The sequence below is a fragment of the Stegostoma tigrinum genome, unplaced genomic scaffold (genome assembly GCF_030684315.1).
Source record: "Stegostoma tigrinum isolate sSteTig4 unplaced genomic scaffold, sSteTig4.hap1 scaffold_94, whole genome shotgun sequence".
Classification (NCBI taxonomy): Eukaryota; Metazoa; Chordata; class Chondrichthyes; order Orectolobiformes; family Stegostomatidae; genus Stegostoma; species Stegostoma tigrinum.
In genome coordinates this window covers 928,958-1,001,046 of record NW_026728819.1, presented here as the reverse complement: position 1 = coordinate 1,001,046, position 72,089 = coordinate 928,958, and the positions used below count along the sequence as shown (strand labels likewise).

Below are 72,089 nucleotides of genomic sequence, written 5' to 3'. Positions count from 1 at the left end.
AGAGACTGGCTCGACTGGCATTTGCCAACAAACAATTAAATTGGGAATGAGCAAGTGTCGCTTCGTCCAGATGGACAGCGTGAAAAGAGACACTTCAGTGTACCTCGTCCATGCCGGCCAGATATTTGAAATTAATTTAGTCCCATTTGCCAGCATTTGGCCCTTATTCATGTACATTTCGTCCACAGGCTCCCTTTATGAGCTCCATTTTTAACATTAGCAAGCAACTCTTGGAAAAGTGTCAAGTGCAGATTTCCTTTCATCAAACGATGTTGACTCAGTTTGACTGCGGTCATCTTTGGTGAATGTTCTGCTATTTCTTCCTATACATTGTTCCCCAGCATTTTCCAATTGACAGATAAGCAATTGGAGCAGATGGAAGCCATTTGGCCAATCGGGTCAGCTATACATTTTAATAAGGTCCAGGCTGATCTGGTAATCCTCAACACCACTGTTCTGCCATATACACGGGGCCCTTGACTCCTGAAATGACTAAATGTCTCTCTGTCTCAGCCTTGAATATACCAAGTCAGCACAGCCTCTGTTTTCAAGAATTCCACAGATTTGCTTCTCCCTGAGTGTGAGAACACCCACCTTATCTTTGATTTAAATGGGCAACTCGTTTCCCTGAGATAATACACTCGGGTATAAATCAGAACACAACAAGCCTCCAAAGTTCGGTGTGAACGCACTGGCGTCCCCAGCCCAAGTTGTAAGTATTTAAAGTATTTTGTTTCTAGGCCTCTCATTGAACCAACTGCCCTGATTTGCACGTTAGATTTCCCAAAGATGAATCTGTTCCAAACGTACTTCGGTGGCTGCGATTTAGGTGGTGGTGAAAGGCGTGATTAAAATAAAAGGACATAATTATTTCTCGATCCATTGCCCTGACAATCAATCTCTCTGCACATGGAGATGGATCCTTTCCATCCACTCTATCGTTCATCAATGTGTTTAGTTCAGTTCAGTCCCACAACTGTTCTGATCAAGTAAAGGGTGACAGGAGATATTAGGGTCGTGGTGCAGACATCACAAATCGAGCACTCACCTTTCCTGTTAGAGCCATTTCATGAGAAATATTAACAGATGGTCAGTGGCCTGTAGTTGTAGCCAAGTGGTTAAGGCAATGGCTTAGAAATCCCTTGGGGTTTCCCCACGTCGGCTCAAATCCTGCCAGCTATATTTCTGTCAAAACAAGGTCATGTTTTCTCAGTTCTGGCAGTGCATTGACATTCAGGGCACACATGCTATGAACAAGAATCCAGCTGCACTCAAAACCTCAGCTCTGTTTTTCTTTCCACTAATATCATTGGACCTGTTGAGTTTCTGCAGTATTCTTTGCATTGATTCTGCAACACTGCTGTTTTTTTTTCGTGAAATATCTCCAATTTCGGAAAGGTACAGCTGACACAAGACTATTATCATTCCATTCGAGGCAGGTGGGAGTTTGAATTCACTACGAGCCCGGTTTAAGGGCTGCTACAAGTGCTCGCCATTTTCTGTGATGCAAATGGCTGTCGCTTTTGACTGTGAAATGTGATGTTGGGGGTTTGAAGCCACTGAGGAAGGAACAAGAGCTGTTCTCACTCCACCAGTTCCTTTTTGACTGTACTGTTTCAGGCTTTAATGCAGTCAGGAAGATATTCCCCAAACGTAAATCTTCTCCGGTGAGTGACCAGACTGCTATTTTGATGTTGATTTCCTTACTTCCATAAAGAGCTGTGGATGCTTGGAGTCAGAACGATGAACAGAAACTGCACTACAGAAAGGAGAAAACAGAGTTCTGAGGAAGTTCTGAAGACTTGACTCAAATTATTGGCCCACAGATGCTCCCAGATCTGCTGAGCTATTTTCCTGCTATTTATATTTTGCTTGCGAATGAACGTTTATTTTATCTATTGGAATAAATCAACCAGAATCACCATATACAAAATTTAATACTTTAAAAATCTGCATAGTGATTGGATTCGAACAAACCAGGCAAGAATTCATTCTGCCACAGCTCAACTGACCACGGAAGGCAACCTCCATAGATAAACAGCATCATACCACTTGCAGTAATCATGGCCAAGTGGTTCAGGTAAAGGGCTCCAAATTTGATGGGGCATCCTTGTGCTGGTTCAAATTCTGTTGACTGTTGGGGGGAAACTGGAGACAAGTGTGAGGGCTGTTTGTTCCCTCCATTTTGCATGTGACAGAAAACAAAGCAGTGGGAAACAAACTTTTCACTCAGGGCACCAGTGTTGGGGAGAAGGCAATTCACTGCCTGTCATTGCAGAACAGGCACGAACCTTCATAAACGTCAACCACTTTGAAGATATCCACTTGCAGGGCCAGCCGTGGTGAGGCTGTGAGCCATCTGCTTGCAAATAAGACTATAACAGTCAGTCCTGAGAAAGGGTCAGCCAACCCACAGTGTTAACCCCGATTTTTCTTCACAAATACTGCCAGACCTGCTGAACTTTTCCAGCAATTTTGATTTTGTTCCGAGAACAGTCAAGGTCTTGAGTTCAACTGGTCAGACCCGATGGACTGAAGGGTCTTTTTCTGTGGTCGAGCCCTCTATGATCGTTTGTGGTCAGCTTCGTTTGTGAAGTGACAGGACAGCGTTTTCAAAATGCACCCGAGCCAGGAAGGTGTCGATCTGACTGTCCCCTCATCTGGCGATCAGACACGTCATCCATTGGGATTGGGGATAACTGGCACTGTGCATGTTCCTGGAATCAGTATCTGGGAGATAGGAAGATGCAATCCTGGTGTCTCTTCGCACAACCATGTGATAACCCATCGCTTCTCAATCCGTTCCTTGTGCCTGACATTCCCTGGACCTGCTGCCAAGGTAAAGATTGGCTTCGCGATCTGACTGCGTTTGCATCGAGCAGCTCATTCACCTCAGATCTGGGCGGTCAGAGGGAGCTAGAGGTGAGGCAGGGACAGAAGCAGAAAGAGATGTGACATGAAAATGTTCAGAGTTTGTTGTGGCCAAGTTCATACAGGTGAGATGATACACTTGTGAAGGTCTGAATGGTCTTCTCCTGTTCTCAGTCGGTCTGCTCCAAGCTGAATCATCAAACTTCCTCTCTGAGATGAGAATAATCCGGTTAAGTAGAAACACATTACTTGCATAACAAAGTATGCAGCTGGATCAACCCAGCAGGCCAAGTAGCATCTTAGGAGCACATCCAGCTGCACACTTTGTTATCTCAGATTCTCCAGCATCTGCAGTTCCCATTATCTCTGAACGCATTACTTGCAGTCTCTTTTGTCATGCCTGGCAGTAATTCCCAATGCTGTTTCAGACGTGAATGACAAAAGGATCAGGATGCCAGAGGCTGCATCATGACACAGACACAGCTCACCATTATTAGGGACAGATATCACCGATTGTGAATAACTACAGAGAAATACAAGAGACAGACAGTCGCTGTGGACTCGAAGGGCTAAATGTGAATGTGAATGATGCCATGGGTTTATGACGTCACTCTCTCTCTGTCTCTGTGAGGGAGCGGGTGGGGGAGAAACAATGGCTCATTATTAACCCTCCCTTCCACGTTGTACTGTCTGCAGCCCCGCAACTCAGGGCCGTTGGGGACGTCTCTCAGTGAATGAGTGTTTCACTCAGATTCACTGAACACGGGACTGTTGGTGTCAGACATTAGCTCCTGCTGTGGAGGTCACAAACAAAAGGACGCCCCGTGTGCAGACAAATTCTGAACATCAAACAGGCTGCACAGAAAGATTGCATTTTAAGTTGCTGTAGAGACTAATCTCTAGTTTCGACTTCTATCTTTCCCAGCAGCTCTCCATCTTTCTGTCTGCCTCTGATCAATGACATTTGATGAAAGTTCCAAATCGCCTTTAAAATTTGCTACACAAGTCTGATTCCATCCCTTCTGCTCCTTCCTTCTTCCAGTGTTTGACAGACAGCGACAAAGTGTATACCACTCCCAGCACTGCCTGCCCGTGGCAAAATGGCTTAATGCATTTGTTGATGGAGAGAGCTCTGACTCCGTGGTGGAGAGACAGAACAAAAAGAAAATATTCACTGCTGCATTGGGAAGTAGGATTTTCTTTAAGCAACACATTCAGATATGTTAGTACATACCCCTGGAGCAGATAGAACTTGAACTCTTTCTCCTACATCCAAGGTAGGGAGACTATCACTGCCTGAGTAGCACCTCATTTATTGTTATGTGGGGTGTCCACAGACTGTGTCATTGGTCTTGTGGTATGATTCTCACATCAGGTGGCTGATAGAAATGTGAGAAGTTGCTGGCTTGAATCCGACATGAGCCGTTGTTGCCTCTGATGTATTTTTTTAATGTTCGGGAGAGCTTGGGGGTGGTTGTTTATGAAATCAATTTCAGCCTATGACCACAAACGGTGTTTGCTGCGAATATATCACATGCATTCACTTACCTGACCAAGGTTTAGGGTTAGTAATCGTATGAAATTATGTCTCACTGGATTGGTTTGTAAACTTGCGCAATAACTGAATAAAACGTTGCCAAGTCTCGGCAGAGAAACAGATGACAGTGAAGCAGGCATCTGAGGACCAATTTGTTTCTTTTGCAAGTGAAATTTTCTGCTTCACAAAATGAGGCCCATTGAAGTGAAGCAGTGACAGAGATTACCTTTGCTGGTGCTTACCTCATATATCATATTTCCACCTTGGTCCCTGTAAATAACTCAACTCGACAAGAAGCCAGTTCATCATTGCGAGCCACTGGCGTAATGGATAACGCGTCTGACTTCGGATCAGAAAATTACTGGTTCGAGTCCTGCCTGGTTCGAGCACAACCTGCCCATTTTCAATGCTAGCAAGATGACATGTTCACCTGAAGTTGGAATAGTGGTTGGGTGATTTTGTTGCCAGATTCCCTGAAGCTAAACTATGAAATTGGAAGTTGAGCAGTGTTGGCGACCTTTTCAGCTCACTGTTGGCTTCATTTCCGAGCTCACAACAACAGGTCTCATTGCCTGGAGAACTTGCTTGTGCTCCATATAAATCTGTCTGTTGTGGGCGAAACATGTGTGGGGACAGAGAGTGAACGTGAAGCACCTGGAGTGGGTGTCATCCTGAGGGATGTGTCTGTGTATCTCTGTCTGTGACTAAACATGAGGATGAGTTCCATAAGTCGGCTGTAACACTGTTTTACTGTCACAAAACATTGATTACAGGGCTAATCTCAATGACGTTTGCCCTTGATGTGTCAGAATGCACAACACGGTAGGCCAAATGCTGGAAACTGAGATTAGAATAGATAGATGCCTGAGGACAGGCACCGATACACTGGCCCAGGTAGTCTCTTTCCACGTGATAAAAACTCGAAGACAAGGAGAAACTGACCTGTCACCAAAAGGATCGAAAATGGAAAAGCAAAAACAATGTCATTGAGAAATGATACAAACATCTCCGGCGCGTTCCCTGGTTGTCTTGGTGATTCAGATTTGGTGCTTTTGGAGCCACGGCCCTGGTTTGAAATATTGAGTGGAAGATGTTACCTCCTCGCTTTTAGCGATGACAGCTTTGCTGACTCATTGTAATTTTATTCATTAACTGGCGTCTCTGGTTTGGCAGCATTTATTCAATCAACCACATTGCAGTGGGTCTGGAGTCACATGTCGGCCAGACTAGGTACGGGTGGGCAGTTTCTGTCCCTAAAGGGCATTAGTGAACTGGATGGGTTCTTCCGACAATCGATTGCATGGATTGCATCGCCTCCCTATGAGGAGAAGGAAAGGGGCTGTGAGGTAACTAACTGTGTCCCAAACGATATTCAAGCTAACGTGAAACAAAGAACTGTGGATGCTGGAAAACAGAAACAAAAACAGGATCTGACACAGAAACCCAGCAGGCCAGGCAGCATCTGTGAGAGATACAGTTAACATTTCAGATCGACTGACTGTTCATCAGAACCAGGTCAGTTATGCCTTTTTATATTATAATGCCAGGGAAATGATCACGTTTATCTGTCGAATCAGCATATTTATTAAAATATCACATTAATTTCCCGTCGTCAACTTTACAACTTTAACAGACTTTTATCGCCTGTAATGCTGCTTCCGTGGCCCTCAGGTGCTGAAAGGCTCTGCTTAAAAGGTTTTATTTGCCTTTTCCTTTCAGTTAGTTAGCAGCGGTGTCGAATGGAGAATTGGCCCTTTTAGTGTCTACCTCAATATGCATCTCTATTTGTCTCTGGGTATTCACCTCACCAAATTTTATATTCTCCAACTCCGTCCATCCATATTGAGGGCAGCACAGTGGCACAGTGTTTAGTACTACTGCCCCACAGCGCCAGCCACCAGGGTTCAATTCCAGCCTTGGGCGGCTGTCTGTGTGGAATTTGTGTATTCCCCCCGTGTCTGCATGGGTTTCCTCCCACAGTCCAAAGATGTGCAGGGTAGGTGGATTGCCCATAGTGTTTAGGAAGGTGTAGATTAGGTGGGTTATAGGGAGGTGGGATGCTTTGAAGTTCAGTGTGGACTTGTTGGGCCAAAGGGCCTGTTTCCACACTGTAGGGATTCTATATCGATATCCCTCATTTCCCATTGCTGCTCTTTGAAAAGTCTGAAGACCGGACAATGTTTGAGACTGGAGCTGCTGAGAGGCTTTCCCACCCCGATTGTAAAGCCTGGAACTGGGCTCACATTCTCCAAATAGTGTTTCTGTTACTTAGGACTGAGCCAAGGAGGCATTTATTCCCTCAAAACATGATGAGTGTTTAGACTTCTAAATAGAATTCCTAATCCACCAGAAAAGAAACAAAATGCCACAGTTATATGATGACTGTGATGTTTTTACTGTTGGTGTAAAATGAATGAATGGTGACAGCAGAGAATGAGGGTGATCAGTTTGTGGTGCCTGCCTCATTACCACAATATTCCACAGTAAGGCTGCAGTTTATTCTGTCTCACCTTGTTATTCCTACCAAACCTCAGGATAAATTAATTGCAGCAGGAAACCATTCCCTGATGGAGAGAAAACAGGTGACAGGAGTACCAGCACCAAATGATAACTGTCTGCACTAAAACATAAGAACCATGCTCAGTTCTCTGCACAGACAGGGCACGTAATGGTCGAGTGGTATTGTCAGTGGACTGTTTATTCAGAAAACCAGGTAACGTTCTGGAGACCAAAGTTCAAATATCACCCCCAGAAAATGATGGGATTTCAATTCAATAAATAACTGTAATTTAGAATGCAAAGATGGCCATAAATCCATCATCCGGGAACCAAAACCCATGTGGTTCCGTAATGTCCTTCAGGCATCTTTGATCCTTACTGATCGCGCCTACGTCTGACTCCAGGCCTCCAGCAAACATGGTGGATAATTAGCAACGGGCAATAGATGTTGGCCGAGCCAGTGACACCTTCAGTCTGTGAATGAATAAAGGGGAGCAAGTAACTTTGTTGTTATATGGCATTTCAGAAATGTTGAAACGAGGAATCTTCAATATAACGTTCAGTCACCGCAGGGATTTTTACTCAGGGTCGCCTGTTTACTACACACTGTTTTTTACCCAACCGTAGGGCCATTTCCTTAACCATACAATCACAGTAACTTGGGGAACTTTGTTGTATCAGTATTCCTTGGTGAGAATTTCAATCTAACACCACTTTTCAACACGGATTGTTGACATCTCAATATTCTCCTGTGAAAATACATGGAAATAGACAATTTTCTCCTGCGATAATGGGAACTGCAGATGCTGGAGAATCCGAGGTAACAAATTCTGGAGCTGGATGAAGACAGCAGGCCAGGGACCATCTCAGGAGCACAAAAGCTGACGTTTTGGGCCTGGACCCTTTAGTTTAAAACTGACATTTTCACCTGTTTCAGCCGACTGGATAAAGAGCATGGGGTCATCCCCTTGGGGCCCATGAACAACGTTAACACACACTGAGCGAACCTAACAAGAAGAATAGGTTCATTTTGGTTACTGAGCAAATGTAAAGCCTGACCCATTGGAGACAACATTGAGCCCTGCACCAACAGCTCCACACTCACTTCCTGCCTCATGCCCCCGCGCCCCCCCCCCCAGCCATCATTGCCTTTCACTTTGGCTTCACTCCCACACTTTGCTTCTGAACGTGTTCCTGACCAATTGTAGGTGTTCACTTAGAAACTACAACTTGAACCCGGATGCCTGGGTTAGGACTTCATTCAGTCGGATTGGATTTATTGCCCATCCCTAATTAACCCACAGATGGAGGTGATGAGTTACTTTATTAAACACTCAAACTCATTGGCACGTAGGGACAGCTTTGATGCTATTAGGAAGGGAGTTCCAGGACTTAGAAGCAGCGACGCTGAAGGAACAGCAGCATAGTTCAAACTCAAAATGGTAAGAAACTTGGAGAGGAGTTTGAGGTGATCATATCCCTGCTGCCATTATCCTCCAACATGAAGGCAAACTTTCATTGGACTGATTCTGCTAGATCCAGGGTGTGTGTTCTGTACATAACCAGCAACTCATTTTCATTCCTAAGGTTAACAGGAAGAGATATAAATCTCCATTTCCTAAGTGGGAATTGCATCCATGCCTGAGCGACGCAAGCACTAAAAGCCAACCAGTTTAATTGACACTGATCCAAGCAACCTCACTTGCACACACTCCCAAGTGTGTTCTTACACCAGACGCATCTTCACCAACGAAGTGTCTCTCTCCAAGTTTTGAAATGATTCACATTATAGCCCTGCGTTTCAAAGCGGAGAAAACGGGGCTGTAATAATCTGATGTTGTTCAGTAGATGTATTGCAGAAAAGCTGCTGTTAACTGGTGATAGCAAGAACTGCGGATCCTTTATTCATACGCAGGATGAGGGGGATGTTTGGAGAGGCCAACATTTATCAGCCATTTCCAATTTCCAGAGAGGGCAGAAAAGAGTCGACCACATTGCTGTGGGTCTTGAGTCACATATAGGCCATACCAGGTAAAGATGGCAGTTTCCTTCCTGAAAAGATATCAGTGAACAAGGTAGGTTTTTCACAACAATTGACTTGGCTCCCAAAATGACTAAATGCCTGTCTATCTCAGCCTTGAACATACCTCGCCTTGACAGAACACAACGGGCCAAGCAGCACCAGAGGAACAGGCAAGGTTGACATTTCACGTCGGGACCCTTCTTCACAAATGGGGGAGGGGAAGGGGATTCTGAAATAAATAGGTAGACGGCGGAAGCAGATAGAAGATGGAGAAACCAGAAGATAGGATGGTAGGAGACAGACAGGTCAAAGAGTCAGAGTGAGAGCCAGTGAAGGTGAATGTAGGTGGGGAGTTAAGGGGGGAATAGGTCAGTCCAGGGAGGATGGGCAGGTCAGGGCGGCGAGATGAGGTTAGTGGGTAGGGGGTAGGGGTGGGGCTTGAGGTGGGAAGAATGGTTAGGGCAGCGGGGACTAGCTGGGCTGCTTTTGGTGACATGTCCATCCTGGGCCTCCTGCATTGAGACAACTACGCCACCTGAAAGATGCAGGAACAGGATCTCATATTTCGCTTGAGGAGTCTGCAGACCAAGGGTATCAATGTAGATTTCACAAGGTTCAAAATCTCCCCTCCCCTGACCACATGGCAGAATGTCCTGGGAACTGGAATCACAGGACAATGAAGAGTGAACTTTCTGATTGAGCACAAACAGTCCAACACCTGCCATTCCTTTTAGAGGCCGGGCATTGACTCAGGTGTCATTGGGACATGAACTGAGCTGAGACATGGAAAGAATTCTCATTCCTGCACATCAGGAATTCAAATCTCATCTCAGCTCCAGGACAATGAGAAAACTGAGAAATAGACAAGACACTGAAAGGGTCGAAGGGAGACGGGCCTGTTTGTAGAATATCTGGTTCCCAGTGATGTGGATGGGTCTGCAGAGGGAAGGATCAGTCTGATCCCATGTCTCCCCAATGAATGTCCCAGGTTTTATTTTGGAAAAGTAAAGCTGATACAAGACAATTGTCACTCCAAGCGAGGCAGTTGGAAGTTTGAATTCACTACCAGCCCGCTTTAAGGGCTGCTGCAAGAGCTCGCTATTTTGTGTGGTGCAATTGGCTGCTGCTTTCGACTGTGAAATGTGAAGTTGGTGGTTTGAGGCCACTGAGAAAGGAACAAGTGCTGTTCTCCCTCTACCAGTTCCCTTTTGAGTATACAGTTACGGGTTTTAATGCAGTCATGAAAATGTTCACCAAACGGAAATCTTGTCTGGTGAGTGACCATAAAGTTATTTCTATGTTGCTTTAATAGCTACAATAAAGAGTTGGGAATGCTTGGAATCAGAAACAAAAACCTAAACTGCACTACAGAAAGGAGAAAACAGAGTTCTGAAGAAGTTCTGAAATGTTGACTCAAATCCTCTGCCCACAGATGCTCCCAGATCAGCTGAGGTTTTTTTTCCTGCAATATATATTTTCATTTGCAAATGAATGTTCATTTTATCTATTGGAATTAAACAACCAGAATCACCATGTATTACATTAAACACTTTGGAAATCTGTGAAGTGATTGGATTCAAACAAACCCAGCAATAATTCATCCACAGGGTGACTGGCCATGGAAAGTGACCTGAAAAGACAAACAGCAGGGCATTTCTCCCAGTAGTCATGGCCGAGTGGTTAAGGCGATGGATTTGAAATCCATTGGGTTATTCCTGCGCAGGTTCGAATCCTGCTGACTACGGGTAAAAGCCGAGTAGAAACGCAAAGTCTGTTTATGACAGGAGTCAAAGCAGGGCCAGCAAGACTTTTTACTGAGATTGCCAATGGTAGGAAAAGGCAACTCACTGCCGGTCATGTTCAAACAAACCAAACCTTCATAAAAGTTGTGATCAGAGATAATGGGAACTGCAGATGCTGGAGAATCCAAGATAACAAAGGTTGAAGCTGGATGAACACAGCAGGCCAAGCAGCATCTCAGGAGCACAAAAGCTGACGTTTTGGATCTAGACCCTTCATCAGAGAGAGGGATGGGGAGTGGGCGCCTCCCCTTCTCTCCCTATTTACTCCAGAACCCTCATCCCATCCCGCTCTCTGATGAAGGGTCTAGGCCCGAAACGCCAGCTTTTGCTCCTGAGATGCTGCTTGGCCTGCTGTGTTCATCCAGCTTCACACTTTGTTATCTTCATAAAAGTTAACGTGTTTTCGGATATAAATTTGCAGGGACAACCATGGTGACGCAGTGAGCCATTTGCTGTAACTCCAGACTAAACTTTCTCGTGGCGTTGAAAGTGAAATAAGCTTTGAACTCTTGATCTGCAGGCAACGAAAATCCTTCGAAGGTCTCACCGAGAACAGCAAAGGGGAGGGGAGGCTGAAATAGTCCGCAAGCTGCTCATGGGTATGTGCCAATTTACGAACCCCACCAACCAAATCACTGCAGTTGCTGGGAATGAAAAAAACACACAAAAACCCAGGCTCAGCGTTATGAACCTTTAGAAGGGAGGGGAGAATGAAGCGTGAATCTGTCCAACTGAACAAAGACAGTCAGGCACCTTGCCCTTCTTGAAGAGGCTCACACATTGACTCTGATATTCTGATATTCTCGGGTATATTTGTTGCTGTGTGTGCAAGTATTCTATGTATTTTTCTCCTACACGGATAACTTATAATATAAGCCATGTGTCAGCTTTTGACACCTCCTCCTACCATCCCCCGATCATAACCCCACCCCCGACCACCAAAACAGCATCTCCCAGACCACCCATAACCTCATCACCAACAGCCTCATGCCTCATCGTTCCCCAACCCCACACCGCCCGCTTCTATCCCCATCCCAAAATCCAGAAACCCGACTGCCCTGATCGACCATTCGTCCCCGCTCCTGCCCCACCGAACTTATCTCCAATTATCTCGACTCTCTTTCCTCCCCCGGGTCCAGGTGATCCCCACCTACATCCGGGACACCACCCAGCCCTCCACCTCCTCCAAAACATTCGAATCCTTGGCCGTCAACACCTCATCTTCATCATGGATGTCCAATATCTGTATACTTGCATTATCCTAAAAAGCCCTCTGCTTCTCTCTGTCCCGCAAGCCAGGCCAGTCCCCATTCACCGATATCCACCAAACTGAACTCGTCCTTAATCTGAACAACTTCTCCTTCAACTCCTCCCACTTCCTATGGATGAAAGGGGTGGCCACAGTGGCACAAGCTATACCTGCCTCTTTGTGGGAAATGTGGAACAGTCCCTTTCCCACAGTTACACTGGCCCTATCCCCCACTTCTTCCTCTGTTACATCGATGACTGTATCAGTGCCGCTCCATTCTCCCAGGAGGAGCTCGAGCATCCAACTTACCAACACCTTCCACCCCTCTGCTCCCAAAATGAGGCGTTCTACACACACACACACACACACACACACACACACACACACACACACACACACAAACACACACAAAAACAACCCCCCCCCCGCAACAGTGGTTGAAAATACCCTTGACCCCATCTCTTGCGTTTCCCACACCTCAGCCCTTGCACTCCCTCCCCACAATAAAAACAAATAGAGAATCCCCCTTGTCCTCACGTATCACCCTATCAATCTCCGGATCCAACAGATCATTCTCCACCACTTTCACTACCCGCAATCTGACCCCACCACCAAAGACATTTTTCCCTCTCCACCCTGATCTGCTTTCTGGAGGGACCACGGTCTCCAGGCCTCCCTCTTCCACTCCACACTTCCCACTAGCCCCACCAGCCCTGGCACCTTTCCCTGCAACCGCAGGAAGTGCTACACCTGCCCCTACACTTCCCTCCTCACTTCCATCCCAGGCCCCAAGAAAACCTTCCATACGAAACAGATGTTCACCTGCACATCTGCTGATGAGGTCTTTTGTATCCACTGTTCCCAATGTGGCTTCCTCTACATCGTGGAGACCAAGCGCAGGCTCAGAGATCACAGAGAGCACCTACACTCATTTTGTGACAAACAACAACACCTCCCAGTCGTAAATCACTTCAACTCCCCCTCCTGCTCCCTTGATGACATGACCATCCTGGGCTTCCTCCAGTGTCACAACGATGCCACCCGAAGGTTGGAGGAACAGCACCTCATATTCAGCCAGGGAACCCTGCAGCCCAATGGTATTAATGTGGACTTCATAAGCTTCAAAATCTCCCAAACCCTGGCCTCATCCCAAGATCAGAGCCTGCTCATCCCTGCCTACTTGATTTGTCCATCTTCTCTCCCACATATTCACCTCTCCCTCCTCACTGACCAACCCACATCCCCACTCCCTTCCTACACACAACTCTTCAAGCTTCATACCCGCCTCATTGACCTTTCCGTCTTCTTTCCCACCCTATCCACTCCACTATCTACCTGCTATCACTGTCCACCCATTTATTTCAGAGTCCCCTCACCCTCCCCATTTCTGAAGAAGGGCCCAGACCTGAAACGTCAAGTTTCCTGATCCTCCAATGTCGCCTGGCCTGCTGTGTTCACCCAGCTCCACCCCTTGTTATATCAGACACTTCTTTTGTCTCTCCTTCTCCATCCCCACTCCCCTTCGCTTGAAAGCTTTTGTCGGCGAAATTCTCCCACCCTTCACCCGCCCATTCCCTCTGTTCACCGTCCCCCTCCCCCTTCCCGTGCCCTTGCTCACTGATCTGAACTAATCTCCCAGTTTCGGAGTCCACAGCAGAGAAAAATGCCCTTTGGACCAACGAATTATTGCTGGTCAAATAACTATTCAAGTGTCATTTCCAGCACTTTTCCCAGAATTGTCATCACAATTAAACAGAAATTGCATAAAAAACTCTATGTCTGGCAACATCTGCAGAGAGAATAGATCTAAGGAACGGAAACTTGACACGAAATGTTAACTCTGATTTCTCTTCACAGATACTGCCAGACCTGCAGAACTTTGTCAACAACTGCATCAGAGATAATGGGAACTGCAGATGCAGGAGAATCTGACATAACAAAGTGTGACGCGGGATGAACACAGCAGGCCAAGCAGCATCTAAGGAGCACAACAGCTGACGTTTCGAGCCTGACCCTTCATCAGAGAGGGGTTGGGGTGCGGGTCTGGAATAAATAGGGAGAGACGGGGAGGCAGACAGAAGATGGAGAGAAAAGATGATAGGTGGAGAGGAGAGTATAGCTGGGGAGGTAGGGAGGGGTGAGGTCAGTCCAGAGAAGACGGAGAGATCAAGGAGGTGGGATGAGGTTAGGAGGTAGGAAATGGAGGTGCGGCTTGAGGTGGGAGGAAGGGATGGGTAAGAGGAAGAACAGGTTAGGGAGGGAGAGACAGGATGGACTGGTTTTAGGATGCAGTGGGGGGAGGGGATGAGTTGAGCTGGTTGAGTGATGCAGTCGGGGAAGGGGACGAACTGGGCTGGTTTTGGGATTCGGTGGGGGAAGGGGAGATTTTGAATCTGGTGAACTCCACATTGATACCATTGGGCTGCAGGGTTCGCAAGCGGAATATGAGTTGCTGTTCCTGCAAACTTCGGGTGGCATCATAGTGGCACTGCAGGAGGCCAATGATGGACATGTCATCTAAAGAATGGGAGGGGCAGTTGAAATGGTTCGCGACTGGGAGGCGCGGTTGTTTATTGCAAACCGAGCGGAGGTGTTCTGCAAAGCGGTCCCCAAGCTTCCGCCTGGTTTCACCAATGTAGAGGAAGCCACATTGGGTACAATGGATACAGTATACCACATTGGCAGATGTGCAGGTGAACCTCTGCTGAATATCGAAAGTCATCTTGGGGCCAGGGATAGGGGTGAGGGAGGAGCTGTGGGGGCAAGTGTAGCATTTCCTGCGGTTGCAGGGGAAGGTGCCGGGTGTGGTGGGGTTGGAGGACAGTGTGGAGCGAACAAGGGAGTCACGAAGAGAGTGGTGTCTCCGGAAAGCAGACAAGGGTGGGGATGGAAAAATGCCTTGGGTGGTGGGGTTGGATTGTAGATGGCGAAAGTGTCGGAGTATGATGCGTTGTATCCGGAGGTTGGTGGGGTGGTGTGTGAGAATGAGGAGGATCCTCTTTGGGCAGTTGTGGCGGGGGCGGGGTGTGAGGAATGTGTTGCGGGAAACGCGGGAGAAGCGGTCAAGGGTGTTCTCAACCACTGTGGGGTAAAGTTGCAGTCCTTGAAGAACTTGGATATCTGGTGTGTTCGGGAGTGGAATGCCTCATTCTGGGAGCAGATGCGACGGAGGCGGAGGAATTGGGAATAGGGGATGGAATTTTTGCAGGGAGGTGGGTGGGAGGAGGTGTATTCTAGGTTGCTGTGGGAGTCGGTGGGCTTGAAATGGACATCAGTTACAAGCTGGTTGCCTGAGATGGAGATTGAGAGGTCCAGGAAGGTGAGGGATGTGCTGTAGATGGCCCAGGTGAACTGAAGGTTGGGGTGGAAGGTGTTGGTGAAGTGGATGAACTGTTCAAGCTCCTCTGGGGAGCAAGAGGCGGGGCCAATTCAGTCATGAATGTAACGGAGGAAGAGGTGGGGTTTGGGGCCTGTGTAGGTGCGGAAGAAGGACTGTTCCACGTAACCTAAAAAGAGGCAGGCATACCTGGGGCCCATGCAGGTCCTCATGGCCACTCCCTTTGTCTGTTGGAAGTGGGAGGAATCAGAAGAGAAGTTGTTGAGGGTGAGGACGGGTTCGGCTAGGCGGATGAGGGTGTCGGTGGAGGGGGACAGGTCGGGCCTCCAGGACAGGAAGAAGCGGAGGGCCTTGAGGCCATCTGCATGTGGAATGCAGGTGTATAGGGACTGGACGTCCATGGTGAAAATGAAGTGTTTGGGCCAGGGAATTGGAAGTTCTGCAGGAGTTGGAGGGCATGGTCGGTGTCAAGGACATAGGTGGGGAGTTCCTGGACCAAAGGGGAGAAAATGGAGTCCAGATATAGGTGGAGATGAGTTCGGTGGGGCAGGAACAGGCTGAGACAATGGGTCGACCAGGGCAGGCAGGGTTGTGGATTTTGGGAAGGAGATAGAAACGGGCCGTGTGGGGTTGGGGTTTGAATTTTTTGACGGCCCGTTTCTATCTCCTTCCCAAAATCCACAAACCTGCCTGCCCTGGTCGACCCATTGTCTCAGCCTGCTCCTGCCCGACAGAACTCATCTCCACCTATCTGGAATCCATTTTCTCCCCTTTGGTCCAGGAACTCCCTCCCTACATCTGTGACACAACCCACGCCCTCCACCTCCTCCAGAACTTCCAATTCCCTGGCCCCCAACACTTCATTTTCACCATGGACGTCCAGTCCCTTTCCACCTGTATTCCGCATGCAGATGGCCTCAAGGCCCTCCGCTTCTTCCTGTCCCGCAGGCCCGACCAGTCCCCATCCACTGACACCATCATCTGCCTCGCCGAACTCGTCCTCAGCCTCAACAACTTCTCTTTTGATTCCTCCCACTTTCTACAGACAAAGCGGGTGGCCATGGGAACCCACATGGGTGCCAGCTATGCCTGCCTCTTTGTAGGTTCCGTGGAACAATCCCTCTTCCGCATTTACACAGGCCCCAAACCCCACCTCTTCCTCCGTTACATTGATGACTGTATCAGCGCCGCCTCTTGCTCCCCAGAGGAGCTCGAACAGTTCATCCACTTCACCAACACCTTCCACCCCAACCTCCAGTTCACCTGGGCCATCTCCAGCACATCCCTCACCTTCCTGGACCTCTCAGTCTCCATCTCAGGCAACCAGCTTGTAGCTGATGTCCATTTCAAGCCCACCAACTCCCACAGCTACCTAGAATACACCTCCTCCCACCCACCTTCCTGCAAAAATTCCATCCCCTATTCCCAATTCCCCTGCCTCCGACGCATCTGTTCCCAGGATGAGGCATTCCACTCCCGCACATCCCAGATGTCGAAGTTCTTCAAGGACTGCAACTTTCCCCCAACAGTGGTCGAGAACGTCTTTGACCGCGTCTCCCGCAACACATCCCTCACACCCAGCCCCGCGAAAACTGCCCAAAGACGAACCCCCTCCTTCTCACACACCACCCCACCAACCTCCGGAAACAACGCATCATCCTCCGACACTTCTGCCATCAACAATCCGACCCCACCACCCAAGGCATTTTTCCATCCCCAACCTTGTCTGCTTTCCGGGGAAACCACTCTCTCCATGACTCCCTTGTTCGCTCCACACTGTCCTCCAACCCCACCACACGCGGCACCTTCCCCTGCAACCGCAGGAAGTGCTACACTTGCCCCCACACCTCCTCCCTCACCCCTATCCCAGGTACCAAGATGATTTTCCATATTAAGCAGAGGTTCACCTGCACATCTGCCAATGTGGTATGCTGGATCCATTGTACCCGGTGTGGCCTCCTCTAAATTGGGAAAACCAAGCAGAGGCTTGGGGACCGCTTTGCAAAACACCTCCACTCAGTTTGCAGTGAACAACTGCAGCTCCCATTCATGAACCATTTCAACTGCCCCTCCCATTCTTTAGATGACATGTCCATCATGGGCCTCTTGCAGTGCCACTATGATGCCACCCGAAGGTGCAGGAACAGCGACTCACATGCCGCTTGGGAACCCTGATACCATTGGGCTGCAATGTGGACTTCACCAGCTTCAAAATCTCCCCTTTCCCCACCGCATCCCGAAGCCAGCCCAGTTCGTCCCCTCCCCCAACTGCATCACACAACCAGCCCAGCTCATCCCCTCCGCATCCCAAAACCAGTCCAGCCTGTCTCTGCCTCCCTCACCTGTTCTTCCTCTCACCCATCCCTTCCTCCCACCCCAAGCCGCACCTCCATTTCATACCTACTAACCTCATCCCACCTCGTTGATCTGTCCGTCTTCTCTGGACTGACCTATCCCCTCCCGACCTCCCAAACTATACTCTCCTCCCCACCTATCTTCTTTTCTCTCCATTTTGCTCTGCCTCCCCCTCTCTCCCTATTTATTCCAGAACCCTCTCCCCATCCCCCTCTCTGATGAAGGGTCCTGGCCCGAAACGTCAGCTTTTGTGCTCCTGAGATGCTGCTTGGCCTGCTGTGTTCATCCAATCTCACATTTTATTATTATGAACTTTGTCATCAATATCTGTTTTGTTTCTGATATGCAACATCCACAGTTCTTTCAGCGCTTATTTTATACAGCTAATGACCAGTGGAATGTGATGATGGTTTTCACCACTCCCACATTTCCAGGCTGTGAGTTTCAGATTCCCACTATCTGAGTGAAAAATAAAATCCTCACGTCCGATCTTATGTGTCTGTCCTAGCCCCCCCCGTCCCAGATACTGATTCCACCACCAAGCACAAAGATTCATCTTGTTTACTCTGTCTGTTTCCCTCATAAATGTACACCTCACGCTCACGTCCTCGCCACCCTCCCCTCTCCCCCGTCTCTCAGTGTTTGACAAAAACAGAAGTTGCTCGAAAAGCTCAGCAGGTTCGACTGCATCTGAGAAGGAAACAAACAGTGTTAACCTTTTGGGTCTGGTGACCCTTCCTCAGTCTATGCTGCTGTCATGAATTGAACCCCAGTCTCTGAGGGTGGAGAGATTCCCTGCTGATAGATTAGATTCTGTCCTGCTGGGTGTCTCTCACATTCACTTTTAGTCTTTCAGATTTGAACCATCAGCAGTGTTCTTTCGTTCTGTAATCCTAACACATGGATGATACATTATCAATAATTCAACTCATGATTCTATATGTGTTTTGTAGTTTGCTTGAAACTGTGATAAATATTTGAGGCCTTTCTCAGTCGGGAAAGAGTATAAATGTAGTTTCACTGTAACCAGCTCCCCCGATTCGATCGGTTGCCGGCTCTGCAGGCCTCCAATGCACTGGCTGATGTAAGCAGTAAAATTGGCGACAGTGTCTTAAACAGTGAAACCTCCAGTTGTACAAGGCCTCTTCAGATCTTCGCTGAGACCCTGCACGCAGAACAGACAAAGTGTTGATCGTGTCTCGTCAGCCAAATGAGAATTCCTTACGATCTGTAACAGGAACGACTGGGTTTATTGAAGAAATTTCCCAGAATTATTCAGCATCTGACAGAGTAGTTAGCAGTCAGGTGGGCTGCTCAAAGATGAGGGCAATAACTTTAAAATATTCATTTAAAATCCTGGAATAAGTGCTCAAAATTGGTTTTAATGTTCTGCAGGAAAAACAAAGTCATTTTGTTTCTTTCCAGCACCGTCTTTTTTTTTTATTTTCTTGTAATTATCTCTCTCCCTCCTCTACTTGGATTATAGGTCATCCCTTCCCTTGCTATTCAGCTGTAAACATTTTACTCACACCATCTCACACTTTTTGATCACCGACAGACTTATTTTTGGACAGAGGCTCACCAGTTCCGACGTGCCACAGCGAAAACCCACAATGGCCTCCTCAGAAGACAGACACACGATGCGACCTATAGAGTACCCTTCATCATAAAGTAATTCCCCAGACCGGAGAGACTGCACCATGTTCTCCACAGCCTTCAACATGTCATTGATGATGACCAGCATCTCACCAAGATGATCCATACACCTCCACTTCTCACCTTCAAACATCCTCCAAACCTCAATCAGGCTGTCGTTCACAGCGAGCTACCCAACCTTCAGGACAACATCGACCACAACACCACACAATCCTGCCACCAGTGCCTCTGAAAGGTGTCAGATCATTGACACATATACTACGATCACATATGGGCACATCACTCACCACATAAAGGGAGATACTAATGTGGCTCGGCCAACATTATCTTTCTCACACAGTGCAGGCAAGAATGCCCCAGGCATGGTATTTTAGTGAGACCATGACAACAAATGAATTGACTCTGTGCAACAATTGCCAGACAAGAATGTTCCCTCCGAGTTGGGGAACACATCAGCAGTAAAGTACATTAAGCTTTGATCTTTGGGTCAGCATGCAAGGTGGCCTTTGAGACACACGACAAAGCAGAATCACCGAGCAGAAACTGATAGCCAAATTCCATGCCCATGAAGACAGCCTCAATCATGATCTTAAGTTCATGTCTACATGTGATCCCGCTGTACTGTTCTGTATCGACAAAATCTTCCTCATTGTCCTATTTCGACACCATCACCTTGATAAATTGTTATGACCTCTCTCTCTTGATTAGTTTGTACAGTTTTGGATGATTTATTATTTTGGTTAGACTATCAGCAAGCGAATCTTATAACTATCACATAATTCCAGCCATAACAAGGTGTGGAGCTGAATGAACACAGAAGGCCAAGCAGCATGTTAGGAGCAAGGATGCTGATGTTTCGGGCCTAGACCCTTCATCAGAAATTGGTTTGTGCCAAGCACAAACTTACTTTTAGTTTGTTTTTGTAATTATCTCTCTGCCTCATTTAATTGGATTAGTCATCCCTTCGCCTGTTATTCAGCTGTTGACACTTTACTCACACCGTTTAACACTTTAGATCACATGCAGAGACTGTTTATTGGAGACTGCACTCAAACCATTTGTCCAATCTTTTGATCTCTCTGTCCTCCATCTCTCTGCCCATAAAGCCTGGCAATGGGGATTGGAGAGCGCGGTCAAACCCTGCTGCTTGTCCCTGTCTCACTCCGTGTGGAGCTGGGGAAGAGAGAATCATTGATGGATGTGTTTTGAATTCAATCTTGTTGTAGCTTTTTCATGGGTTAAATGCAGGTCGGTGGTCACTCAAATTGCTTGATCCAAAATAACGAAAGTTGTGTGCCTGGATGGTCTCAAACACCTGACTTTTCAGTTTGCCACCTAATGCTGACCGGTTGAGCCATAAAAACTGGCAACAACAAGCTGTGCAAAATCTGCTAAAGCAGCGTGTTAGCGGAGTTTGGAAGGGCCGTTGTGAAGCCAGAGCTCTTGCTGTTTTCGGAGTCTGTTGCCCATTTTCCCACTTGCAGCACCGAGAGTATCAGAGGCCCAAGCAGCCACAGTTACCCAGAAGAAATGTAAACATTGCAAACTTGAAGTTGCCCACCTCCTTCGATGTGACTGCATGAGGTCGATCACTCGTGATTTTGGTTACCGGTAAGATTCATACCCATGACTCGATAGAGACTAGAGCTTTAATGCAGTGACTTTGACTGCTCAGTCAAACTATCTACAAACAATTACTGCAGCCAGGCTATAGAAGCCGTTTCACATAGCTTCTTCATCAGATCTTCCTTCTCGATTTTGTCCAAGATCTTAAAATTGTATTTCATGGCCCATTTCCCCTTGACTCCTGTGAGCTTATTGCATTTATTTCCCTTACCCAAACCAATTATGAGCCTATAAGTCTGGTCAAATCTCCCTCCAACTCCAGTTGGTCCATTGCTTCACAACTCCCTCAGTCCTGAAACTTTCTGGTTTATGAATGAATCTGTCTCCTCTGAGGATCCTCCCCTCCTGCACAATGTATGATAATCTCCGTTCGAGTATACCTGGTCGTCCTCAGTCAGGAGGAGAGACGTTGTGAATTCCTGGAATAAAAGAGAAGTGTTGGAGCACCCAGTAAGACTGAAAACCTCTAGGAAGAGAGAAATAATGCTAATGTTTAGAACCAGTTATTATACTTTTATGTCTGCACTTATAGTGATTGATTTTTGAAGGTTCTTTCACTGAGGCTCATATGAGGACATATATATAAAATATTAAATCAAACAAAGGGAATAATTTGTGTGTCTGATTTCCAACCGAGACTGACACTGTCCTTACTGAACTTCTTTTACAGAATATATAAAAAAATCAGCGGGCAGGAAACTTTAAACAAACATCAAATCAAAATTTGGCATGATCAATCGATTAATCAGAAACTGGACATTATTGGCCTTTTGAGTGGAAGTATTCAGTTCCCTGTCATTACCACTCACTGCATGTAATGTAGCCATTATAACCTTCATGTTGATCTAAATCTGACATTTGTATCCCATGATCCATTTCTTTTCAGTTAATGTGCATCCCTTGTTTTGCCCACATTGCCTCAACCAACAGTAAACAGTACAGCTCTGCCAAATCTCCCTTCAGCTTCCATTAATCCTTGACATCCTAAATCTTTCATTGTTTAACCTTTCTGGCAAAGGAACAGGTCTGCTTCCTCTCAGCGACCCTCCGTCCTTCCCAATGTGTGGGTGATCTCTGGTTTGCACAATCCCAGATGCTCTGTGTTCCCGTGTGCGATGTCATCATGCAGCAACAGTAGCACAGTGACACCACCTGTTCCTTAGGGATTTCCTCAACTGAGATTTTTCTCGAGCTCCAGTATTTCTGATACCTTTCAAGCTGCAGGTGCAACAGGTGAATCTCAAATTGTGAACACTGACGTGGTTGAGTATTTTTGACCATTCGTCAACAATGTTGAGTTTTAGTGCTGTGCCTGTTACCTGTGAGAGGTTCTGTAGCTCTCGAGCTGGTGTGTCTCCTTTAGTATGGATCTGAATCTATTTCAGTATATTGCTCTGTTTCACTTCTGCCTTCCCTCTGTCTCTAATAATGTGTGAGTAACTGGCTGTTTAATGCTTCTGTTACTCTATCAGATTACGTCCAGATGAGCTTTCTACAACATCTCTTTGATCGAACCCTATGGGTTTAGAAGCTTTGTCTTCCCACAGTATGTTTTGTAGTCAGGAATTATTCTTAATGCAGTCCTTTTCGTTTCTGTTCTGAGCTTATATTAACCAACAGGTTCTGCACCATGTCATTCATTCAACATTTCCTGATACATGAAATTTGGATCACTCTCCACAGGTATCAGTAACTATTGCCAATCCTCAGTAACATCTGGAGAATATGATTTTTGAACTTTCTGAACCATTGCAGGCCGTGTGGTGAAGTCGCACTTGCAATGATATTCGGTAAGGAGTTACCAAATGATCGTGAAGGATTAGTGATGTTTTCCAAAAGAACAATTTAAATGTTTTCACATTTTTGATTCAATCCAATGATCTGACATATTACACAGGGTTGTCACAAAACAATATTTGATACCAGGCACTTATGGATATATTAGGACAAGTGATCCAAAACAGGCCAATGAAGTAGGTTTCAAGGAATATCCTGAATGAAGAAAGGGACTTTTAAAACCAAGGATGCTGAGGGAGTAAATTCAAGAGCTTATGGCCTTGGAAACTGAGGCCATGAAAAAGGTGGGAGAGTTAAAACCAGAAATCCACAGGAGGTTGGAAGTCAGGGAGAACAAATATATTGAAGGAAAAACCGAAAGAACTGTAGATGCTTGAAAGTAGTAACGCAAACAGAAATTGATGAAAAACTCAGCATATCTAGCAGTGCTTGTGGAGAGAGAGCAACATTATTGTTTTGTGTTTAGTGACCCTTCTTCAGATATATCTCAGAGGGTTGTGCAGCTGGAGGCACTATCACAAGAAGGAGGTTTGATGACAAAATTTCAAAATAAGGATATGAATTTCAATACCTTGGTGCTTTGCCACCCAGAAAATGTGTATGTTAATGAGCACAGGATGGCAAAACTCGAAGATGTTGAAATGGGTGAGAGTAAACACACAGGCAGTAGATTTTTGGGTCTTTTCAAGATTTCAGAGAAGTAGAATTCAGAGGCCAGCCGGGAGTGTGTTTGGTGAGTTAAGTAGAGAGGTAACAAAGGAATGGATGAGAGTTTCAGCAGCAGATGAGCTGAGATGCTGTTGAGGTTGAAATTGTATGTGGGCTTTGTGATAATGGGTGTGGGGGTGCATAATGTAGTTGGAAGCTCATCTTGGGGTGAACTATTGCACCATGACTGTGAGCAGTGTGTTACCAGCCAGTTACCAGGGGCAGGGATGGAGTCAGTGGTGAGGGAGTGGAGTTTGGCTGCCAGCCTGGATTAACATTTAGCATTGTCTATTTAAATGTGATCTGTATTCCTTTTCAAACAGGAATGGACTTGGCAGCAGAACTGATTTTTGAACCAACTGTCAGCCTTATTGAGACAAAGTGTGGAGAAGTTTATCTGTTATGAAGTAAAGTACAGTGACAAACTCAGACAGCTTTTTACAGTTGAATGTCGTTTATACTGCTCATGTCGATAATTAGCAGATAGACAACTTATTGAAGTTTTTGCAGCCTTGGTCTTCAAACTCCATCTTGGGCTTTTAACTTCTGATTCTCGTTGCTTTCTATCGCACAGACCTTTCTTGAGAATCTCCGTTATGCTTGTTCTTTTTTGATTAACCTCCCTCTCTGCCCAAACACAGTTCATACGAACAACACTCACCTCACTTCACCACGTGATGTTCTTCATATTCATAATTATTCTCTTTACATCTTACCTGAGGACTGCTAGACCAGTATTTATTCCCCTTATTTCACCGCCATTTCTCTATTCGCTGACAGAGCGGTGTCAAGAGTATCTTTAGCTTTGAGCTGCAGGAAGCCTTTTCAATCGCGACTCATTAGAAAAAAAACAAAAGAACTGGGATGTTGTCAATTAGGAACAAGAACAAAGTTGCTGGAAAAGCTCAGCAGGTCTGGCAGCATCTGTGAAGGTAAAAAGAGAGTTAACGTTTTGGGTGCAGTGCCCCTTACACAGAGCGACTCATTAAAACCCCAGGATCGCTAAGGTAACAATCTTTCTCATCCAGTTCTCAGTCTCATTTGTCTCAAAGTATCAGAGCCTGATGACAATGACAACAGAAAACACAGCGCATGGTGCAGGTCACAATGGTGTCTGGGTGATTGATGTCAGTGTGGGACCAATAGGAATACAGGGTTTACGTGCATTACCGGGCCAACGTCTCTGCCCTTCTAACCAATCGGAATGAAGAGGGGGCTGGATCAGTGCAAACCAGGTGATCATCCACGCGAATAAAATGTGAGGCTGGATGAACACAGCAGGCCAAGCAGCATCTCAGGAGCACAAAAGCTGACGTTTCGGGCCTAGACCCGAAACGTCAGCTTTTGTGCTCCTGAGATGCTGCTTGGCCTGCTGTGTTCATCCAGCCTCACATTTTATTATCTTGGAATCTCCAGTTCCCATTATCTCTGATCATCCACGCGAGCAGTGCAGGTTCGCTGAGAAAAGTGGGAACGGCAGATGCTGGACACTCCGAGAAAACAAGGTGTCCAGCTGGATGAATATAACAGGCCAAGCAGTATCAGAGGAGCAGGAAAGCCTACGTTTTGTGCCTGGCCCCTTCGCTGAGACTAAGGTTTGTGCAATTGAGGTAAGAGCAGGACACGGTGAAGAAGGCAAAACGGCAGAAAGTGGGAGGGAAGTGATATTCTTATGGGCTTGGGAGTGCACATCAGAAAATCCACATTTGAAACTCCCAGGCTCACTTTTGCAGAAAATAAATCAACGCTTCAGATAGAGATGGGCTGTGTGATCGCCACCATCTTTATTGGGGGCAATGATCCGCGGGGCGTATGCGCGGCAGCACTGAAACTTTGAGGGCGGAGGTGAAGCTGGGCGCATGCGCAGCAGTCTCTGGTTGAAAGTGAGAACCAGGTGTGGGGCTGGAGGAACACAGCAGGACAGGCAGCATTAGAGGGGCAGGAAAGCTGGCGTTTTCGGGCCTACACCCTTCAGAAATGGGGGAGGGGAAGGGAATACTGAAATAAACAGGGAGAGAGGGGGAGACGGGTGGAGAGGAGACAGACAAGTTAAAGAGGTGGGGATGGAGCAGGTAAAGGTGAGTGTAGGTAGGGAGGGGATAGGTCAGTCAAGGGAGGATGAACAGGTCAAGGGGGTGGGATGAGGTTAGCAGGTAGGAAATGGGGGTGTGGCTTGATATGAGAGGAACGTATAGACGAGAGGAAGAACAGCTTAGGGAGGTGGGGAATGAGCTGGGTTGGTGTTGGACTGCAGTTGGGGGAGGGGAGGTTTTGAACCTACTGAAATCCACATTGATACCATTGGGCTGCAGGGTTCCAAAGCGGAATATAAGTTGCTGGTCCTGCAACCTTTGGGTGGCATTGTTATCGTGTTGCAGGAGGCCCATGATGGACATGTTGTCGGTGGAATGGGAGTGGAACTTGCAGTTGTTTATTGTGAACCGAGTGTAAATATTCTGCAAAGCAGTCCCCAAGCCTCCGCTTGGATTCCCTGATGTAGAGGAGACCACAACAGGTACAGCAGAGGCAGTATACCACACTAGCACCCGCATTCCCCATGCACACGGCCTAAAAAGCCTGATGCTTTTTCTTGTCCTGTAGGTCTGACCAGTTCCCCTCCACTGACCCCCTTGTGTGCCTAAGTGAACTCGTCCTTGCCAACAACAACTTCTCTTTCAACTCCTTCCACTTCCTACAGACAAAGGGGGTGGCCATGGGTACCTGCACGGGCCCAAGCTATGCCTATCTCTTTGTCGGTCATATGGAACAATCTCTCTTCCATACCTACACTGGCCCCGAATCCCACCTCTTCCTCCAGTGCATGGATGACTGTATCGGCGCTGCCTGTGTTTTGAGTCTGGACCCTTCTTCAGAAATGAAATGAAATTACACAGAGCAAATTCAAACCAAGAGAAATGTTTGTTTCTTCTGGATTTCTTTCCCAGAGTGTGAGATCGTAGCAGCTAGCACTCCTAACTTAGTTCTGTGCTTCCTGATCACATCTTTGTCGGTGTCTAATCTCTTCAGTCTCTCATGATGGATATATTTGATCTCTGTTTAGTATTTTACTGTTATTTTCTTATACCTAATGTAACTGAATTTTCCACTGCTGTCCACCTCCTAACTCTGCGCTGCTCTCTTACCAGATTAATTTTTGAATGGCGTCTTTCAAAGTCAGGCAATATTTTGGCAGAAAGAGAGTGCATTTTTATTCCATTTCAGACCACCAAATTTTACAGCCTTTTTATTCTGTTGTTCATTTTTGCACTTCTGCAACATATACTCCGTTTCTTCTTCCACAGATACCAGCGATCGTTGCCAAAGCCCTGTTGCGTGTGGAAAATGTGATGTTCAACTTTCGCATGCTGCTGCAGTTCATATGATGAAGGTGCTCCCACAATGCGGTCATTAGAGAAGTTACAGATCATTCATCTAGCGATACTGAAGAGCTGATGGTGTATGTCCAAATCAACAAACTGTATGTATTTTTATCATATTTATAATTTCACCAAAAATATGATCTAGAAACTTTTGATGTAAGGCCATATTAGATTAGGTGACCAAAAACATTACCAAATTCACAGGTTTTCATGACTATCTTTAAAGAAGGAAAGCAAACCTGAGAGGTTTATCATAGGAATTCCAGACCATGTTGCCTGGAAACTGTAGAAACAGCCTCCAGTAGTGAAGCAATGATTAAACACATTGACAATTTATTTACTTTCAGACTCCAACAGAGTCTCGAAGGTTGTGTGGTGCATGGAAACAGGGATCATCACGGGTTAGAATTTTAAATTGTTGCTTATAAATAGGAGCCTTTGTGGGTCAGGGAGCACAGCAGTGATGAGTGAACAGGTCTTGGTACAAATGAACATGTGTGCAGCAGAATTTTAGGTATTCTTGAGGTTGCAGGGACGTTGAATGTGGGAGGTCAACTGGCAGTGAGTTTGGATAGTTAAGTCTAGAGATAACACAGGAATAGATGAGAGGTTCAGCAGATGAGCTGAAACTGAGGTGTCATTGTCACTGAAGTGGAACAAAATGGTTTTTGTGCAGGACTCTGCTGTTGCCTTCACCTCACCTCAGGAGTTCAGCTGTTTGTGAATTTGTGGATCAAGTCTGTAATAAGATCAGGAACTGAGTGCCTGGCGTGACCCAAACTGGGTGTCACTGAGCAGGTTACTGCTGAGTAAGTGCTGCTTAGTACCACTGTTGACAACACCTTCCATCACTTTACTGATGATAGAGAGTAGACTGCTTGAGGGGAAATTGGTCGGGTTGGATTTGCTGTGTTTTTGTGCTGAACAGACCTGGGCAGTTTTCCAAATTGTCAGTAGATGCCAGTGCTGTAGCAGGACTGAAACAGTTTGGCTTGGTGGCTGGCAACCTCTAGAGCACAAGTCATCGGTACTGTTGCCAGGGCCCGTAATCTTTGCTGCACTATTCCTCCATTTATTAATATCCATTTGAAATGAATCAAATTGGATGAAAACTCTCTCATCTGTGATATTGGGGGCCTCTGGAGAAGGCTGAGATTTATCATCCAATTGGCACTTGTGGCTGAATATTCCTGCAAATGCAGCAGTCTTGTCTTGTGCGTGGATAGGTTGGGCTCCTCTGTCAGTAAGGATGGGGATTTTTGGCATGCTTCCTCCAGTTTTATTGCCCATCACCATTCGCGACTGGGTGTGGCAGAACTACAGAGCTCAGATCTGATCTCCTGGTTTTGGGATGGCTCAGCTCTAACTCTTGCTGCTTATGCTACTTGGCATGCAGATAGTCCTGTTTGGTAGTTTTATCAGGTTGGCACCTTATTTTTAGCTATGCCTGATGCTGTTCTTGTCATGCCCTCCTATACTCTCCATTCAATCAGTGTGGTTCCCCTGGATCAATGGTAATGTTTGAGTGCACAATATGCTCGCCCATGAGGTTACAGATTGTGTTGGAAAGTTCTTCTGCTGTTCAAGTCCCACAAAGCTTCATAAATATCTGGTTTTGAGCCCCTATATCTGTTCCAAGTATCTCCCATTTAGCCGATTTTAGTGCCACTCACGTAATGGAGGGTATTCTCAAGTTTAAGATGATGTTTTGTCTCCACAGGACTGTGCGGTGGTCGCTGTTACCAATCCTGTCACAGACAGATGCATCTGCAGCTGGGAAATTTGTGACAATGAGATCTGCTATGTTTTTCCCTTCTGTTGGTTGTGTCAGCACCTGCTGCAGTCCCAGCCAGGCAGCTTTGTCCTTTAGGACCCGACCAGCTTGATTGGTAATCCTGCTGTGAACTACTCCTCATAGGGGGCATTGAGTACACTTATTGCCATTTACACTCTGTGCTTACTCCAAGTGCTGTTCAACATGAATTTTTTAATTAAAATTCACTCTTGGGATGTGGAAATCGCTGGCTGGACCAGCATTTATTGCCCGTCCCTGAAGGCACTTTAAAGTCAACCACATTGCTGTGGGTTTGGAGTTGCATGTCATGCAGATCAGGTAGGATGGCAGATTTCCTTCCCGAAAGGACATAAGTGAACCCGGATAATCGCAATGGTTTCATGGTCATCATTCGACTATTAATTCCAGATCATTATTTAATTCAAATTCCATCATTTGCCATGGCAGGATTTGAACCGAGGTCCCCGGAATGGTGTCTGGGTGTCTGGATTAATGATCTAGCGATAATACTGTTGCCAATTTCAAAACTGAGGGAGGATGGCCCATGGCATTCAGCAGGAGCCATGAGTCTATCAGGTGGCAGAGTCAATGTCGTACTCCCAGGTCAATTGCTGCGATCAGAAGAGCGTTGTGTTGTCATGTCTGTCCTGCTCCTGGGACAGGCCTTCACTAAGTGTGTGTCACTTGTCGATAAGGGAGATTCTGAGCATATGACGCTGTTTCTTGACTAGTCTGAGTTATCTCTCCAAATTTTGCCACTCGCCCCCAGATATTCGTCAGGAGGAGCTTATGGAGTCGAAAGGGCTGATTCTGCAGTTGTCCTTCCTAGTGCTTTGGTAGATGCCAAGTAGTCCACCCAGCATCATTCCTTTGTTGAGACTTTGCAGTGATTTGCAACTGAGTGGCTTGCTGAGGTTGGCAACTTTCTTTCCCTGAAGGACATCAGTTTTTTTTTTCTTTTTCTGCCATTAGTAATGGTTCCATGACAACCAGTTGATTGTTAATTCCAGTTTTTTTTATTTAATTCAAATTCCACCATCTGCTGAGATTGGATTCGAGCACGGACTTCTGTTGTCCATTTTAATATTCTGGATAAAAGTTAATTCATCAGGTTTGTTCACTCATTTTTGAATATCTCTAACACAGGCATTGTTTCTTTGCAAACCATTGTCCGTCATCCTGTCTCCTCCATCCTCCCCTTCAACAAGAAGTGAGGGAGACACATAGAAACTCCATGTCATTAAGATTGAGACAATCCAAATCGGATGCCTCTGCTGCTTTCCTCTCTTCCACTAGCCCACCAAACCAAATTGCCATGCACTTTGCTCGTTGTTTTAGTCCTAAACATGCATCTTTCTCCAGTCTTGTGTGAAGCCTTATCAGAGTTCGTCTTAATCCTTTGCCCTATTCCTGCTAAACCACAAACATTCTAAGTCTCTTTTATTTCCTCTCCTCCTCCTCCTCCTTGCCCCTTTCCCCCATGCCAGTTCAGATATTGTCCTTGTTCTGTCTGCTCCTCTTTTCTGGCTATGTCCATCTCATCCACTCTGTTAAAACCAATATTTGACTTCGCTGTCATTAGAAAATCCCACTCCATCTCCTTCTCTTTCCTGTCACTAAATCTTGGCCATTCTTTGCCATCTGTCAAATACCTGCAGTTCTGGTCAGTGACATGAAGTCCCAAGGTTGAAATTCCTAGAAACCCAAATAGATTTCTCCCTGAATCGATGACTGACCTCCACAAGGGATAATGTGTAATAGGGACAATGCACAGTTATCTTCGGCCAGGATGAGGGGATGTTGTGAATTTCTACCCGGACTGACAGTGATGGATTTTATGAATTTGTGTTACAGGATATTACAAGTGGACTTGCAGGTGGGAAACTCAATAATTGTAACACCAAACTCTGACAGAATTACTCAATTCATCAACATCTGGATATTCGCATTGTGTGTGAGTATTGTGTTCCTGCTAACTTCTCATTTGCCGTGTAAATTTTTTCTCTCAAATCACCACATTCTCTCAATAGATCGTCCCTAAAATTTTCAATATATGTCCTGTAATCTTTATGATCAGTCATGAGTGTACATTTTATCATGCTAAAGTGTTTCTTTTGTCAACACCTCTATCAAAGGTCCCTCAAAATCCTTTGTTACAAGGAGAACAATCTGTTTCCCCCAAACACCTGATTCCCCAATGACTGTTTGCTGTCTATAAGGCACTCGTCTGGATTGTGTTGGAATATTTTCCACTTCCCTGCATGCGTTCAGCCCCAACAATATTAGAAAAAGTGAACATCCTCCAGATGAAGCGCTGTCAGAGTGGTTCCATCTACCACATTCAACATTCCCCTCTACACCACCGACGCACAGTGGCGTCACTGTGCCAAAGGTAAAGTGACCATTGTCCTACCTGATCACAGGGCTGGTTTAACCCAAACATTACCACACCCCAGGCGAGGGGAGAACTTGAGAAGGAGAGTCCATCTATCTTAAATGAATATTCTCTATGTACCAGCAATGCCCAAGTCACATGAAAGAATAATGTTAAAAAAAACAGCCCTAACCATGCAACTAAAAACCCACTCCCTACAAACCATTCTGTTAAATCTCCTCTGCCCCCTATCAGGGACCCTCCCGTCCTTCACAGTGTGTGGGGGATCTTTTGGTTTGCACAGACTCAGCTCGTCTCTGTTCCTGTCTGTGATGTCATCATGCTGTGACAATGGCACTGAACCTCACTGTCTGTGAGGGTGGTAGGCACAGAGATCCTCATAGCGTTTAAGGCATATTTAGATGCACACTTGTGATGCCAACACAGACAGGTCTATGGGCCAAGTGCTGGAAAATTAGATTAGAATGGTTCGGTGGTGGTTTTTAACTGGCACTGGCTGGATGGGCCACAGAGCCCTTTTCTGCACTGTCGACTTCAGAGACACTTCACAGAGAAGATGCCAAACAGTAGTTCAAGCAATTTTTTTTCCCTCTCAGGAAAGGAGATATTAGAATAGATGACTCCTAATTGGTTAATGTTTTTGGGAGACGAGTGAGGTATAGAGATGAAGCGGTTTACCAAGAAGTTCTGGAGCTTGAATCCCAGGAAATTGCAAGAGCCACCATCAAGTGGAGGAATAAAAATGGGGCACCATCATTAGGACTGTATTAGAGGAAGGGACATATTGAGATTTGTGAGGCTGGAGGATATTAGAGACAGGAAGGGTTCCGAGACTAGAGAAGATTACAAAAATACGGAAAGTGTGAGATTGGAGGAAGTTACAGAAATGGTGAGGGTTGAGAGGCTGGAGGAGACCTCAAACAAAAGGAGGTTTGTGAGGGTAAAGGCAATTACAGAGCTAAGGAAGTTTATACGGGCTGGAGGAATTTATAGAGATAGGAGGGTGTTGAGGCTGGAGGGGATTAGAGATAAGGAGGCTTGAGAGACTGGAGGAATCTACAAAGACCGTGAGAGATCTGAGGCTAGAGGGGGATTCCAACAATAGGCAGGTTGTGAGGCTGGAGAGAGATTCCAGTGACAGGAAAGGTGGTAAGGCTCGAGGGTGGAGCCTGCAATAGTGCAGGCTCCAGGGTCATTCTCATGAAAGGGAGGGTAGTGAGGATTGAGATATGATTCCTGCGATAGGGAATGTGGTGAGGCTCCAGGGTGGATTATCATCTAAGCGGCACAGTGGTGCACTTACAGCACACGGAGTGCAATAGTGAGAGAAAGTGTTCACTGCCACTTTCTCCAAATCAAATAAAAATGGACAATCTATATAAGTCTGGGCAGCAAAGACCACATCCCATAAGTAAATTACAATAATGATGGGTGATAATGGGAACTGCAGATGATGGAGGATCTGAGATAACAGTGTGGAGCTGAATGAACACAGGCCAAGCAGCAAATGCTGTGTTCATTCAGCTCCACACTTTGTTATCTATAATTATGATGGGTTTCTGATTTGGAGAGAGCTAACAGAAGCTCGGATGATTCTCCTTGGGGCTGATTAGCAATGATTTAGTTTAGTAGTAGGTTTGCTTCCCGGATATTAGTTTGCAGAGAGAGAAAAATTATTAACATTGTGACAATGTTTGGTAACTGCAGAATACAACATTCAGATAATTGGCAAATAATGCAGGGTGAAAACGTGCAGGTTACTTGGCTCAGCAAGTTCCCAGAATCTGGAACAGTCTGTGTGGCAGCTGGATGCCGATTCAGTAGTTATTCTCAAAGATCTGGGATTAACTTTTTTCAAGGAACGATCAAGAGGGCCATGGACAAATCGCAGGGGAATTGGGTCAGATTTGCAGCACCTCTAGAATGAGAGTGAAGCTTTTGTCAGGGTTCCAGAATTCCAGTAAAGTTAGATCACATGTGATTCAGGAAGAGCTCGCTAATTGGAAACAAAATTGGTTTAGTTATAGGAGAGAACGTGGTGCTGGAGGATTTGTCAGAGTGGACTTTTGTGACTAGCGTGTTCCACAGCAATCGGTGCAGGGTCCACTTATGTTTCTCATTTACACTAACAATTTGGATGAGAATTTAAGGGACAAGATTAGTAAGTTTGCAGATGATACTGAATTGGTAGTATAGTGGTTAGTGAAGGTTATCTGAGATGACGGTGACATGTTAATTATTTGGGTCAATGGGTTGAGGAGAAGATGAAGCTCAATTTGAATAAATGTGAAATATTGTATTTTGGTAAAATGAACAAGGGTAGGAATTACACAATTGATGGTTGCACCCAGGGTAGAGTTGTGGAACAGAGAAATGCGAAGATTCACTGCATAATTCTTCGAACTTTATGGAGACAGGCCAACAGGGTTGTTAGTAAATTGTTATGCATACTTTCCTTCATTGCTCAGACCTTTGATTATAGGAGTTGGGATGTTATGTTGAGGTTGTACAGCACATTGGTGAGGCTTCTTTTGAGGTATTGCGTGCAGTTCTGGTTGCCCTGTTACAGGAAGGACATGATTATTATTAAACTGGAGACAGGTCAGAAAAGACTTGCTGGCATGTTGCCAGGAATGGAGGGCTTGATTATCAAAATAGACTGCCAAAGCTTGAACTTTTCTCACTGGAGCATAGGAGGTTACAGGGTGACCTTACAGATGTTCATAAAAAACATGAGGGGCACAGATTATGCGAATATTAAGGGTTTTTTTTTTTCCCCTAGGTTGGGTGATTAAGACAAGGGGACATGTAAGGTGAGAGGAGAAAGACATATTTAAAAACGACGAGGGACAATTTTTCTTTTACAGTGTGGTTCATGTGTGAAACGAACTTTCAGAGGAGGTGGTGGATGCAGGTACAGATGCATTGTTAATAGGCATTTGAATTAGGACATATATAAGAAAGGTTTAGAGGAATATGTGCCAGATGCAGACAGATGGGATCAGTTTAAATATAAAAGTTGTATATTTAATATACATTTCTAAATTGGAGTAAGGCCAACTTTGACATTATTGGGCAAGAACTTCCAAACGATGATCGGGAGAGGTAATATGCAGGTAAAGGAATGCTTGGAAAGTGGAAGGCCTTCAAAAATAAAATAGGGAGAGTCCAGAGACAGTACGTTCCTGCTTATGTGAAGGGCAAGGCTGGTAAATGTAGAGGCTATTGGACGACTGAAGAAATTGAGGCTGTGGTCAAGAAAAAGAAGACAGCGCATGTCAGGTCATGACAGCAGGAACTGGGTCAATCCCTCGAAGTATAAGGGCAGTTGGAGTATACTCAAGGGAAATGAGGATGGCAACAAGGAGACAAGCTATCTTTGGCAAATAGGGTTAAGGGTAATCCCAAGAGATTCTGACACTTCATTTGGGACAAAAAACAATGAGGGAGAAAACAGGGCCCTTTTAAAGATCGACACGGCTCTCTATGTGTGGAACTGCAGGCTGAGATAGTGAATGAGTATTTCACATTAGTATTTACTGCAGAGAAGGATATGGAAGCTAGAGAACTTGGAGACATAAATAATGAGTTGTTAGAAGTGTCCATATTATAGTGGTCTAGGTGCTGGACGTCTTAAAATGCATAAAGGTGAACAGGTCCCTGGCACATGATCAGGTGTTATCCACAAACTTTGAGAAGCTGGGGAAGAGAGACCCGGGTTTGATTCCAGCCTCGGGCGACTGTGCAAACTCCACACAGACATTCTCCCCGTGTCTGCGTGGGTTTCCTCCGGGTTCTCCGGTTTCTTCCCACAGTCCAAAGATGTGCAGGTTAGGTGGATTGGTCGTGCTAAATTGCCTGTAGTGTTTAGGGGTGTGTGGCTTATAGGTGGATGGGTCTGTGTGGGATGCTTCAAGGGACAGTGTGGACTTCTTGGGCCGAAGGGCCTGTTTCCACACTGTAGGGAATCTAATCTAATCGCTAGGCCCCTTGCTGAGATATCTGCATCACTGAGACACTGGTGAAGTGTCAGAAGGTGGGGTGGCTAATCTGGTGCCATTCTTTAAGGAAAAGCCAGAGGACCATCGACCATTGAGCCTGATGTCAGTGGTGGGTAAATTGCTGGAGGGGATTCTGAGGGACAGGGTTTGCATGTGTTTAGAGAAGCAAAGACTGATTACGGATAGTCAACATGGCTTTGTGAGTAGGAAATCCTGTCTCACTAACTTGATTGAGTTTTTTGAGGAAGTGACAAAGAAGATTGAAGAAGACAAAGCAGTGGACGTTGTCTATATGGACTTCAGCAAGGCATTCACCCAAGCTCCACATGACGGACAGGTTAGCAAGATTAGATCAAGTGGAATCCAGGGAGTGTTAGCTATTTGAAACAAAATTGTCTTGAAGGTAGGAAACAGGATCGTGGTGGGTGTGTTGTTTTTTTTTCAGTCTGGAGGACTGTTAACAGCAGTGTGCTGCAAGGATCGGTGCTGGTTTCACTGCTTTTTATCATTGATACAAATCATGTGGAATGCATATTGGAGGAATGGTTAGTAAGTGTGCAGATGACACAAATTGTTTATGTGGTAAACAGCAAAGAAGGTTACCTCCAAGGACAATCGGATCTTAATCAGATGGGTCGATGGGCCCAGGAGTGACAGAAACCAGTTTAGTTTGGATAAATGTGTGCTTTTGCATCATGGTAATGAAAATCAGGGCAGGGCTTAAACACTTATTGATGAGGCCTTGGGGACTGTTACGCAACAGCGACTCCTTGAGGTGCAGGTGCACAGCTCCTTGAAGGGGGATTCTCGGTACAGAAGGTAGTGAACATGATATTTGCTGTGCTGGCATTTATTAGTCAGTGCATTGAGTGTAGGAGTTGGGAGGTAATGTTATAGGCTCAACAAGGCATTGATGATGCTGCTTTTGGAATACTGTGTTCAGTTCTGGTCTCCCTGCTATAGGAATGATGCTGTTAAACTTAGCAGGGTGCAGAAAAGATTAACAAGGATGTTGGAAGTTTTGAGCTGCAGGGAGAGGCCGAATACGCTGGGGATATTTTCCCTGGAGCATTGAAGGCTGAGAGATTACCTTAGAGGTTAATAAAATTTATGGTGGGCATGGAGTGAGTCGCCAAGGTTGTTTACTTGGGGTAGGGGAGACTAGAACTCAACACATTGGTTTAAGCTGAGAGGGAAACTTTTTTAAGGGGAAGTGGGTGGTGCCTGTGTAGAATGACCTTCCAGAGGAACTGGTGGAGGCTGGTAAAATTATGACATTTAAAATACATCTGGATGGGTATGTGAATAGGAAGGGTTGAGGAATATGGGTCAACTGCTTGCAAATGGGACTAGATTAATTTGAGACATATGGTCAGCATGGACAACTGGGATGAAAGGGATTGGTTTATGCTGTACAGCTCTGACTAAGCATTTTTTGTTTTCATTTCAGATTTCCACAATTTTACTTCTGCACTGTTCTTAACCTTTTGATCCCTCTGAAAGACTGAGTTACAATGCCTGCCCTTCCTCCCTGGCTCTCCCACCTCTCTCTTTCAGCAGTTTTGTGCAAATACTGACTGGATCCCTTACCTGGAGGATATTTATTTGAATTTGTTCTAACGATGATCCAGCATATTTCCCAAGCGTCGCTCCATAAATGTCCAGAGGATTTCTCGATTTCACAATCTGTGGTTGTTCTTCTGGTTCTTCACTCACTGCACTTGCTTTCTGTTTGAAAGCTTAGTCTGCAATTGGAGAATTCAAACAGGTCCACATCCAGGTCTGACAGTCACTTTGTTTATCACAACCCAGTGACCTCAGGATTTTGAACATTGAAGGAAAAAGCAGCATTCACACTGGGGAGAAATGCACATGGTCTGTAAAGAGTCTGTGAAGATTCATCTGAAATGTCCGAACACCAGCGCAGTAACACTGGGGAGAGACTGTGGAAATGTGCAGATTGCAGGAACGAATTTTTTAATCCATCCCAGCTAGAAACTGACCACCAGAGTCACACTGGAGAGAAACCATTCACCTACTCTGATTGTGTAATGGGATTCACTCAGTCCTCTAACCTGCTTAAACACCAGTGAGTTCGCACTGTCGAGAAACCATTTACATGCTTGAAATGTGGGAAAGCGTTCACTCGGACATATCAACCGCTGATGCACGAGCAAATTCACACTGGAGGGAGACTGTTGGCCTGTTCTGCATGAGGGAAAGGCTTTGCTGACTCAAATTGCCCGCTGATCCAACAGCTACTTCACTCTGGTGAGTGACCATTCATCTGCTCCCAGTGTGGGAAGGGAATCACTTGCTCACCTAACATACAGAGCGTTCACACTGGGGAGAAACCATTCATCTGCTCTAAATGTGAGAAAGCATTCACTTGGTCATCCTACCTGCTTGTGTTCCAGCAGGTTCACACTGGGAGAACCCATTCATGAGCTCTGAGTGGGGAAAGCATTCACTCAGTTATCCAAACTGTTAACACACCAGTGAGTTCACAAAGAAGCACAGTTGAATGATTTTGCTGTCACTCTCACTATCAAGTGAACCATGGCTTTGGGCTGTTTGTACTGATGTTACTGATCCCTGCTCAATTAAAGGTACAGGTATTGTGGATAAAATGTTAATATCAGTTCTGTATCTGTCAGGTAGAGTTTGGAAATAGTCATGTTATCACGACACATTGACACATTCTCACTGACTAAAGACGACCCGCCCACACAGTATGTGAAAAGGGATTTCCTGGTTCATCAGGACTGGTTAACGAGCAGCAAATTTTAGAGTAACTGTGAAGTTGACTTTTGATTCTGCTGTTAGCTATATCCAAACCATACTTTTTGGGCTTGCTTCTGTAGATCATAGAATCCCTCCAGTCTGGAGGCAGACCATTTAGCCCGTCAAGTTCACACTGAACTTACAAAGAGTGTCCTACCCAGACCCTGCCTGCGTGGGTTTCCTCCAGGTGCTCTAGTTTCTTCCCACAGTCCAAAAATGTGCAAATTAGGTAGAATGACAATGCTAAATTGCCCATAGTGTCTGGTGTGCGAAATGCAGGGTAGGGTGTGAGACTGGGTGAGATGCTGTTTGGAGGGTTGGTAATGGACTGAATGGCCATCTTCCACACTGTAGGGATTCTATGTTGATCTTAAAGGCCCTTTATTTGTTGTGCCTGGTCAATATGTTTGCACACCTTTTACCATTATGGATTCTATTGCTCTCCACAGACATGTTTCAACTACTAATAGATATTTGCTTATTGGAAACAATCAAAGGAAAGTTTTAAATCCAAACAAAAGATTGGGATGAGTCATGTTCTGTATCCCTGATAGCCGATTGCAAAAATGCAATGAAACCTGGTGACCTGTCCATGGGGAATGCAGTCTCTTCAGATCTTTACCAGGTGTCCAGAGCAGTGACGGATCTCGTGATGAATACAAAAACCAAGACATTGTGTGATATCTAGTGTATACTTTCTATTTAGTCTGCTGTCCATTACTCCACATGTCAAGTTTGTTTTCAGAGACCCTCACGGACTTGCTGCAATCACAAGACACTGACCTGTTTGGAAAAAACACAAATCCTTTTATTACCAAACAAGTACAAGCTGTGGAGAATCACTGTACTGAATCCGGCACAGAGAGCAGAGTCTCGCCAGTAATTCTCCCCGAGCAGCAGACAGTGCCCGCTTTTTATAGTTTACAAAAGACATGACGCATAAAACGATTTCACAACTTACAGTGGCATGATACATGAAACAATTACTGCAACAGACAAAAATAGGATACCAAGCAATTATTACATCAAGAACATAAAAGACCAGCTTATAGTATCGATTGCTAGTGAAGTAGCTGCTAATGGCAGGAGGCGATTTTGAGTTGTTGTCCAGGACAGATTGTGATTTTAAGTTGCCAGTGTGTCTGACTAGAACAAAGTCAGTGCCCTGACCCCTTTGTCAGCGACAGGAGTTACATGCTTTAGAGGTTTCACACCTTTACAAATATTCCCCACCTTCCCCTGTTTGAAACAGTGTGATTCTAATTTAAATTCAGTCAGGAAGTTTAAGACAGTGTCTGCATACTGATGTGTGAGAAGAAAAGGAGTTAAAAAAGTGTTACACTGAATTCCTAGCTGGACCGTAAGCTTCAGGGTAGTGCCTGCATATCTATGTGAAGGTAGATAAGAGTTTACTTGTATAAATTAAAGTCTTTTATCTACATTTGATTCCTATACAGAGACTTTAATTTATAGAAGTATATAAATCAATGGGATGTCATCACATTAACATCTCACACAGAGACTGAGATATGGTCTAGTGACCTAGATTGGAATCACACCATTCCAGATGGTGGAATTTGAGTTTTTTAAAAATCTGGAAATAAGAATCTAATGATGACCGTGAATCTATTGTCAGTTGGAAAAACCCATCTGTTCACCTATGTTCTTTAGGGAAGGAAACTTCCATTCTTATCCAGTGATATCAAGATTCCATGAATGATATTTTTTAAAAGTTAATTTAAAAAAAAAACCTCCTGCAAATACATTTATCTCTGTCTTAATTTATTTAGCAACCGACAGTTCAAACTGGCTGATGGTCACTTTCACTTCTAATCAAGTTGTGACCGTTTCATGGTTGAAACAAAAAAAAATGCATGAATGGAACCACAGTTGTACTCGTAGGAACAATGCATGCTCTGACATGTTTGGAAAAAAAACCTCATCTCACTTATGAGCCAGATATCAAAGCTGACCAGATCCTGATGCAGTGTACCATGAAAGTGAAATTCTTCACCATCTTATCTACTTGTGTTGCTATTTCAGGGAGCGATGGACTTGAACCTCGCAAACTCCTGAACACCTCTTAAGAATTTCATCAAACTGACCCCCAGTGGCAGGAATGGACAGGGTCAGCTTGGATTGATGATCATAATTCAGGCTCAACAAGTCTACTGGAACATTTTGAGAATGTAATTAGTGGTGAGTGTGGCCACCTCTCTGTACTGTAGTGATACAGATTCCCAGATCCTGATTATCCCCAAATGGCTGACTGACAGTGTCAAAGTCCCTGGGCTGATATTGAATGATTCCTTGGCCATTTTGTGTCAGGATCTCCTGACTGAATACTATCTCCCTTGCCTTGACTGAGAACTGTTTCCCTGAGACTTTGCGATGTGACCATTTGGTCGAAACACATGTGTTTGTTGCCACAGCTGCTGACCAGCCCTTGGCTGACTGCTGGTAATAACAGTGCTAAGCTGCCTGGCTTATGCCTGCAATAAACAACCAGGCAAGACAGGAGCACTGAGACATTAAGTTCTAGTTGAGACGTCAAAGTGCAAAAATGCCAAGGAAGGGCAGAGATATTGCGGCATAACTTGTGTCAGGTGCTGAAAAGCTTGTAGAGTTCTTAGAGCAAGAATGTACTATGTGGACAGGCAATTCTGCATCTTGATGTAGCATTTTTATTTAACTCTGGCTCATTTCGCTAGATTTGCAAATATCTCTTGGTCTGGCTAATGTGAGAATTGGCTTTCGGAGTAATGTGCCACCGACTGTCATTCACAGTTGTATCCCACATCAGTGAATTGGTAATCTGATTAAGCGCTCAGGCCTTGGCTTGAGAAAAATAAAGCAGACACATGCACACTTGTTTGATTAGTTGCTCTGCACTCAAATGAAAAACGTGCATTGTATATGCCATATCCTTTCCTGGCTCAGTGTTTCCAAAATCTCTAGTTCAATACATCCCAAGTTGTCATCATCAGAGTCAAAACTAGTGAATACTTTGATAGCTTCATCTTTTTTTTTCTGAAATGCTATTTATATTGAGGCAGTGTTGGCAGGTGATTTTCTTTTACTTCTGATTCCATGTGTGGATATTTGGGGATGGTGTTGGTGGGAAGGTGCGGTATTACCAGGGATGAGGCACTGACATTCAAAACAAGTGCTGAACATGCAGAAAAGGACAGATTAACAATTACCTTGGAACAAGCATATTTGGAGAAAGTTGGGTGAGAGTACTGAGAGGAAAGCACTTTGGCAGCATAGTGGCTCAGTATTTAGCACTGCTGCCTCACAGCACCAGGACCTGTGTTCGATTCCAGCCTTGGGCGACTGCCTGTGTGGAGTTTGCACATTCTCCATGTGTCTGTGTGGGTTTCCTCAGAGTGCTCCCACAGTCCAAAGATGTGCAGACTAGGTTGATTGGCCATGTTAAATTGCCTGTAATGTTTAGGGAGGGGTAGATTAGGTCTGGCTGGGATGCTCTGAGGTTTGGTGTGGACTTGTGGGGCCGAAGGGCCTGTTGAGCAGATGCTGGAGAATCTGAGATAACAAGGTGTAGAACTGGATGAACACAGCAGGAAGGCTGACATCTCAGGCCTGGACCCTTCCTCAAGTTTTGCACAGGCTGTTTTTAGAATTGGTTTAATGAGACTACACCAGTCCTGGAAACACAGCAATACCTGGATGATGCACAGAGTGGATGGAGCAAGGACCTACTCCTTAATCCAAAAATCAGTTTAACATAGGGTCTTTAAAAAAAAAGACATATCAGATATTAAAACTGACGTCAACCAAGTAGGCCAAAAAGCAATGCCGTTATAGTGCTGGACTACCTTAAGTCCCAGTTACCTTCTGCTGTCAGTTTTTACTGTTCACAAACTCCTGGGCTTCCTAACTGGGAAAAACAATAAGTTTATACCAGCACTTTTTCATCACCTTTTCTGTAAAACTCACTTCGTAGCGAATGTAGATCATCGGAAATGTACCAATCGAATGAGGTAGGGCAGAGCTGACATCACTAACAAGCCTCATCAACCATTTCCGCGACTGCTGGAGGGCTAGTGAGATTGCAGCCACAATTGGTACAGAACCGCACACTCAGAGAATGTCCCAACACAGAGGAAGGTGCTTCAGACTGTCATTGTCTGCATCAGAGATAATGTGAACTGCAGATGCTAGAGAATCCAAGATAACAAAGCGTGAAGCTGGATGAACACAGTACGCCAAGCAGCATCCCAGGAGCGCAAAAGTTGACGTTGCAGGCCGAGACCCTTCATCAGAGAGCTCTGATGAAGGGTCTAGGCCCTAAACGTCTGCTTTTGTCCTCCTGAGATGCTGCTAGGCTTGCTGTGTTCATCCAGCTCCACACTTTATTGTCTGCCTCAGCTTCTGTACAGGCAACTTCACCAGTCCCACATGCCACGCTCTTCCTGATGCCCTGTAAACCACACATCATTCAACTCTCTTGAGGGCAATGAATGATTCTGCTTCCAGCGCCCTCTCAGGCAGTGCACATCCAGCAGGAACCACTCGCTGAAGACGGTGGGTCTACCTCCCTCGATAAACGTGACTCATCGTTGCAAAGAAGGTGAATCATCACCGCTGCCTCCCAAACCCATCCCATCCTGTCTGTTTCTTTGGAATGTGTAACTGTCTGCAGTGTCAATGGGCCTGTAGTTGTAAAAGGGATTGATTTTGCGCTGTTCTATTCTGTGCACTAAATAAAATGAACTGTTAGCAATGCAAAACATGCCTGCCTCTTTCCAAATCAAATCGAAGCAAATACTAGAAACAAATTCTAATTCTGATCGAGTAATATCCCTGCCAGGAAGTACTGGGTCACAATTATGAATACAATTTCTTGGACTAATCCAGATGTCCTGGAATATATTAACGGGGTCCCCATATCACTCCAACATCCTTAACATCACTCCTGTTCCTTCATGGATGGTGGATATTAAGCCAGTACATTGAATAAGTCACAAATGGTTTGGCTTCGACTCCATACATTCCAATTACAACCTGCTAATTTAGAATTGCAAATTAAGATCCAAGAGCTGTAGAGATATAAGGGATGGAAACAGACTGATTGCTGCAACTTGTCTATTCGAACCAGATATCCTCAATTATTTTAGTCGCATTTGCCAGCATTTGACCCGTATCCCTCTGTCCCCTTCCTATTCATTTCCCAATCCTGATGCTGTTTAAGAGCTGTGATTATACCACCTCCTCCATACATGCAGCATTCTCTACATGTAAAACTGTCACTCAGGTCCCTTTTAAATCTTTTGCCTCTCAACTTAAACCCATGCTCTCAGGTTTGGATTCCTTTCCCTGAGGAAAAGATATTGGCAATTCATCCCATCCAAGCCCCTCATGATTTTATAAACCTCTGTAAGGTCACGCCTCAGCCTATGACGTTCCAGGGAATCAGCCCCAATCTATTCAGGCTCCTCTCCCAGTAGCTCAAACCATTCGATCCATGCACCATCCTTGTAAGTCTTTTTCTGAAATCCTTCTGTTCAACAACTTTCCTGCAGCAGGAAGATTATAACTGAATGCAGTATTCGAAAAGTGGCAATGCTCTGTACATCTGCATCGTAACGTCCAAACTCCGACACACAATATGTTGAACAATAAAAGCAAGCATGCCAAATGCCTTCTTCACCACCCTGTCTAACTGTGGCTCCGATTTCAAGGAACTATGCATCTGCACCCCAATGTCTCTGTTTGGTGACACTCCCCAAGGCCCTACCATTAACTTATAAGTCCTGCCCTAGTTTGCCTTACGAATTCGCAACACCTCACATTTATCTGAACTCTATCTGCCACTCCTTGGCCCATTGGCCCATCTGATCAAGGTCCCATTGTACTCTGAGATAACATTCCTCACTGTCCACAACAACATGAATTTTGGGGCCATCTGCAAACTTACTAACCATCCCTCCTGTGCTTCCATCTAAATGATTTATATAAAGTTATGGATAAGCAGTGTCCCAGCACTGATTCTTGTGACACACTACAGGTCACAGGTCTCCAGTCCGATATACAACACGCTACCATCACTCTGTGCCTCCTGCCTTCAAGCCAATCTTGGATGCAAACCACTAGCTTCCACTGGATTCCATGTGATCTAACCAGTCTACCATGAGGAACCTTTTCAAACACCTTTCCGAAGTGCATCCAAACAATGTTTACCCTCTCTGCCTTCACCAACCTTCTTTGTCACCTCTGCAAAATACTCAAGTCAGTGGGATTTGATTTACATCACAACAATACCAGAGTCAGATAACTGAGAACAGCACGTGAAGCAAAATATGTACATGAGATAACAAAGCGTGGAGCTGGATGAACACAGCAGGCCAAACAGCCCACAGCCTCCACAGCCAGGAGCCCCAGAGGAGACAGCCACGCTGAGCCCTGCCCAGTTTTCACCATCACCCCTAGACCTTCCCCTGACTGAGGTCAAATGGTCAGTCCTCAGTAAGGGGCTCACCTTTATCCCCCTCCACACATACATCAATGAATACCACTCACGTTTGGACATCGAGCAGTTTTTCGGCTGCCTTCACCGCTCCACCTATCTTCTCCTCTATCCGTCTTTGATCCGCCTCTCCCTGTTTATTTCCGAACCCTCTCCCCATTCCCCTTTTCTGATGAAGGGACTAGGCCCGAAACATCAGGGTTTGTGCTCCTAAGCTGCTGCTTGGCCTGCTGTGTTCACCCAGCTCCACCATTTGTTATCTCGGATTCTCCAGCATCCGCAGTTCCCATTGTCTCTGATACAACATGTGTACGTTACTGGTTAAAAATACTGAAATAATTTCATTGTCTTCAACTTTAAAATCAAATGCTGGAGTCTGCAGATCAAAAGATATCAGAACGACCGGGGTCAGAGGAAACCCACAGTTCATGAAATGCCCATGAATTAGGGTGATGTCACTTCGCAATTGCCCGTGTGTGATAACATCACCCACTTGAACACAGAGCATTTGGGTCTGCACAAACAGCTGATGTACACGAAGGATGTGAGGGTCTGTGGAATGATTGAAAGGAGATTGATGAGAATGATTCAAGAACTGAGGGATATTAGTTTTAAGGTCAGGTTGGAGAAACTGAGGTTGTTCTGCGCAACACAAAGGAGACTGAGGTGATCTTTGACAAAGGTATCTTGGTTTATGATAGATTTAGATAAGGTAGCTAAATAGCAGCTGTTCCTCTTCACTGATCGTAAAATTATTAGAAACACAGATTTAAGATATTGGGCAATAGTTACTGGGAGATGAAAGGAAGGAATTTAACGTTACTTTTATTTGACTCAATACTGACATTCAAAGACCAATAATATCCAGTGCTGAATGATTAAAGAATCAAGTGGCGTGCTTAGTTCTTGCTGTATCTAAGCAAGTTTCTGATCTGTAAATCCTTTTCTAACACTCTGAAGCTCTGAGATTCATTTCCTTCATCTGCTCAAACACTGTACTGCAAAACAAAAACCTTGCTCCTTATTGAAACATGCAGGTTTTTTGGAGAATTAACGGTTTGGTTGCAGAAAGGTTGGTTCCCTTCTAGGACAGTCTAGGACCAGAATACCTCATATCAGAGTGGGGTTTCATATTTAAACCAGAGATGAGGAAGAAATTATTCTCTCAGACAGTTGTGAATCAGTGGAATTCTTTGCAGCAGAGGTTTGTTGTGGCTGGGCCAATAAGTATATTTAAGGCTGAGATCGACAGATCTTTAAGCAATAAAGGTATCAAGGATTATGGGGAAAGGCAACAAAGTGCAGATCAGACAGGATCTCATTGAATGGCAGAGCAGAGGTGATGGTCTGAATGGTCTCTTTCTGTTTGTAAACTCAATGGTCTTGAAATGAGGCTGCAAAACTCTCCACAGTAAAATGTGCAAAATGATAAATGCATGGAACCCTTCAGAAAGCTGAACCAAGGTGAGACATGGAAAGGGCAACACACAAATGATAGTCAATGTGAGTGATTGATCCGGAGTGATCTGTTTACCAGGGTAAACAGGAAAACTGGTCTTCAGCTCTCACACTGAACTCAGCTCAAAGTTTTGGCAAAGATCTATAGCTCAGTTTGTGGGTGAGTTGTTGACTTGTTCGCCGAGCTGGCTTGTTCTTGTTCAGATGTTTCATCACCATGCTAGGGGACATAATCAGTACAGCCTCCGTTGAAGCAATGTTTTTCTCCTCTGCTTGGAATTTATACTGTTTGCTCTGTTATGGTGAGTAGTGTCATTTCTGGTTTTGATGTGCATGGGTTTGTATAGGGGTCCAATTCTTTACGTTTGATGATTGCATGACGGGTGGAGAACGATGCCTCTAGGAATTCCCGTGGATGTCTATGTTTGGTTTGGGCTACTATGGTTACCTTGTCCCAGTTGAACTGATGGCCTTCATTGTCTGAGTGTCTCGATATTAAGCAGAGTTTGTCATTCCGTTTTGCTGCCAGTTGAAGTTTTTGATTTCCGATGTCTAGTTTCATTCCTGTCTGTCCGATGTAATGTTTACAGTCAAAATTGCATGGTATTTTGTAAACTGCATTGGTTCTGCATGTTGTGGGAATGGGGTCTTTAATTCTTGTAAGTCTTTGTCATTGAGCGGCTGTGGGTGTGTCCATCACCATGACTCTGAGTGGTCTGAGGGGTCTTGTTGTCACTTCCAATATATTCTTGATGTATGACAGTGTGGCCAGCGTGTGAGGGCGTGCTGTGTCCTTCTATTGTTGTCTATTTAACATCGGCAACCTCACCAAAATTCCCTCACACAAGGTACTGCTGCACAAGACCAGATAATCCCAGTTCCCAGGCCTGGAATCAGAGAAACGCAGTGAACCAGCTGCAAAGATACAACTGGAAATGGGAATGGCAATGAGCGCACAGGGCTACTCTGTAGTTCCTGTCAAACAATCGGTGAGCGTGCGGTCCTTATGTGACAGTACAGAGGTGCATAAAATGCTGAGGCTGTGAGCTTGAACCTCACCCAGAGATGCTTTTATTGACATGGAGCAGGGATTATTGGGTCATCGGGCTGTGGGAAATATCACAGAGCAATGTTGGTCAAAACAGAACTTGTAAAATGACTAGATTATTTTGTTGGATCTTGAACTTTCCCAGGGAAATGTCTCAATTATCAACCATATTAGAGATTGCTTTCCCATCCCCTGAGAGACTCCCCCTGCCTGTTAAATTCACTTTTTGTATGTCTATCTCTGTCTTTTAAAACTTGATTTTTATTTCATATCCAGGACCTTTTCAGTGGAACCAGTTGAATTTTCATGTGTTTGACACCATTATGGAGAGGAAGTGAAAAAACCTACCAGCTGTGGGGTGTGATAATGGAAGGCAGAAGGGTGAGAAAAGGATGACAAAGAGAGTGGGGAACGATGATATCCTTCAGATGAATTTGAATGTCATTGTTCACAATCCGGGGAAAGTTATCACCCACAGATAAATAACAATCAGAAATAAACAATGACGGAAATTGCTGGTGGATCTCTGTAAGTCTGTCAGCATCTGCAGACGGAAAGCCGGGTTAATGTTCCCAGTTCAGTCCTCCTTCTTTGGAATGAGGCATGTAACTGTTGGTTTAGCATTTACCAAAAGTTCGGTCAAATCATGAGTCTGCCCACCTGTGTGGGTTGCTGGGCTGTTTGGCCCTTTGACATTGTGCGTATGTTAATCATACATTGCTGTGTGTGTGTGTGCGCGTGTGCGTGCACTTCCATTCGCAAGCAAGAAGGAAGTAAAATATGTTCCAGTTGAGTTACCAGGCAGGGTGTAGTGTAGACGGAGCATGCTGGGCCCATTACCCAGAAGGTCACTGGATTGAAACCATTCTCTGCTGTTTACACCAACAAATTGATGTTTGTTCGCAGCTAAGTTAATTTTGCTCATTGTCCCTGCATCAGCTTCTTGCTCTCAGTAACCACTTCAACCTACATTTAAAACACATTTATCCTGACATGGACAGTCTGTAAATGTTACAAACATGCATCAGCTGGTACTTTTTCCTTTCACGCAATCCCTTTCTCAACAGGAACCAACACCGGTGTGATTGTCCAAATGGCCTTCTCCTGTCTCTGTCACTCTGGGATGATCTGAACAGTGAAAGTTATTCTCTACAGTAAGGCGATACAGCGGAGAGATAGCAGTGCAGTGGTGATAATCCCTGGGGACTGAGACACAGCAGGTGCTGGAGTTTAAATTCAATGAATAAAATCTGGAATGTAAACCTGACTTTCAGGAACAGAGGCCGTGACTTTAATGTCCTGAAATCCCATTCATTCATGTCCCTTTGGAAGGGAAGACATTACCTGGCCTGGCATACAAGTGACGACGCCCACAACAACATGGTTGATCCCTATCTGCCCTCTGACATCAGTTCAAGGTAAATTAGGGATGAACAACAAATGCTGTCCTGACCAGCAATACCCACATCCTACAGGAGAATAAGGAAGAACAAAAACACATTCACAACAAGAAAAAAAAATAGGCCTTCTCTCTGCATTGACTCGAATTCACCTGATCGCCCAATCTGGACAGAGACAAGGACACCCACAGCACAGAGAAACCAGGGAAATTGCAGAATGAAGGAAGGATTCAATTACCCACTGAGGTGGAAACTCATTTAATCAGGTGTACTGGGGAGACGTTGTTCACCAGTCCCAAGTGTGGGAAGGGATCATTCAGAAAAATAAACTCCGGAGCCACCCACAAATTCACATATAGTTATACTCTGCTGCTATAGGTGCTGCGAATTCCCACCGAAGAAGGAACCATATCTGGACACCTGTTTCCAGTGGAAATCTGAGGGTTACTCGACCTGAAAGGTTATCTCTGTTTTCTCTCCACAGATGCTGCCAGTTCTACTGACCTTTTCCAGTAATTTCTGTTTTTTATTTGTTTCTGATTTACAGCAATTGCAGTCCTTTCAGTTTTTAATCCAGTGGAGTTCCATTGTTTTCTGATGTATAACCATCATTAAAACCTAGTTGTAGAAGCCATAATTTAGAATAAATAATCATGTAGTTGACCATGACGAAGAAAACCGTGGACTGCAGGGAGTTGTCAATCAAGTGGAAAGATAAAATGGTGAAAGGAAATGAATCCACAGGAGTGAGTGATAATGAATTTAGGGAGACTGAACTATGAAAGCGAGGAATAGCAAATGGTGTAGAGGGACAAACAGACCTTGGAATGAACATTCACAAATCCCTGAACGTGGTTGAACAGGAAGTCAGGTGGTTGAGAGGGTTTGATATATTTTGGATGCACATTATTCAGCTGATATTTCCAATTCAGTTTCTCATCAATATTCGTCCCCAGGATGATGATAATGGGGAATTCCATAAAGATACACCCAGTGAATGTCACTTGGCTGTGGTTCGATTCTCATTTCTCAGATTTGATCATTATTTGTTGGTACTTGTTGGTGCAAATGTTCTTTGTCACATGGCAGGCTCACGTCAATGTTGTCCAGGCATACTGCATTTAGATATCTACTGCTTCAGTATCCAAGGAGCCACAAATGGTGCTAAAGTATTGTGCAAGCATCAGCAAACATTCCCACTTCTGACGTTACGGCGCAGGGAAGGTCATTGATGAAACAGCTGAAGGTGGTTGGGACTAGGACCTGATCCTGAGGAACTCCTGCAGCTGAGACAATTGCCCTCCTACAATCACAAGCCTCCTCTTCTGTATTTCAGTATTATTAAACCAGGGTGAAGTAGGTTAAGGAGGGTAAGAGAATGTACATTGGAAACAGAGAAGGAAAAGGATCAGAACTTTAAAACACAGAACAGGTAGAAAATAAACGTGTCCCAGCAGTGCAGCAGAAGGTAACTGTCAAATACAACCATATCAGGTCAGAGTTATTGTTGCTCCGACAGTTTAACTGCAGGTCCATAACAGTGAACCATCAGTAGTTACTTAGTGCTCAGAAACTATCTGTATAGCTTAAGATAGTCACGTAAGTATTGCTCACCCAGCTGTGAGCTGATGGTGGGATAGAGAAGCTCTGAAGATAATGTGGAAGTGGCAGTCCTGTTGAAATTAGAGGACTCAGAACTTTGGCAGAAACTGAACTGCATCCTGTTTTTGTAGTAATTTACTCACAAAAAATTTATTTTAAATCAATGTTACATGCAGCCATTCTGGCATGAAAATGCCTTAATATGCTGTTTCTGAGTAGCTGTAAATAGGACAGTGTCTCCGAGCTTGGCTGAAAGACCTCTTCCGCGTGTATGTGGTGCAAGTTGGAATAAATTCACCTTGTTTCAATCTACTGAGGTCTCAAGACACAATGTTTTCAAAACCCAGCTATCCAAGGAAGAATAATATTCTCTGGCTTCTATTGAATTTAGCTTTGTCATGATGCCTTAATACAATGTTCTGTCAAATGGAGCCTTAAGATCGTGGATAGTCACTCTCACATTCAGAATTCAGCTGGTTGGTCCATGTTTTCACCAAGAATGTAGGGAGGATAGGAGATGAGTGGACCTTGCTTAACTCAAACTGAGATCCATCACTGTGATATAAAGCAAGTGCTGCTTGATGTCATTGTTGTCACCCTGTTTTGACTGCATTTACGTATCGACAGGCCAGACAACTGACTGAAGGCTTGTCCACACAGACCACATGTATGGTTTCTCTTCACTGTAAACGATGCTTGTTCCTTCCATGTTCAAAGCTCCTGAGAATTAAGTATTCCTGGCAGTTCTTGATCCAGTGTATGTGTTGAGCTCCCTGTCAATAAATGCCCCCTTTCCAATTCCCTGGAAATTAAATTTAAAACAGTTAAAAGTAGATTGAAGGCTGCCGGATTGTCACCTGGATCATTAAAAACTGCGGGTGCAGTAAATCAGGAATGAAAATAAAAGTTTCTGGAAGAGCTCTGCAGGGCTGGCAACATCTGGAAAATAAAAATCAGAGTGAATGTTTCTGGTCTGGTGACCCTTTCTCAAGTTCAGAGGAAGGGTCACTGAACCCGAACCATGAACTCCTTTTTCCTTCACAGATGTTGTTAGTCCTGCTGAGCTATTCCACTTGGATCATTTGATATCTTTGAATGGACAGAAGATGAAAAATATAGGACAAATCAGGCTGTGGGAACTGGCTGCAGAGCCCATCATTATTTGTGCAGAGCCATGAGAGTGGGAGGTTTGAGTGAGACCACAACAATGCTGTCGGTGTAACAATACAAACCGTACAATGATCTGACCATAACCTGTGTCAGTCTGTAATTAGATATGTGTAAATGACCTCAGCTAGCTGAAAATGCATTCCTGCAAGCAGGTGGGAATTCATGATCCTCTTTTAAATAATGAATTCCTCCTTGTGCACTGGTGAGATTTGTTTTTGGAGTACTGTGTTCAGTTCTGGTCACCCGACTTAAAGAAGATTGTTATGAAACATTTCAGGGCAGATTCAATGGACTAATACCTGGAATGAGTGGATTGCCTGAAAGGAACATCTAGAGGAAAATACAGGCTAGGTCTGTATTCTCTGAAGTTTAGAAAAGAAAGAGGAGTCTAAATTGAAACATGAAAGATCCTGAGGGGACCTGACCAGATGCATGGTGAAAACGTGGTCCCTCTTGTGGGAGGATCTAGAACTGAGGGTAATTATTTAAAGGTAAGGGTGAGTCCATTTGAAATAGTCAGGAACATTTCTCTCAGGAGGGCTGAGAATCTTTTTGACTCCCTTTGTCAAAAGGCAGTGGATGCATAGTCTTTATATTTAAAAAAAGGCAGATTCTTGCTGACCAAGACAATGAAAGATATTCTGACATATTGCAGGTACATAGAGCCGAGGATGAAATTAGATCAGCAGTGATTTTATTGAGTCGCAGAGCAGGCTCGAGGGGCCCAGTGGCCTACACTTGTTCCTCATTCCTACGTTTGAGTAAACTGCAGGACAAAGAAATTCGAGTCTTGTCTGATTACTGTGGGTGAGGAGCATGTTCGAGCTCCAACTTCACTCACCCAGTGGCTTAGTTCCTCTCTACACCACGACCAGCTTCAATTAACATTTGAAAAGTTTTAATCACATCAGCTGTCATCCTTCTAAATTACAGGGAATACATCATTCCTGGTGAGATAATGCATTTTAATAGGAGCAGAGAACACACAAATTAGGAATCAGTTATCCATTCTGCCTCGTGAGCCTCAAAAAGGTCAAACTTGATCTATTTAGGCTTCAATTCCACGTTCCCACTTGGCCTTGAAAGTCTTTTAAAAAAAACACATCCTGTGGGCATTGCTGGCTGTGTTTAATTGTCATTAAGAAAGTGGCCATGATCTGCCTTCATGAACCACTGTAGTCCATGAACGGTAGGTGGGCGCATAATGCTGTGAGGGAGAGAATTCAGGATTTTGACCCAGCAATACATTTCCAAGTCAGGATTTTGGGTGGTGTCGAGGGAATTCACGCCCAACAGAGTCTACAGCACGGAAAAAGGCTCTGCTGGCTCTGGCTGATCTTGACACTACCTTCCAAGTACTCAGTTTTTCCATCTTTTATAGCTGAACTGAACTTATTTTTTGAACTATGAATTTTATGCAAATTCGCTGTTTTCTTTCTCACTCCCTTCTTACATATTAGGGTTACAGTAGCGATCCCCCAAACCATAAAAACTGAGTCTATAAAATTTGGAGGAAAACCACTTGTGAATCTGCTATTTCTACAGCCACTTCCTGAGGTATTTTGAGATGAAGGTTATCAGTGTCTGGGGATTTATCTGCCTGGTATCCCATTAGTTGTCCCAATATCATTTCCCTACTAATACTGATTCCACCTTGCCATTAGACCCTGTGATCCCCTTAATTTTGGGACATTATTTGTATCCTCCTTACTGAAAACCTCAGTCATATTTAATTGGTCTGTCATCACTTTGTACCCCATTATAAATTCATTGTTTCTGCTTGTAAGGAGACCCTATATTCTTCTTGACTTGTCTTTAATTACCAATCTTCAACTAAGAGTTTAATGTTGATCAAGAATTGTTGATCGTCAGGAAAAACCCATCTGGCTCACTAATATCCTTCAGGGAAAGGAACTGTATCCTTACCTGGTTGGGCCTGTGCGTGACTCCAGCCATACAGCAATGCAGTTGACACTTGATAGCCCTCTGGGCAATCACAGATGGGCAATAAATTCTGGCCAAGCCAGCAAAGTCCATGTCCTGTGAATGAATATAAAACAAGATTCTATTGGTTTGTATGGTCCCTGCAGCATGCACTCATGTTCTGTTTTCTCACTCTGATTAAATCCCGTTGTTTCCCTTTGCAGAAATCTAAACTGCTCCCAATCCCTTTGTCAGTTGTTTCATTGGCCTAATTGTGTATGCTGCTTCCTTAAATTTAATACCTGTTCATTTCCCTTTCTGTGCTGTGGTTTGTTCATGTTTCCCATTTTGTTCTTATGCCAGGCTGCGATAAATAACTTCCACAGCTTGCCCACACCCTCTTTCAATGTTTGACATTACCCATTTCCCATCATCCATTTAAACACTGACTCACCATTGATCACAACTGGCTCATGCCTCATACCATTTTAACTTCTTTCATTTAATTACAGGACCAAGTCTCAGAAACAACATGATCACTCTCCAGCTTTGGTGAAGAATTCTATCCTATTGTGGTCACTCATCCTTTAGGGCCCATACTCAACTGGATTGTTAATTATTCCATCCTCATGATACAACAACCATCTGCATCTTCAACATGTTAATTCATAAAATTGTACCATATAGACACTGAGGATTCCTCCTGCACTGTACTGCTCCAGTTGTGATTTGGGCAATTTATAAATAGGTTGCAGTCACCTGTAATTAAAGCCATAACTTTATGCCTTATATCTCTCAATTCCACCCTAATGCCTTCCCCAATATTACTGCAGCTTGGGGTCCATATGCAGCACTAAGGTCATTTTCTGTCCATTGGTGTTTCTCAGCTCAACCCAAACAGACTCTACTTCAATACACCCTATATCCTGGCTCACGTCAGTTCCCTGTTTTAATCAGCAGCTCCTGATAAATCCTTTTCCCTCTTTTCCGCCCAATCCATCTTCCTCAGACAACCCACTGATTTCAGGTTTCAATCTTGTAAACCTCCTCTGAGCCACTTTGAATAAAAGAACGGAAGACCAAAACCTGCAGACAGTATTCGAGATTTGGTCTGACCCCTTCCTTGTACAAATGAAGCAGAACATCTTTTCAGTGATGATTATTTGTTGTCATAACAAGGGAGATGGCCTCGTAGCTTTCTGCATTTCAGAGAGATCTTAATCAATTGGGGCAATGGGCTGAGGAATGGGAGATTGAATTTTATTTGGATAAATGTTTGTTTTACCAAAACACAATACTTCACAAGGGCAGGACTTGCACAATTAATGGTTGGGCTCTGGGTAGTGTTGCAGAACATAAAAACCTCGGGTTTCAGGTACGTCATTCTTTGAAATTTGCATCACAGGTAGACAGGGTAGTTAGGGAGGCATTGAGCACACTTGTCTTCATTGCTCAGGCCTTTGAGTACAGGAGTTGGGAAGTGATGATGGAGAGTCCTCTTCTGTCGGACTGTGCGCTGTTCTGGTTGCCCTGTTATGGGAAGATTATTATTAAACTGGACTGGGTTCGGACAAAATTACCAGGCTATTGCTGGGAATGGAGGGTTTGAGTTATAAAAATGCGCTGGATAGGCTGGGACTTCTTTCACTGGAAGGTAAGAGGTAGAGAGATGACGTTATGTAGGTTAATAAAATAATGAGAGACACAGATAACAAAGGTCTTTTCCCTCAGGTGGGGGATTTTTAAACCAGGGGCATTTTTTTAAGATGGGACGAAAAAGATTTAAAAAGGACATGGGGGACAACTTTTTGTTTGACACAGAGTGCTCGGTGTGTGGGATGAACTGCCAGAGGAAGTGGTGGATGTGGGTACAATTACAGTGTTTAAAAAACATTCAGATAAGTACATGAATTTGAAAGGTTTAGAGCGAATGTGGGCCAAACGCAGGAAGATGGGACTAGTTTAGTTTGGGAACATGGTCGGCATGATCTAGTTGTACCGATGGGTCTGTTTCCAAGCTGTACGACCCTCTGACAACATTCTATATCTGCACACTAACTCTGAAACTCAATTTCATAATTTAAATTGTTCTGCACTTCAGAATTCCATGTAAGGAATATTCTGCTCCATTCATTTTGGGAGGAATTTTTCCACATCATCCACCTCCTGCAAGATATTTTGCCTGTAATAATAGAACATAGAACAGTACAGCACCGAACAGGCCCTTCAGCCCACAATGTTGTGCCGAACATTGATCCTCATGTATGCACGCTCAAATTTCTGTGACCACATGCATGTCCAGCAGTCTCTTAAATGACCCCAATGACCTTGCTTCCACAACTGCTGCTGGCAATGCATTCCGTGCTCTCACAACTCTCTGTGTAAAGAACCCACCTCTGACATCACCTCTCTACTTTCCTCCAACCAGCTTAAAACTATGACCCCTCATGTTAGCCATTTCTGCCCTGGGAAATAGTCTCTGGCTATCAACTCTATCTATGCCTCTCATTATCTTGTATACCTCAATTAGGTCCCCTCTCCTCCTCCTCTTCTCCAATGAAAAAAGTCCGAGCTCAGTCAACCTCTCTTCATAAGATAAGCCCTCCAGTCCAGGCAGCATCCTGGGAAACCTCCTCTGAACCCTTTCCAAAGCATCCACATCTTTCCTGTAATAGGGCGACCAGAACTGGACGCAGTATTCCAAGTGCAGTCTAACCAAAGTTTTATAGAGCTGCAACAAGATCTCACGACTCTTAAACTCAATGCCCCTGTTAATGAAAGCCAAAACACCATATGCTTTCTTAACAACCCTGTCCACCTGGGTGGCCATTTTAAGGGTTCTACGTACCTGCACACCAAGATCCCTCTGTTCCTCCACACTGCCAAGAATCCTATCCTTAATCCTGTACTCAGCTTTCAAATTCGACCTTCCAAAATGCATCACCTCGCATTTATCCAGGTTGAACTCCATCTGCCACCTCTCAGCCCATCTCTGCATCCTGTCAATGTCCCGCTGCAGCCTACAACAGCACTCTATACTGTCAACGACACCTCCAACCATTGTGTCATCTGCAAACTTGCTGACCCATCCTTCAATCCCCTCATCCAAGTCATTAATAAAAATTACAAACAGTAGAGGCCCAAGGACAGAGCCCTGTGGAACACCACTGACTTTCAGGCAGAATATTTTCCTTCTACTACCACTCGCTGCCTTCAGTTGGCCAGCCAATTCTGTATCCAGACAGCTAGGTTCTCCTGTATCCCATTCCTCCTGACCTTCTGAATGAGCCTACCATGGGGAACTTTATCAAATGCCTTACTGAAGTCCATATACACCACATCCACAGCTCGACCCTCATCAACTTTTCCAGTCACATCCTCAAAAAACTCGATAAGGTTTGTGAGGCATGACCTGCCCCTCACAAAGCTGTGTTGACTGCATTTGATCAAGCCATGCTCTTCCAAATGGTCATAAATCCTATCCCTCAGAATCCTTTCGAACACCTTGCAGACGACAGACGTGAGACTTACTGGTCTGTAATTGCCGGGGATTTCCCTATTTCCTTTCTTGAAGAGAGGAATTACATTTGCCTCTCTCCAGTCCTCAGGTACGACTCCAGTGGAGAGCGAGGATGCAAAGATCCTCACAAGTGGCAAAGCAATTGCATTTCTCGCTTCCCAAAGCAGCCGAGGACAAATCTGGTCCGGGCCTGGCGACTTGTCAATCTTAATGTTTGACAAAATTTTCAGCACATCAGCTTCCACTATCTCTATCCATTCCAGCATGCACACCTGCTCTTCAAAGGTTTCAGATTTCAGAGGAAAAATCGAAAGTGGGGCAAAAGACGTGAGGGAGTAGCTTTTTTAAATAAGGAAAACATTGCTGCTATCACCAAAAGAGATATTTCTGAAAAATCATCCAATGAAAACATGTTGAAAATAGAAATAAAAAGGAATGATCATCTAATGGGATTGTACCATAGGCTTCCTAATAGTCAGAGGGTAATTGAGGAACAAATATGCAGAGATATCTCAGATATGTGTAAGAATAATATGATTATAATAGTTAGTGATCTTCAGTTTCCAAACATTTACTGGGACCGCCATAGTGTGAAAGGTTTGGATGGTGAGTAATTTGTGAAATGTGTTCAAGAAAATTTTCTTTACCAATAAATCAATGTTCTGATGAAAATAAAAAGATTTTTTTTGGCTAATAAAGCATAGCAAGTGACTGAAGTGGCAGTAAAGGGAAACTTTGTACCTTGTGATAATCACTCTATCAGTTTTAAGAGAGTTATGGAAAAGGATATGGCTTCCAGAAAAAGTAACTGTTTTTAAAATTTACCTTACTTCAATTCATGGTAAAAGATAAGAATTTTCAAAAGTTTTTGGAAGGATCAATGGACCTGAAATATTAACTGACTTTTCCTTCACAGATGCTGCTAGACCTGCTAAGTTTTTCCAGCAACTTCTGTTCTGTAACTTGCAAAAGCTGATTGGAGCAGACTGAAGTTATAAGGACATTGAAGTGGGAGGCTTTCAAAAGTGTGATAATTCAGAGTCATTATGTCCCTGTAAGAGTGAAAGGTACGGCTGGTAGGATTAGAGAACAATGGGTGAAAAAGATATGCAGGTTTTAGTCAAGAATAAAAAAAAATAAATTATTAGATATAAACAAATTGGCTGAAATGAATCTCTTGAACAGTGTAAACACTGTTGGGGGCATTCTTAAACAGGAGATCAGGATGGCAAAAAGGCAACATGAAACTGCCTTGGTTGATAAGGTTAAGAATAATTCAAAAGGTTTCTTCTACAAGTGCATTAAGAGCAAGAGAGCACCGAGAGAGCAAGCAGAGCTCCATAAAGATGAAAGAAGTCAACTCTGTGTTGAGCATCAGGAGAAGAGAGAGATTTGAAAGGAATATATTGCATCAGGTTTTACTGTTGAGAAAGAAATGGAGGGGGGACAAGTCAGGGGTAGAAATATTTTGGTTTGAAAACAGCTCACAGAGGTGGGGGAGATTTTTAATGAATATTTCTCCTCAGTGTTTACTAAGCAGAGAATCATGGATGCTAAGGAAACAAGGGAAGCAAGTGGGGATGTTTCGGACCATCAAGGTGGCGTTTGCAGCCTTAAAGCACATTACGGTTGATAATTCCACTGGATCTGATGAAGTCCATCTTTGGACACTGTGGGAGGCTGGGGAAGAAATTGCAGAAACCCTTGCAGAGATTTTTCCCTTCATCTTTTCTCACGACTGAAATTCCAGAAGACTGGAGGGTGGCTAATGTTGTCCCACTGGTTAAGAAAAGTAGCAAAGACCAGCCAGGGAAATACAGGCCAGTGAACCAGTGGTAGGCAAGGTATTGAAGATGATATTCAGGGAGTCGATCAACCAAAGGTAGGGTATTCAAGGTCTGATTAGGGATAGTCAGCACGGATTTGTGCACAGGAATCATGTCTGACAAATCCATTCATGTTTTTTCGAAGAGGTAAGCAAGAGGATTGATGAGGATAGGGCAGCGAATGCTGTCTATATGGACTTTAGTAAGGCCTTTAACAAGGTTCCATACGCCAGGCTGGTCATGAAGGTTCTCTTGTGTGGGATCCAGGGAGAGATAGCTCATGGGATTCGAAATTGGATCGATGGTAGGAAACACAGCATGATGGCTGAAAGTTGGTTCTCAGACTGGAGGCCTGTGGCTCATGGTGTGCCACAGGGGTCAGGACTGGAGCTTTGTTATTTGTCACTTACATAAATGATCTGGATGTGAACGTACACGGCATGATTAGTAATTTTGCGGATGATACAAAATTAAGAGGTATCGCTGATAACAGTGAAAGTTATCAAAAACTACAGGGGATGGTGATCAGATGGGGAAGTGGTGTGAGGATGGCCAAATGAAATTCAATACAGTTAAGCATGAGGTGTTGGCCTTTGGAAAGTTAAACCAAGGTAGGAGTTATACAGTGAATGGTAATGTTTTCAGGAGTATTGTGGAACAGAGAGACCGAGGAGTACAATAACATAGTTGTTGAAAGCAGCATCACAGATAGACAGGGTGGTGAAGAAAACATTTAGCATGCTGGCCTTCTTCGGTCGAGGCATTGCATGTAAGATTTGGGATGATATGTTATGTTAAAGATGTACAAGTTGTTGGAGAGGCCACACTTGCAGTATGGCATACAGTTTTGGTCACCCTGTTACAGGAAAGGCATAGTTAAACTGGAAAATGTGCAAAGAAGAGTTATGAGGATGTTGCCAGGAATAGTATGCAAGTTCTCAGGGGAGGTTGGCCAGGATTGGACTTTATTCCTTGGAATGGAGGAGAATGAGGGCTGACCTTACTGAGGTGAATAAAATCATGAGGGGCATAGATAGGATGAATGCACATAGTCTTTTTCCCAGGGATGGGGAATAGAAAACTAGAGTGTATAGATTTAAGGTGAGAGGGGGCAGATTGAAGGAGGATGTGAGGAGCAACTTCTTCACACAGACAGTGGTGCATATTTGGAATGGGCTGCCAGAGAAAGTGTTTGAGACAGGTACAATAGCAACGTTTAAACACATTTGGGTAGGTACATGGATGGAAAGTGTTTGGAGGGGGACATGGACCAAATGCAGGAAATTATAACTTGCTGAGTGGGCACCAATAGTCAGCACTGACCAGTTTAGGCCGAAGGGCCTGTTTCCATGCTGTGTTACACTCTGACTTTAAACCTCCAGGTCCTGCTCTAGTGCATCAAACCATGTTGTGGGAAGTTGAAGAGAAAACATGGGGGCCCCTTTGCAGAAATATTTGTATCATCTATAATTACGGGTGAGGTGCCAGATGACTGGAGAGTGCCTAAAATTGTGCCTTCGTTTAAGGGACATAAGGAGAAGCTGGGGAACTATAAACCTGTGAGTCTGACTTTGGTTTTGGGTATGCAGTTGAAGGTAATTGTGAAAGGTAGGATTTATGTATTTGGAGAGTCAAGGAATGATTAGTTGATTGAGTTTTTTGGAGAAGTAACAAAGAAGATTATTGAGGGCAGAGTGGTGGACGTAATTTATTTTGACAAGAGTAAAGCCTTTGACAAGGTTCCACAAGGTGGACTAATTAGAAAAGTTAGATCATACGGGATTCAGGGGGAGTTTGCCAACTGGATACAAATTTGGCTAAATGACAGGACACAGGAACTCTTGGTGGAGGATTGTATATCAGACCGAAGGTCTGTCCCCAAAGGTGTTCCATAGGGGTCAGTGCTTAGTCCAATTTTGTTTGGCTTGATATAAAATAAAAGTGAATTAAATGAGAATCGTTGAGACTTGGTTAGGAAGTTTGCAGATGACACCAAAATAGGCAGGATAGTGGACAGCGAAGTAGGCTGTCCAAGATTACAAAGAGATCTTGATTTATAGGGTTAAGAGGCTGTGGAATGGCAGGTGGTGTTTAATTTGGATAGAGACGAGGTATTTCATTTTGGTAAAACAAACAAGATCAGTATTTGTACAATTAAATGTAGGGCCTTGGGATTAGTGTTGTCGAACAGAGAGACCTCAGGGTTGAGGCCCATAATTCTTTGAGGTTGGCGTCACATGTCGAAAGGGTGGTTAAGTCGGTGTTTGGCCTGCTTGCCTTCACTGCTCAGACCTTTTGAGTATCGGAGGTGGGACGTTATGTTGAAATTGTGCAGAACATCAGTGGGGCCTCTTCTGGAATAATGTGTCCACTTCAGATCTCCTGTTCTTCGAAGGATGTCATCAACCTGAGGAGGGTTCAGAAAAGATTTATCAGAATTTTGCCAGGAATGGAGGCTTTGAGTCATAAGGAGAGGCTTCATTGGTTGAGACATTTTTCCACGACAGTCTAAGAATGGAGGGGTGGCCTTATATGTTTATAGGATCATGAAGAATACAGATAAGGTGAATGGAAGGTGCCTTTCATTTGGGTGAGGTATTTCAAGATGAGGGGGCTGGAGAAAGCTAGCTGAAATGTTCACTCTCCATGTCTGAAGCTGGACTGTTCTTATTGCCAATCTACTTGACGAAGGGCCAAAGAGATGGAGACTAGGTGATGCTTCTCGTAGTTGGATTAACATTCTACTCTGGGTGGCTTCATGCTACACTTACAGTCTACAGGTTACCGGTACTGGAGGGTATGAGTTATGAGGAGAGACTGGGACTTCACTGGAAAATAGGAGGTTGAGCAGTGACTTTCGAGAGGTTTATAAAATCATGAGGGGTATAATGTGAACAGCAAGGGACTTCTCCCTTAGATATGGGAGTCCAAAACTGGAGGGTATATTTTTAACGGGAGAGGAGAAAGATTTAAAGTGAAACAACGGGGAGCTCTTTCAAGCAGAAGGTTGTTTCTATGTGGAATGAGCTGCCAAAGGAAGTGAAATATGCAGGTACACTTCCAATATTTAAAAGACATTTGTACAGGTACATGAATAGGAAAGGTTTAGAGGGATATGGACCCAACTCAAGCAAGTTGGACTCGTTCAGTTTGGGAAACATGATCGGCATGGACAACCTGGAAAGAGGAGGCTACAGAACTCAAATAAGTTTTGATATTTTGAAAGCAGTTAACATTACAGGAGAGGAAGTGCTAAATGTCTTAGAAAATATAAAGGTGGATAAATCTCCAGCACCTGATCTAGTGTACTCCAGGACAAGTAAGGGAGGGAATTGCAGAAATATTTGTATCATCTATAAATATGGGTGGGTGTGAGGTGACTGGAGAGTGGATGATATGATGCCTTTGTTTTAGAAGGGATGTAGGGAGAAGCCTGAGAACTATCGACCTTAGCCTAACACTGAAAACAGTGACAGAGTCAGAGTCAGTATGGATTTACAAAAGGAAAATCATACTGGACAAAACTGCTGGAATGTTTCAAGAATGCAACATTTAGAGTTGAAAAGGCAGTGTGCATGGCTTACGTAGGCTTTGAGAAGGCATTCAAAATGTCCCACAGAAGCGATTAGCATGTAATGTTAAAGCATGAGAGATTGGGTATTCACAGGGATACAGAACTGTTTGGTACACAGAAACAGTCAGAATAAACAGTCATTTCTTGTGTGTCAGCCAGTGACCAGTGTGGTACTGTGGTCCATGGTGGATCCCAGGTATTCATACAATCAATTAGTTATTTAAATGAGAAATGTGTCTCAGTTCGAGATTATCCAGTTGGATTACAAAACTAGGAAAACACAAGTCACTGACAGGAAGCATGCAGGTGTAGCAGGGGGAGAAGAAGGCAAATGGTATTTTGACCTGCAGAGTGACAGAATTTGAGTACAGGAGCAGGGATGTCTTGCTGAAATTGTACAGGATCTCAGTGAGACCACACCTGGGATGGTATGTGTAAATTTGGAATTCTTATCTGAGGAAGGATGTTCTGGCTACGGAGTCAATTCACAACAATTGATGAGACTGATTCCTGGAATGGCAAGACTTACATTTCAGGATAGGATGGATTGGTGAGGATGAAATTTACTGGAGTTTAGAAGAATGAGGAAGAATTTCACAGAAACCAATAAAATTCTCAGTAAATACAGGAAGGATGTTGTCAAATATAAGGGAGTCAGAGCTTTGAGGCATGGGCTAGGCTGTTAAGGATTGAAATGAGGATTTTTTAAAATTAAAAAATACAGAGACTGGTGACCCTGTGAAATGAAAGCAGTTAAGGCCAAACACTGAATGTTTCCAAGATGATGATGATATGTTTAGTTGTGAGGGCTTAAGGGATCAAAGGGGATGGCTCTTGAACAGGAAGAGGCTGAGTAGAATGATCAGCCATGATCAAAGTGATTAGCGGAGAAGGAGTGAAATCTACATGGGCCTGCACGTGTTCCTATTTTCTATGTTTCTATTCTGTTGAAGATGGAATATAAAAAAAAACAAAATGATGACAACTGACACAAAAAGCAGCAGGACCTTATCACCACTGGATGAAAATCCTATATCTCCTTACCAAATTGCAACATGGGAGCTACTTCACCACGTGGATTGCAGCAGTACAAGGAGCTGCAGAGTGATTTTGGAAGCTTCTGCAGTGGCTGCTCTGTCTCTCATTTTCAATCCAGTTTTCAAGTTGTTGAATGTTCTGAGAAAAGTAACATAGTATGTGAGAAATATCTTTGGAAGTTTGCTGATACTGGGGGAAGTGAGGGGTGGAATAGGGGCTGGAGGTACAGAAGTGGGTAAAATTGGGGAAGAGGGACAATAAGAGAAACAACTGGCTGGATTTTGTGGTGGGGTGATGGGCGAAGAATAACCCCAATATCCAAACCACACGGCCCCACCCTGTTCAGCTCAGTCCCTCCACTCTGTGGTCTTTCTCTGAGCCTCTGTCACACCAGCAGCCAGCTCAGCATCAAAGATGTGCATGTGGACACTTTTGCATCAGTCTCAGACACTAGGACAAGCATATTGCAAACAGTCCTCAGTGTGCACACCAATGATTTCAACCATTAACTTGTGACTCCAGGCCCATTCACACCAAAGACAGTCACAGGATAAATGTAAAAAAAAATGTCAAAACAAAACTGACCACATTACATCAGCAGTTTCAATGATGCACTGTTTCACACAGATACAGGATTGTCAAACCTTTATCCTGTCACATCAGAAGCTAAATACCTTTTCTCAGAAAGCCCCAGTTGTAAAGTCTTTCTGTTTGGACCATGTTCCCTCCCAGACTTGCTGGCACCAGTTCCCAGATGCTGACCTTATTAATGGCCAAAAGAGTCTACACAGTTTTGGAATAAGAAACATCCTGCAATTAACTTCCAGGCCTGGCCTCAGAAACCAATAATTGATTTTGCATTTTTTTTAGCACAACAGCTGCTCACAGTCCAGACGTCACCGTTCAACTCTCAGATTTAAGCCAAAAATGATTTTCAAAAACTCAGCGAGGGTGCTAACACTGAACACAGTGCAAAGACCCTTAACCAGTGAGTGGGACACTACCCATTGGAGTTTTGTTTCAACGAGAACGCCCCTCATTGCTCGAGTCACATTCTGAAGTGGCTTGACAGGGTAAAAGCTGACAGGACTTTCCCTCTCACAGGACAGTCTAGGCCTGTTTCAGGGAGGAAGCCTGAGGCTCTCTGCAACCTACACGCAGCACCAGAAGACCCCTGTTTGAGACTTGAGACCTAAACTGAGCAATCATGCAGCCCACTTGCTGGAATACAGCACCGAAGCTGCCCTCCCCTTTAACCTGTACTCACCACTTGTGGCTCTCATGGAGGATCTTCATGGAGGATCATTTCATTCCGGATATCGCTCCCAGTACGCATGCTCCATAGCTGACCACGACATCTAACGACCAATAGTAAGCAAGAGGCGGAACAGGAAGAAGGCACCGGATGTGCTTGTTCTCCAACCAATCAGAGGACGAGGCCACAATTCTGAGGGCGGGTCACCGGACCCGAAACGTTAAACTCTGCCTGATCCTTCACAGATGCTGCAGACAGGCTGAGCTTTTCCAGTAAAACAAAGTGTGGAGCTGGATGGACACAGCAGGACAAGCAGCATCTCAGGGACACAAAAGCTGGTATTTCGGGCAGTTTTAATGCAGTTCCCATGATCTCTGAGCTTTTCCAACAGAGATAGTAGGAACTGCAGATGTTGGAGGATCTGAGATAACAAGGTGGGGAGCTGGATGGACACAGCAGGACAAGCAGCATCAGAGGAGAAGGAAGGCCAACGTTTGGGGCCTAGACTCTTCATCAGAAATGGGGGAGGGGAAGGGGGCTGAAATAAATAGGGAGAGATGGGGAGGTGGATAGAAAATGGACAGAGGAGAATATAGATGGAGGGGAGACAGACAAGTTAAAGAGGCGGGGATGGAGCCAGTAAAGCTGAGTGTAGGTAGGGAGTTAGGGACGTGATAGGTCAGTCCATAGGGGACAGACAGGTCAAGGGGTGGGATGAGGTTAGGAGGTGGGAGATAGGTTGGGACTTGACGTTGGTGGAGGGGATAGGTGGGTGGAAGAACGAGCTAGTGAGGTGGGGACAATCTGGGCCAGTTTTGGGATGTCGTAGGGGGAGGGGAGATATTGAAGCTCGTGAAGTCCACATTGATAACATTGGGCTGCAGGTTTCCCAAGTGGAATATGAGTTGCTGTTCCTGCAACCTTTGGGTAGCATCGTTGTGGCACTGCAGGAGGCCCAGGATGGACATGACGTCTAAGGAACGGGAGAGGGATTTGAAATGATTCGTGACTGGGAGGTGCAGTTGTTCAGTGTGAAGCGAGCATAGGTGTGCAGCACAGTTGTCCCCAAGCCTCCGTTTCATTACCCCGATGTAGAGGGGGCCACACCGGGAACAGCAGATGCAGTACACCACGTTAGCAGATGTGCGGTCTGGGATGGGGGTGACAGGGGAGGTATCGGTGCATGTGTAGCTCTTCCTGCAGTTGCAGGGAAAAGTGCCGGGTGTGGTGGGGCTGGAGGGGAGTGTGGAGCGGACAAGAGAATCACGGAGAGAGTGGTCCCTCCGGAAAACAGATAAGGTGGGGAGGGAAAAATGTCTTTCCTGGTGGGGTTGGATTGCAGATGGCAGAAGTGTCGAAGGATGATGCGTTGGATCGCAGGTTGGAGGGGTGGTACGTAAGGACGATGGGAATTCTGTTTTGGTTGTTCTTGTGGGGAGGGGGTGTGAGGGATGAGTTGCAGGAAATGCGGGAAACACAGTTAAGGGCATTCTCAATCACTGAGGGGGGAGGCTGCGTTCCTTGGAAAATGAGGACATCTGAGGTGCACGGGGGTGGAATGCCTCATCCTGGGAGCAGATGTGGCGGAATTGGGAATAGTGGATGGCATTTTGCTGGAAGGTGGGTGGAGGAGGTGTATTCTAGATAGCTGTGGGAGTCGGTGGGCTTGAAATGGATTTCGGTTTCTAGGTGGTTGCCGGAGATGGAGATAGAGAGGTCGAGGAAGGAGAGAGAGGTATTAGAGATGGTCCAGGTGATCTTAAGTTTGGGGTGGAAGGTGTTGGTGAAGTGGATGAATTGTTTGAGCTCCAAGTGGATGCATGAGGCGGTGTTGATGCAGTCGTCAATGTAACAGAGGAAGATGTGGGGCTTAAGGTCAGTGTAGGTACGGAAGAGGGATTGTTCCACGTAACCTACAAAGAGGCAAGTATAGCTTGGGCCCCTGCTGGCACCCGTGGTCACCCCCTTTTTCTGTAGGAAGTGGGAGGAATTGAGAGAGAAGTTGTTGAGGGTGAGGACGAGTTCGGCAAAGTGGATGAGGGTGTCAGTGGAGGGGGACTGGGCGGGCCTGCGGGACAGGAAAAAGCAGAGGTCCTTTAGGGCATCTGTATGGGGAATGCAGGTGCATAGGGACTGGACGTGCATGGTCAAGATGAGGTTTTGGGGACCGGGGAATTGTAAGTTCTGGAGGAGGTGGAGAGGGTGGGTGGTGTCACGGACATAGGTAGGGAGTTCCTGGACCAAGAGGGGGACGGGGTAATGAAGTCCAGATAGGTGGAGATGAGTTTGGTGGGGCAGGAGCAGGCGGAGACAATGGGTCGAGCAGGGCAGGCAGGTTTGTGGACTTTGAGAAGGAGATAGAAGCGGGCGGTTTCGGGTTGCGGAATGATGAGGTTGGAGGCTGTGGGTGGGAAGTCACCTGAGGCGATGACGTTGTGGACGGTTTGCGGGATGATGGTTTGGTGATCGGGCGTGGGGTCATGATCAAAGGGACAGCAGGAGGTGGTGCAGGAGAGTTGGCATATAGCCTTGGCGAGGTAGAGGTCAGTGCACCATACTACAACTGGGCCTCCCTTATCCATGGGTTTTATGGTGAGGTTGGGATTGGAGCAGAGGGCTGCACGTTCTGCAGGGAAGAGGTTGGAGTGGGTGAGACGGATGGAGAGGTTGAGGCGACAGATGTCATGACGGCAGTTAATGATGAAGCGGTCGAGGGAGGGTAGGGGGTCTTGGGATGGTGTGGAGGAGGGGTGGGTGCGTTGGAGGAGGGAGAAGGGGCCAGTAGAGGGACGGTTAGGCTCACGGTTAAAGAAGTAAGCGTGGAGGTGGATGCGGCAGAAAAACTACTCAGCATCTAAGCGTGAGCGGTTCTTGTTGATGTGTGGATGGAGGGGGACAAAGGTGAGCCCTTTACTGAGGACTGACCGTTCGTCCTCATTAAGTGGAATAGTAAGGAAGGGATTGTTTAGACTCGGCAGAGCTCAGTGTTTCTGTCTCCTCTGGAGCTGCTGGCTGTGGAGGCAGAGGGCAGAGTTGCTTCGGCAATGGCGGGTGGAGTTGCGTCAGCATCAGCAGTGGGCAGAGTTGCGTACGGCAGCAGTGGATGGAGCAGCATCGGTGTGGGCGGAGTTCCATAGGTGTCGGTGGTGGGCGGAGCAGGGTAGGAGGCGGCAGCAGCGGTGACAGGAGGAGTGTCCTATGTGTCTATGGTGTTGGACTCAGAAATGGAGGCAGTGGCATTCGCTGTCCCAGAAATGGTGGATCCGGCGGAGGAGGATGTGACATCTTTCCTGGTGGCTCTGGCAGTGGCCACATGGCCAATGGTGGTGGGCACATTGAAGGCGAGTTCCTGGGTAGGGTTGGGGATTTGGGAGGTGGAGGAAGCCCGTTTTGGGTGGTAGGTACCAGGAAGTTTACTGTACTTACGTTTTTTTGTGCCCACTAAAGCTGAGTAGAATTGAGAGTTCAGGTTGTGGATCCTACAAAGAATAAAAAAAAACAGGAGAGGTCCTTTGCAGGTCTGGAAGAGGGAGGCTCTGAGCTGGGGTAGGCTGGATTGCAGTGCCTGGAGATGCCAGCGCATTGTTGCGAGTGTGTGTTTCAGGAGTCGCAGGGAGAAACACTTCTGAAGGGTCTTAATGTGCTGAATGTAGACATTGCCACGTTTGGGACCAAATTGGGAAGGCTTGAATGTGGACTGCAGTCCATTGGGGATGATCTGGTTCCATAGGCAGGGAGTAAGAAAAGTAACGTGGCTGTAGTACCTGGTTTGCTTCAGGTTGTGGTCGAGCAGTTTCAAGGCCGAATAGGGAAGTTTTTGGACGCTTTTCCAGGGTAATGGTGAGACTGCATTGAGAGTGCTGTGGGCATGATGAAATTAGAAGCCATCCAGAGGTGATTGGCTGACGGATTCCTGTGAGAAGTATTTATCTTCGGAGGAAATCATAACCAGGCTGGCCCTGGATTTATTGGACTTGAGGCGAATGACACATGGTCTTGTTTAAACCCAAAATATTCCAAGCAGTCTTTTCAAGTTGAATGCTGAAGCAATATTTCCTTTTGTGAACAGTGGATGGACTGTAAAATGGAGAATATCTCAGTTAGACAATGGTGACTTATTTCTTTTACCCTTTCAAAGGATTGTGTGCTTATGGAAGTCTTTCCAGAGAGAGATGGAGGATAAATCATTGAATATTCTTAAGGGAGAGGCAGAAAGATTCTTGACTAAGAATGGCACACTAATGTTATAAGGGGTGGGAAGGAACGTTTATTTGAGACCACATCCAGATCTTTCAAAAGCTCATGGCACGGCAGACTGGGTTTGATTTTTCTGATCACTTACTCCTGATCCAAGTTTCTACGTCTATTGTCTGTAGAAACCGGAAAATAAGGAGAGAATTAATGTGGTCACGAAGGCTCCCCCTTTCAGTTTGATGGGTACAACTTCCAAATCCGATTTTTAAACAGCACTATGAAAATACTCAGGGAAGTTTCATGGTTTTTAAGAAAGATCAGAGACATAGAACAAAGTTAAATTCTCATTAAAACTGCTTTAGTAAACAGATTGGGCTGAATATATGTCTTTAATAGGACAGATTACTTTTATTTGTTCTGGTGAGATGAGTTTCATTGACAAGACCAGCAATTATTGCCTCTGTCTAATTCCCATTCAGAATATGATGGTGAAACCCAGGGACACAACAGATATGTTCCATGGAGAAGTACAGGATTCTGAGCAAGTGACAGTGAATGGACAATGATATATATCCAAACCAGGATGCTGTGTGGCCTTGGACGGTGTAATCCTCAACATTTGATGCTCACAAAATATGGAAATTGTAAAACTGTATTTCCTGTTTTCCAAAATTAACGTCAGAGAGTCATTCAGTAGACAAACAGGAACTTCAGCTCAACATGCCTATTCCAGTCAAACAAACAAAACTACATTAATCACACTTAACCTTGAAGTCAACAGCCACTAGGCTCTGGCATTTTGAATGTTCCTCCAGCTGCTTCTCAAATGCCGAGTTATCTTGAATTATCTGTGACCTGAGATTTACCTTTTTTCTTTCACTTTATGCATGAACTGCGTTTTGCAAATATATCCCAAAACATCAAAGACAGTGATCAGCTCGACAGATCATTACAAATGTCTACATTGCTTTATAATCTTCGGGAAAATCAGACTTTCTTTTGAATTCATTTGGAATTTTAATGTAGCTAGATCAGCCCCAATTGACCTTGAAAACTTCCAGCCCGAACTTCACCAAATTTGAAATGTAGTGGACACTGAAAAAGGTTACTTCAGAGTACAATGGGATCTTGATCAGGTGGGTCACTGGGCCAAGAAGTGGTAGATAGCGTTTAATTTGAATAAATGTGATGTGCTGTGTTTTGGAATTCAAATTAGGGCAGGACTTATACTCTAAATGGTAAGACCTTGGGGAGTATTGCTGGAAAACGTGTCCTGTTAGTGGGCGCATAGCTCCTTGAAAGTGGATTCAGAGGCAGCTAGGATAGTAAATAAAGAATTTGGAACAACTTCCCTTTATTGGTAAGTAAATTGTGTGTAGTTGTTGGGACGTCCTGTTGCAGCTGAACATTGGTTCGGCCACTTTTGGAATATTGCATGCTATTCTCTCTCCCTGCTATCGGAAGGACGTTGTGAAACTTGAAAGGGTTCATTAAAGATTTATAAGGATGTTGCCAGGGTTGGAATGTTTTGGCTGTAGGGAGAAACTGAATAAACTTTTTCCTGGAGATTCGGAGGCTGAGGGGTGACCTTACTGATGTTTGTAAAGTCAGGAGGGGAATAGATAGGGCACCCAGACAAAGTGTTTTCACTGGGGTCGGGGAGTCCAAAATTAGACGGTGTGGGTTTAAGGCGAGCTGGAAAAGATATAGAAGGGATCTCAGGGGTAACTTTTTCACACAGAGGGTGGTGTGTGTGTGTGTGTGTGGAATGAGTTGCAATGGAAAGTGCTCGATTTTGGTACAATTACAAGATATGAAAGGATGGGTATGTGATTCGGAAGGGTTGAGAGGGATAGGGGCCAAATGCTGGCAAATGGGACAAGATTTATTTGGGATATGTTGTTGGCACGGACGAGGTGAAACTGAAGCCTCTGTTTCCGTTCTTCACAACTTTATGACTCTATGATTTGGTGAATTTCTGATGAATAGTTACATGCAGGATATTTGTTGCTGGAAGTTGATTCTCTCATTGAATATCAAGGGAGGGCTTTTGGTTTGCCTCCTGTTGAAGATAATTCCTACCGGACAACATTGAAGAACTGTTCTTGTTCGCCATTCATCAGCTAAACCTGAATCGTGCCCACATATTTTGGAATAACGACACAGACGACTGCAGTAACTGAGGACCATGAAACGGTGCTGAGGACACGGTTTCAGTACAGTTGGGTGGCTGATGTTTTAAGCTCCTGTCAATATGGTCTGGTAGTTTGTGAGCATTCACAAAACTGGCTCAAACAGAAACATTCTCTTTGGCAATGCATATTCGAGTGACACAAACATGGAACCGGATCATGGAAACAGCACTGAAAGGGAGTGGAGGTTAAGAACTGGCAGGAAAACACATACATCATCAAAATATGCACATGGGAAGAAGGAGTTTATTGTTCTTTTGAGGAATGACACCATAACAGCTAAAATACATTATTCTAATGAAGGGAAAGCTGTGTCCATTTTACTGGTTTCATTAAAATAATGGTGATAAACAGCTGGAATAATCTGGTACTGACCATTTGAAAAAAGCTGGATGTTTCCAGAGATAGCTGGGCTTTCCCAGGTTGAGTAAGTGCTGATACTTCATGAGAGATGCGGTTTTGAAAATCTTCCTGAACACAGTTGATGGAACAAACAAGTGCCATTGGCTAGTACTTTGGAATATACCAGACCTTTCATGGCTGCTACCACATAGAATCAGACAATTGAGAAAAGGGTCATTGAGACTACACCACCAGGTGCTGATCCAAATGATTTTTATAGTTTGGCATGTTACCTGCCTCAGCCACCCTCCTAAGCAGTGCATTTCAGACACCAAATAGCCAAATCACAACAGGACAAACATCTCCTGACAGAATCGGAAGTCCATACTGAAAATTGTTTGGAATTTTGTGAGGACAGTGAGCACAGTGTTCTGTACTTTCGCTCTTTATTGTTTCAGCTGGTGTTCCAATATCATTTGAAGTGAGATCAGAGTAACTTCCCATGCCGCCCATGCTACTTCACTCATTATGGCATCATGGACCCGAAGCAAAAATGTGATCAATGCAAATTGGAGACAATCCTGCACAATCTTGGCACCCCTTATAAACAGCTCTGTGTGTACTTCTGCACCACTTGGATTGGAAGCGTTTCAGGAAGGCAGCTTCATGTTACATTCTCTCGAGCTCTTGATGATGAAAAATAAACATAGCCTTTCCTGGTGCCTGCTAAAATTCATGGATGAGTGTGTCTTATTAAGAATATCAAGTTGAGTCTAAAATCTTGAAAGGTAAGACTTTGCCAAATGAGTGTAAGCCCAGCGACATCAGGAGCATGGCATGACATTGAGGTCAGGATCCTCATCGTTATCAATTAGAGGACTGATCATGCGAAATCAGTGCCACTGAGTTCAAACCATTCTTGGTAATCTATCTCAATGTGACATGGCATCAATATTAGGGATCTTTAATACAGAAACTTTGCAAATGTCTCATTTCATGATCATTCACAAATACTTGAAGGTCAACTCAAATGGCAGCTTTGTTGTTCTGATCTAGATGAAACAAATTGTGACAGTCCAAAAGAAAGAAAAGAAATTCAAGAATGAAACTTATCCAGTCCAGCAGCATCTGTAATATGACTTTTTCAGAACAGGTTCATAACAGACTAGATATGTTAACTCAAAATCGGTCTCCAGATGTTGCCTCATCTGTTGCGTTTCTCCACCAATTTCTGTTTCTGTT

General features: G+C 44.8%; 2 long non-coding RNA genes, 2 other non-coding genes and 1 pseudogene across 7 annotated transcripts in view; 2 read left to right on the top strand and 3 right to left on the bottom strand.

Moving 5' to 3' along the window:
- trnan-guu (transfer RNA asparagine (anticodon GUU)) overlaps positions 1-6 on the bottom strand; it is a 74-nt gene extending 68 nt beyond the window's left edge. The window contains exon 1 of the tRNA in view: positions 1-6. This exon is cut by the window's left edge and continues 68 nt beyond it. This is a non-coding gene — a tRNA (tRNA-Asn).
- A 10,586-nt stretch (positions 7-10,592) lies between these two features.
- Positions 10,593-10,674, top strand: trnas-uga (transfer RNA serine (anticodon UGA)). Its single transcript has one exon. It is a non-coding gene; the product is annotated as a tRNA-Ser (tRNA).
- Positions 10,675-24,874: 14,200 nt separating this feature from the next.
- Positions 24,875-48,360, top strand: LOC132209436 (uncharacterized). 3 transcript variants are annotated; one of them, XR_009445522.1, is made up of 6 exons: positions 24,875-25,070; positions 26,763-26,938; positions 30,490-30,589; positions 36,482-37,640; positions 39,859-40,014; positions 47,879-48,360. It is a non-coding gene; the product is annotated as an uncharacterized LOC132209436 (long non-coding RNA). The 3 variants fall into 3 exon arrangements; XR_009445523.1 differs by lacking the exon at positions 47,879-48,360 and having other exon boundaries at positions 36,482-37,302; positions 39,859-40,882; XR_009445521.1 differs by lacking the exon at positions 47,879-48,360 and having other exon boundaries at positions 39,859-40,882.
- Positions 38,199-64,231, bottom strand: LOC125449866 (uncharacterized). Of its 2 annotated transcripts, none has more exons than XR_009445519.1 (5): positions 64,132-64,231; positions 62,871-63,002; positions 60,545-60,659; positions 52,910-53,023; positions 38,199-38,598 (listed from the first exon to the last, which is right to left on the bottom strand). It is a non-coding gene; the product is annotated as an uncharacterized LOC125449866 (long non-coding RNA). The 2 variants fall into 2 exon arrangements; XR_009445520.1 differs by lacking the exon at positions 38,199-38,598 and adding an exon at positions 49,962-50,615.
- On the bottom strand, positions 41,468-41,633 carry LOC132209447 (U2 spliceosomal RNA; annotated as a pseudogene).
- Positions 64,232-72,089: the final 7,858 nt, after the last annotated feature.